The 72,089-nt window shown below is 38.3% G+C and overlaps 1 protein-coding gene across 1 annotated transcript; it reads right to left on the bottom strand.

Moving 5' to 3' along the window:
- Positions 1-1,760: 1,760 nt before the first annotated feature.
- Positions 1,761-27,346, bottom strand: lingo1a (leucine rich repeat and Ig domain containing 1a). Its single transcript, XM_044357884.1, has 2 exons — positions 26,862-27,346; positions 1,761-5,712 (listed from the first exon to the last, which is right to left on the bottom strand). The coding sequence occupies exon 2, from the start codon at positions 5,698-5,700 to the stop codon at positions 3,853-3,855; it is 1,848 nt and encodes a 615-aa protein (XP_044213819.1). The 5' UTR covers positions 5,701-5,712; positions 26,862-27,346; the 3' UTR covers positions 1,761-3,852.
- Between the last annotated feature and the right edge of the window lie 44,743 nt (positions 27,347-72,089).

The raw sequence follows: 72,089 nt of genomic DNA on the forward strand, positions 1-72,089 counted from the left end.
TTATTGATGATTTGTCTGCATCTTATAGCTGAGTTAAAGAATAGTGTTACCAACACACTCAGCATGGTTTCTTTAACACTCATGTGTAGAATGTGCCGGTATCATTTGTAACATGAATATACACTATTCTGTTGATGATTCTGTGATGTTGCCTTATTAACATGATTAAGATTTAAGACCTTTCAATTACATTAATTAATTTCCAATAATATTAAAAGTACTGTTGTTGTCTACATACAATTATTCGAAATATTGGCATTTGCTTGCGGTTTAATAATTTCACATGCAATGTTGAATAAAAGTACTGTAGGGTTTGACTGACAGTGTCTCAAATGGGTAAATTTACAAATACAGAAAGTAATATGACATACATTACCTCACAGACTCAAACAAGGGCTTAAATTTGGCTCTGTGCTGTGGATATGACATGGATATGAGAGACAGCCAACCTGCCATTAGTTGAGATTCAACCTCTAAACATAACTCTCAAATGACTTGCTTTTTATTTTAGGTATCTGCAGCTTCTATTGTGTGATAGAGGTGCTGCCAACAGCAAATTCACACTTTTGTTTGCTTACATGCAGTGTTTCCCAGATGTCGTTAAGCACATGGATTTGGATGAGTGCAAGGAACACCCAGAGGTGTGTCTGTATTTTCATGCTCAGTTGCAAAGAGGTGACTTGTCGCACGGTGCCGGAATCCATCAGCCTGTTCCTGACCTAGAATTTTAAGCACAGATCTAATATCTGAGGAATGAAAACAATGGATGTCTCCATTACTCCCCGGGGCTCTGAGGCCTCAAGAATAGCTTTGCTCCTTTTCTATTCTGCCTGTCTGTTTCTCAAGTCAAAAGATAAATGAGCATGCTTTGATACAGCTTGAGGAAAAAAGAGAACATCAAAAGTCCCCATGGACTCCTAACCAAGGCAGCAAGGATGTGGAATAAAAAGGAATGGGACAGAGATCCAAACTTAATGCAGAGCAGCACCATGTTTTATGAAACTAGGCTGTCCTAGTCGTATCCCTGGTCATTTCCCATAACCTTCAAAGGGTAACCTAATTTGCTAATTTTGCTAAGAGACATTCCAGAATAAAACTGTTATTCAATGTAAAACAGCTGCTATTTTTTGTTTAATTTTGAAGTTCACTAACAACATTGTCTTTTTAAGATTAGAAATGCACAGTGTAAATTAATATTATTCTCTATAAATATGATAATGTCTGTGATCCTTTACTAATGGTGGTTAATTAATGTTTAGAGGCCAGACTACTGAACAAGTAAACTACCAGTTCCCCTGTAAACATGTAATTAGTGCTGAAACATATGATGTTAAATTACCTTGTAGTCTGCATCATCATTTAATGAGGCATTCAGTCAAAGAAATCAAACATTAAATTGCTCATTTGGTCTTTTACACACTAAAACTACACCAAAATGTTCAGCTAGATCGTGCTTGTCTAGCAAAATATTAAAGGGGTATTACGGTATATTTCACTTTTAACAGTCTCTAACTTCTAACTTTTAACAGTATCGATAGAATAAATTGTAACAAAATCAACATGCCTCACAGTGGTCTGCAAGTAAAATGAATAATGAAGTCACTATTGACAAGTACATTTTTCCCTGCCAGAAACCATTGTGTCATGAACTCACGTTGTTGAAATTTTCCCAGATACAGTACAGAGCTGTAGTTTTAGGCTATAAGACAGTCAAGCTATTACTAACTGAACCTTTAGAATCAAGATAGGACCATAATGTGTTTAGAAAAGTCCATAGATTGTTTAATACAACATACCATATTTTCAACAATTCAACATCAACAAAATTTTGTTAATTAAAAAAAAAATCTGCATATTACCTTTATTGCACAGAACAATTTGAATGTATTTTCCATAGATTTCTTTTTTATTATCTTTTTTTTGTAAAAAGTTGTCTTGGACTACATGGTCTATATAGTCCAGGGTCAAAATAAAAATAAAAAGGAATGACAGAAACAAAAAAACAGAATCCCGGGATCACTCGGGACCAAAAAAGGCTAGGTACAGTAGCCACACTTTGAACGAAGAGAGCATTCATAATCTGCAAGAGGGAGAACCATGAGCCATATCCAGTGTTTTTTTTTTTTTTTTCCTTTATGCAAAACGGATTACACCAAAGCTGCTTCAGATTGCTCCATGGTGAAACCATCTGTGTCACTCCAACCATCTGCATATTCAGTCCATACTTCCAGCCCATTACTGAGTCGTTGTCTGTAATGTCATCCATCATAAATAACTTAGCCTTTATCCTCACACACATTTGCAAAGCCCAGCTGTCCACAGTGTGTACTTGAAAAGGTAAGGCTGTAACCTCATGTTTTATATGCAGGACCAACTGGGAGCACAATATGCAACAGTTCTTTATCCCTTGATCAACACTGCTTATTTCTGGGGAATAGCAAACCTGTAAATGATCCTCAAAGGTAATATATCCATGGCTTTAATGGGGGGAGCATCGGCATAAATAAATCATTGATTTCTTTAAACAATCAAGAAAAATAACCAACAATGAAAGAATTATTCTACAGCTTGAGGAGCACATTTTATCCAAAAAAACGTGAGCACCACAACTTTTATTCCTCACAATCGTGTTGAGCACAAAATAAATTCCATTACATAATAGTTTTTGGAATGCAATTTAAAAGGTCAGGAATGAGCACTTACAGTATCAAGGTACCAAATACCAGCAATTCTGTTTGACAGCAGAACCGTGGGGATAGATGCTGCATCTACTGTTGGTACAGAGCATCACATCAACAACTCACATTTCCTTTTGTATCATGCCTCCAATCCATGTGTGTGCATTGTCTGGGTTACATCTGAAAAATATGAATGAGTGACTCTGATACTGGTAGCAGATACTAGGCTCAAAGGGCTATATCAGAGAACTTCAACAATGCTAAAATCCTATACTAAGAGCCACATTTAACAACTTGATGTTCTCCTACCTTTCAACACTAAATATTGTTATATTTGTCTTTCTAAAAATGCAGTAATTTTTACATAACTTTTGGCTTATTTTTACAGTGCAGTAGTGAGAATTGGTATCAATAACAAAAGTTGTAGACTGCTTTATAGTGTCATTACTTGTATAAGTTTGATATAGTATATCACCTACAGTTTTGTATTCCCAATAATATCACTGTGCCATATTTTGTCATGAATTTATGCTAATTGCTGGGGCATACTCTTTCAACAATGTTTATCAATTATTGTGACACAGATATACATTTGATGGATTACAGAACAATCATCACTGTAGGAAAGAAAAAAAAGACACAAAGCCTTCACAATTCTAACACTGATGTATTGTAATGACGTGCGTGAAATGCATCAACGTTGTATAAATGTGCTCATCAACCCATACAAATCTCATTCATAACTTGACATCTAACCTTGGAAATAAAAAAATAACAAACACTAAATAAAAAAAAATACAGACAAAAAACAGCAATGGCCAAAACATGATCTGCCCCTCGCATTCTGGCTGTTTGAAGTGTTTTTCTTTTCAGATATATTTTTCCCAGTATAAATCCACAGGAATATGAACTGCTTATGACAAATCTGACTTTCAATTAATGCCCCCACAGGCCTTGTAGAAACCACCAATGCTCTGTAGCACTGGGTGTGCCTTCATTCCCTCTCACTTTTGAAAGTCAAGAACTGCCCTCTTCTTTAGTGCTTCAGTCAGGAAAAACATATTACTCTATGTTAACAGACCAGAATCCACAGGTTTGTAAGAGAGGAAAGAAAATGTCATCTTTTCCATTTGTCTTATTTTTGAGTTCAAAATTAATAAACTCCACAACTCCATTATATCATCTTCATGTTGAACTTGCGAGGAGCATCCACTGTGCTGCTGCTCATGCCTGCGTCCGATTTCCGTGGCACATACTCAATCTCAATGTTGTGCTTAGTGTTGCCTTTACCTCTGCTCCAAAGGAAGAGCAGCACCAAGCAAAACAAGACGACACCAAGAAAAGAGATGAAACCCATTGTGGTCGCAATGATCAGCGTCTTTATATCAAAGGGGAAAGGGACATTGGCTCTTGTACCATTAGCACCAGTTTCTGTGGGCTGGTTGGAGATGAAGGCAAAAGTCTTGTTGGGCTGGTGTGGCCAGTCAGGGGAGTAGCTATGAATGTGCAGGTGAGCAAGAGAGGTATCATTTCCGCCTGCATTGCTAGCTATACACACATATGTACCATTGTCTTGAATCTGGGCATAGCGCACCTCAAGAGTACCATCTGGCAGCACAGAGAGCCTTCCAATTGTCTTGGTGGTGATAAACTTTTTCTGTGGGGATAGCCACATTATCACTGGGGCAGGATCTCCATCTGCCTGGCAAGCAAAATGAACAATGGCTCCCTCGTCAACAAATTTCTGCTGTGGTTTGCGATCCCTAATCCTGGACTTGCGACACGTGAAATAGTTAGGCTGCAGAACATCTGGGAAGTCTTTGAATTCTTTGCCTTGGACAAACTCGGGGGAGGCACAGGTAGGCGGCTGCCTGTTGAAGTTCAGTCTCCAGCGTCGTCGATAAACCCATATGAGTCGGCAGTCACAGGCCAGGGGATTATCATACAAGCCTAGGGTTTCCAGGTTGCCAACTGAATGGAAAACAGACTCCTCTAAAGTGCTAAGAGAGTTCCCAGACACATTTAAAATCTTCAGGTAGTTTAGACCTCGGAAAGAGTAGGGCTCAATCATTGCCAGTCTGCCTCCTACCAGGTGAAATTCCTGAAGACGCAGTAGATCATGAAGCTTATTCCCCTCAATGGTATGAATAGGGTTATAAGAAAGATTAAGAAAGCGCAAATACACCAAGTGCCGCAGGGCTACATAAGGAATTGTGGTCAAGTTAGCATTTGCAATGCTCAGGGATGTGAGATTTAATCCATACAAGCAATTTGGGGTCATCGTATCCAAATATGGCCAATTGGCAATTTCCAACACCTTCAGCCGATAGAGACGTTTAAAGGAGTAATCCCGTATGACATTGATATTGAGGTGGCGCAGCCTGAGAGTGATCAAACTGTGGAGGTGAGTAAAAGCCTCTGTTGGGACAGACGACAGGTTACACTTCTCAAGACTCAGGTGCTCAAGGCTACTTAGGCCATGAAAAGCCCGGTGGGAGATGAAAACCAGGTCATTATCACCCACCTCTAAAGAACGGAGGTTGTACAAATCCTGGAACATGTAGTCCAACAGGATGACAATCTTGTTTTCACTTATGTCCAGCTGTGTGAGATTGCTCAGGCCTGTGAAGACACCGAGCTGGATCAGCTTAAGCTTGTTGCTACGCAACCCCAATGTCCGCAAGCCGTAAAGGTTGTTGAATGCCCCGGGTTCAATAGTGGAGATTGTGTTCTCACTGAGCTCCAGGTGTTCGAGGTTGGGGAAGTTGGCAAATTCGTCTGGGTTGATGGTTCTAATGCGGTTCTTGCTGAGGTCCAGCAGGTGTGTTTCTGCGGGAATGCCCTCAGGAACTGTCATGAGCTTCTTGCGGTGGCACATCACAGAGCGCTCTTGAACATTGCACTCGCAGCGGGATGGGCAGCCTGTGGTGGAACCAGACAGCACAGTGCCCAACATCAGGATCAGAATGGGCTGCCAGCAAGCCACCAGGTAGCTGTGCCCAGTCGCTTCCCCGGCCGCCATCTTATCGGTTACCTTGGGAGACACAGAAACAAGGTGAAAATTTTAGCTAGAAAATTAAATTCTCTTCATTAGCACACTAATGATTTTTTTGAAATGATGTAAATGCAATGCAGATTGTACACCATTGACTTAATTCATCTCAAACACAGACAACAGGATAAAATTTAAATTAGGTTGTATGTCATGATTTCATATCACTGAGCTTTGGGCTGACTTTCAGATATGCAGTATTCTACTAAAAAAAATTCACATCATATGTGGTGAGAGTGAACTGACAGCAGTATGAATTGTATTAAAAATACTTTCCTATGGCCATTGTAGCTTCTTTCTGCCAGCAGGTTAGTTCAACAATCATAAGTGCTAAAAGGATGCCATTCTTGTGTGACACAATTCCTAACAGAACAGAGTATGAATTCTGCTGCAATATTCATGCCACAGACGCAAGATGAATAGAGGTGGGAGGTTATGAAGAATAAGGTATGTGCTTGCATAATTGAGAGTGCTGACAATTCTGCATCGTTCACTTTTCTGCACAGAACTTCAAAAGGTATTCCAAATGCACGTAGGTCCTGTGAATGCACAGCATTATATCAGGCCTATTTGTGGTACGTATATTGAAGAGGAAGTGCTGATTCATAGCTTAAAAATCAAAGGGCAAATCATTCTAGTACTCTACATACACCCTCATTGTGTCTACTGTGGAATCCTCAACACCATTTCAACAAAGCATCAATCAGTCAATGCTATCACTCTGATATGAAGTGAAGGGGTGCAGCTTCAAGTGGAATTAACAGCATTTTTTCAGACGGTAATCCAATTCATGCTGTGTCACAGACACATATGCTAAGTACATATGTGGATTGTTCTGGTACCATAAAGTCTGTTTTTAAGCCCTAGTCTTCTCTTCCTACCTCCAGCCTGAATTTGCTGTCTGATTAAAAAAAAAAAAAAAAAAAACAGTAGGTGGGTGGAGCAGCAGTAGCAGGAGGATGCAATCAAAGACGGATGGTGGCAAGTGTGATGTATGTGCTGTGGCTGACACTCGGCTCATGCAATCTTTTATAATAAAATATAGACCATACACCACCAGGGAATTGGATACAGAGAGATAAATACAGGGTTTAAGCTCAAAAAAAACAAACCATATTTAATTTCAATGCCATCTGTTAGCACAAATGATGCAGTTAATACTGGATTTAATCATTACAGAATGTCCAGTTGTATGCAAAAAAACATGATGGAACCAGTTACATTATAGTGTGAACTGAACATGAGAGTCTCATTAATGCTATGATTTGCAATTATTTTGAAATATTAGATGTGTGAGGGCTCCAGTAGTAAAATGCAGATGGATTTTTAAAAGGTAATAATCACAATGTTATTTTCAACATACAAGCACACAGACTTGGATTGTTATTCACTGACATGATAAATTATGCAAGAAAAACACTGAAATAAAACCCTTCACATCTAATTCACACTCATCTTAAGACATGTCTCTGGGGGACTCCTGTCCATGTGTGATGGCTGTTGTCACAATACATAGAATTTTGCCACTGGTATGCAGCTCTATCTCTTGCTCTAAATTTGTCTTTTAAGTCAATTGCTAACTGGTAACATGGTGCTTTTTCCTGATTCACAGACGGTTTGTGAAGAAGGATAATGCACACTTTTGTGCTCTGGCAGATTTCATGGACCATATTACACATGACAGATTGAGACTGTAGGGAAGGGGGAAAAAATCTGTGATATCATGGTTGACAGTTAATTATGGGATGACATGTTACTACCATTGTGGTCACTGCTAATAACTTTTTCTCGCTGAACCAATAGACAACTGGACATCAGATTAATCAAAAAAAGGGGGTTTATGGGTTAGATTTACTTCACTCAATTTCATTTTATACCCTCTGAGGTCAAAGTTCAGATTGGGGATTTGATGATACCATCGGTAATCAAGTGAAACCAAGAGATTCAGAACAGACTGAGAAGATTGTGCGCCCAAGAGCAGAGACCTTCACCAGAGCCGTTGCTGCCTCCAGCCATACTTAATCATTCTTATTCCTTAACGCACATTGATCAAGTCTGTGCTGAGTGCTGCGAGATGGAGTGGTGTGAGGCTTTGTGTGGCATGCTAAGACACCTAAGAAGAAGGAGTGGCCTTATCGCAAGCTCGATTCCATCTGTCACCCTCTATCATGTGGCTATTGCATATTGGATATCACTCAATGAGATGCTATTATGTCCAACTCTATTACCACTGACACTGAAACTCAATCAGGAAAATGATCAAATCATAATCCCTTGTTGGTAAAGCTCCATGTCTGCAACTTCAGCAGGTTATGGACCCCTGTGAGGTATCTTAATGAGTCCTTATACTTCTCTCCGCAGGGTCAAAATCCCAATAAAATAACACTTCACTTGAATACTCATCATTATACGTCTGATTATTTTTCAAGATCCACTAGAAAGAGACACAGTTAGTCCTTGTGTAACATGTGTAACTATGTCTTTGTTTTTTTTCATGACACAGCAGCTTCAACATTTATTGTGCATGGCTTCAGCAGCAAACAAGTAAGGATAGGGACACATTAAGATGAAGAATGCCATCCACCGGTAAACATTTGCAGCTCTGTTTCGTTAATGATCTGGTGTTATCATTCCCTCGCAGTCATGTAGTCTGAATGCAGTTCTTCATTCCAGTTAGCACTCCAGTGAGCTCCCAGAGAATTACATTAATTGAGGTGAAGTGAGAAGGGGGTGTGCTCCTCAAAGGAATTAATGTGGTCGAGGAAAAGCAAGACAACAGTGCTCAATAAATGAGGATCCACTGGTCCAAAACCAGTAATAACTAGATCAATGAATTGTGAGATTAATGCATTTATGACAGCATCCACTGGGCTCCTGAAAATGTTGCTTCAGATGATGAAGTGGATGGTGCCCTGTGCTCCTGTTACAATACAGTGGCATAAGATCTCATCAGTGGATATAAAATTGAATGGACAATAAGTAAGATGTCACTGTTCCTTTGTGTCAAATATCTCAATGTGCATCTGTGGAGGTTAACTGGTCACACAATTCTATTACCTTTCGTCCAAGCCGCTGTCATTAAGTCAAGTTTATGGGAAGGTTGTGATCAATTTTGAGCTGTCATGTCTCTAAGGAAGAAATTGTTGCCACAGGAGGGTTTCAGTCAACCTTCCTTTCCTGGGTTATTCATGTTTTTAGTCTAAAAAAGAAATTACAATGGAAAACAATCTATGCTCTTTATCAGGTAAGAGCTTACAAGAACGAACTCCTGCACTGATTAAACTTTTAAAAAATCCCAGTCAAAATTCAAGGTAGGGAGTAAACATGTGTATAATTTATCAGTTACAGGGGGGTTTATTTTCTGCAGTTTATTATTGGTCCTGAAAAGATCTGAGAACAGTATCTTTGCATAAACAGGCTTAAAATAAACCATATTCAAAAAACCAAGCCACCATTTCCCTATAATTCTGAGTTTCATGTAGTTTTTTCAAAAGGATCATAATCTTTTTGATTTACTTTACAAAAACGCTTTGCTGACATGTTCAACAGGTTTCATGCACCCACCCGCACAACATGTTATCACACCACAACATCTTGCTCCATGTATTTGAATGAAGCTATCTGTCATCATTAATTTCAACATAATAAGCATAATCAAACATAAGTGGGAAGGTATTATTCAGACTTAACCATCTTCTTAAGCTTTAGTTTACCTGTCACAAGACATCACTCCTGAGCCTTGTTAAATGCCATGGTTAAATACCTGTAAGCTTCCGGGAAATCCCTGACATGATGCTGACGTTATCTGCACTGCAAAGTGTTAAAAACCTTTAAAGCCCATTATTCTGCAAACTGCTTAGTCAGCTGCCAGGCTAATCCCGAATGGACAGACTCAGCTGCAGAATTTTATTTACTTTACTATTTGCATGAGTTTGATAGTCTATCCATGAACAATTTGCAGTGAGCAGAGGCCCCATTTACCCAATCTCCTCCATCAATAGGTGTAACAAATTCATATAGGAAAGAATGCCTATGTCGGTATTATTTTCTAACCAACACCATATTAGTAATATTTTTCATCATTTGAAAATTAATCAGTTTAATTATGCTTCAGAAAAGAAGTTAGACTGAGCTGCTGTGGTTATAAGTTGAACTGCTTCTGAAAATGCTTATTAGCACAGTTTCCTACAGTAAGTAGCAGCTTTGAGTTATAACACAGAAGGGATGTCTGACCTTTGGCTCCCCAAGTAAGATCACTTTCACACAGCTATAATGTCGCCTAGCTGAATTTCAAGAGAAAGGTTACCCTTGTATCATTGGGAAGCTAAGCTGCCTGGTGGGATTGCTGGCTGGTGCTAGGCCTGTGAAATGGCAGGGCTTAAATGTAAGCCGACGCCCGACAGATGGACAGCAAAGCCCTAATCCAGGCGAAGAAGCTGGTTGGTGCAACAAGGTGCTGAATTCCAACAGTGGCCAGCTGTTGTCCTGATGAAACTCTGCCATGAAACCTGTCGACAAGTCCCTCCTGAACTTCACCTCCAAAAGGGGTCATTTACTGTGTCTGTGCAGGTGCTCTGTTCACGCATGTACAACTCCATCACACAGCAATAAATATATTTTATAAGAAAGGATCATACTTAGAATGATCATACAAGGACACTTGACTAGGTGTTTCCTTTCAGCATGGGCAGTAGGGACAGTAAAAGTATACTATGAGTTGTTTTGGATATTTAGTCTATTAATATTGTTAAAAATATTAAAAATTTTAAAAACACTTCTCAGTATAACACAATAAAATTCAACAGCACCATAAACTACACCCTCCACAATGACGAATGACAATGATGAATTTAGGATAGGATGTAGGATGTATTAAAGAGCTGTTGTACTTACAGATGGAAAATGGTAACATTTATATTTAATATTGTACATCATCCCTTAAAAACAAAATAAAAAAAGAAATAATACTTAAAACTAGTTGTAGCTAGTTACTACTAAACTATGGAAATACAACTCGTCTAGAAAGAGTAAGGCCCCCGATCAGACAGCACTTTTTAGCAGCCTCAGCAGCTTTTTGTAATTGTTTTCAATGAGAGTGAAGGTTTTTGCTCACTGCTTTTATGCCGCTGAGCACTTCACATTTTTGCAGGAGTGCTCTGAACTTGAGTTGAAAAAACTTCAACTCAGAGCGGAAAAGCGCCCAACATCATTAGCATTTTTTCCCCTTGTCCAATCGGTTGAATTGAGAGTGGTGATGACAACAAGTGGAGATAACAGTCATGGAGGACAAACTAGTAGTGGCTGTTGCTGGATACCTGGGGGTGTATGACTTTACCAACTGTAGTCACCATGATCTGAACAGAAAACAGTAGGCCTGGAGTGAATTTACTTCACAGCTAAATAACGGTTGGGCTAAGGACAGGTGATTCTGTAGTTGCCTAGCAACAAAAAAAAGAGGCTTCAGCGACAAAGGCAGTGTGGTGCACCTCACGCTTTGCAACCTGCAAAAGGCGCTCTATCTGATCAGGGTGATAGAACTGTTATAGCATTGTCGGTAAGTTTTCTGATCCAGAGACGATACTGCTGGTCCATAAATGCTGATAACCATCCATTTTTAAAGGTGCAACGTGTAAGAATTGGCCACCTGATCCAAACAAATAGGGAGCAGCATAACACTAGAAATCATAGAAATCAAAGTTCCCAAAACTGTTATTTCTTCACATTCTGTTGATAATTTTAATTTCTGAATGTTTTAAACTAAAATTCTGGCCAAATCTTACACATTGCATCTTTAAGGGTCCTTGAGTCTTCAAACACTGAATCTCTACAAGTTGACCTTTTGCTCTGACCTTATTGAGCAGTGTGGGTGGTAGTTGAGGCAGTCAATAAAATGTATTATTATCAATATTATTGTTGTTATTGTTGTTGTTATTGTCACAGGTTAAATGGTTTTGTTGTATTTTCTTTATTTTTTTTTTCATTATTTTCATGCTTGCAAATATTAAATAAATAGGAATAAATCTTAAATTAAGTGAGATTCCCCTCCAAGAGGATATGTTTACTGGTAGTAGGATCTTTTAAAACAAAAGAAATGAAATACTAATAATAATTGAAAAACTCCATTATTTCTAAATGGGTGACTCTTGGTGCAGAGATCAAGTCTAATGATTGTTCTTATTAAAACTCAGAAAGTTATGTTTCATTATACCAAAGTTCACCCAGGTTCCTAATTTGGGTTATTTCTTTTTCAGAGGTGGTTGGGTGTTATGAGTGTGCGTGAGAGAGTGTATGTCCTTATGTGATGTTCCATCATTATTAAGCTCATTAGCCTCATCTTCCCAGCTCTGTTCGGAGAATCACCATTCATTTTTTGGTTCTTAAGGAGATGTGTTTTCAAAGAGGACCAGCCAGCAGAATGTCAGACTTTTTGAAAGTGGATACAGGATTTTGGAAGGAGTCCGATCAGCACCCACTAATGAGAACCTGCACTCCTTTCACAACATCCAAAAATGAAAAAAATGAAGAGCCTGTCAATAGTCTCACACAAGCACGATTACACAAGAATCAGATATAATTTCCAAATCAAAGGCAGATTAGATTTACATTTAAGTTAATACTGTCTGTGATTTGACAAATAATTTAAACAGTTATATATTTTATCAACTAAGCACTGACAAAAACAAAGATGACATGATCTGTCATCTATTAGTTTTCTTGTTTCACCTAAACTAAGCCTGGGCAGTATGGTCTCTAACAAAAATCTTTGATGTGAGAGGTACACAGGTGCTCATCCTCACTGTAATTTCACTCAGCCACAACAGTCAAGTAAGCTCATAATATCATTTAACTGTAATGCAGCCTGTATGACCGAAAATAGACATCACAATATCTTTATCTTCTAGCTCTAAAAGCAATAAATTGAATCATGGGTAAAATATCTACTGCTTTAACCTTCAGCCAAATTGCTTCAAAGTGCTTCTAAAGTGCAACCATATTAGACAAAGTTGTTCTGACATTGGCTTTGATTCATGTGATTCTCTGTGTTTGTAGTGCATTTGTACAATTTGGTGAAGCCTGTCAAGCATTTTCACATAAAAAGTGAAGATCTAGTGCCTGTACCAGCAGGTAAACTAAAATATTTTCACTTTTTAAACTTTTGTTGACGTGAACCTGCAATAATTGATTTTCTTTGGCCGCTTGAGAGCAGCAGAACCAAGATATATTATCACCTTTTGAGTTGATACGGAGCAACATTAACATTCATTTGGGGTTGTGTTTCTGGCCACCAGATGAATGGACGTCCAATTTTCACTCTCTACTAAATGCTCCACTATGTCCATCGGCTAGTTGCTAACTGTCTATCTGCTGTTTGTTTGGTGGTGGACAAGTAGCACAAAGTGGGTTTTTGAACTTTTTTGCTGCCTGTGTGACATAGATGAGGAAGGTGAGAGTGGGGGGCGGTACTGTTGTGTGATAATTCTCTGCGGGTTCATCACTACAAGCAACATTTCACATTCAGTTAGTCATGTGATCCTTTTTTTAATATAAAAATATTGATTATAGATGCTTAAAGACTAGGGAATATAAGCAGAAGGCAGATTCCTGCTCTCTCTTTTTAATGCATTGTTCTAAAAATACTGCATGTAAATACTATGCACCTAGTGAATTGATAAAAATTTATTATAGCAGCTGCTTTTTCATTGTTGGGGGGGGGGAGAAAGTAACTAAGCAGAACAGCTAGAGTGTGAAAGATTGAGCTCTCCCAGAGAGAGCTGCTGGAATGGCCATTTCCTTTTTTTCCTAAGGCTGAGAGAAAATGCTTCACAGGTGGGAGGGCTGCACATGCACCCACACACACACATACACACACCACACACACATACATACACAGATGCTGTTATAAAATTTCTGTTGCTGTTGTATATGTATTGCTTTGTCCCATAATGCTGTGTCACATACTCTGAGGCCTGATCTTTTGGGTCGGGGACAACTTGCTGACAGAGCCTTCAAGACTTGAGGCGATTATGTCACGAGGGCACACGGTTACACATGGATTCTTCTCTAAACACCGCAGGAGATGCCAGCCTTCAGTGCTCCGGAGCACGACTTGCTGTTACAATGGCAAAACTGAAAACAGTGCAGCTGTGGCAATACATGTAGGAGACACAATAACTGAAGAAGGTCACAGGGCTTTATATTTTTTACAGGGTAGTGATCTTGGATGAGCATTTTAGCGTGTGGGCTGAACCTGGCCTGTTTTACATTTGTTTAGATTGGAAGACTGAGAAACCAGCACTAACAAGGCCCCATGAGGTGCTTTTTGGAAGTCTATTTCAAGCAATGGGACAAAGAGAATATGTTTTTTTGTTGTTTTTTTGTCAGCAGTTCTTGTCATAATATTTTATAAAATGTTAAGATCACAACCTTTTTTTTTACCGACTTCTATCAAAACAGTTAAAAAGGGGGAAAAGAAGTTTAATGACCAATTCATCTAGTGTTACAATTAACTGTTCATTTAATTGTTTAGTTCATCCACAGAAAATTAACCAATAACAATTTTGATTATGGATTGATCATTTAAGTATTTATCAAGCAGAAATGCCTAATAGTAGCTTGTTCTGGCTTATTAAATGTGAAAATGTTGCTTTTCTCTGTTTTCTACCATTAAGAATTGAATGAATTGAATTGAATGTAGCCCGAAACACTTCACACATTCTTTGCTCGGCTCACACTAAAATAAGAGATGCTGTGCTTGTTTGTACTACATAGTATACAGAGGCCACATAACAATTAAGATAATTTACAAAACATATTCATCTTTAGCGTACTCAAAAGTGTTAATTTCTCATTCACCCAAAATTCAGAAACCTTTCACCTCTCTGTTGTAATGCACCCACGAGCTTCTGATTAGAGACACTGACATCTTACCATTATCATTGTAATGAATCCACACACTATTGTGCAAAGAGCAAAGGGGCATAGGCAAATAAACAGGTTCCTCGATTGCTGCTTTGATGAGCAGCCATGAAAACATCTATTTATGTAATCATTCATATTTTCTTCACGAGGCATCTATTTTATTTATCTATTTATTTCATACAATTTAAAATCCAATTCATCATATCCAAGGCACAACAAAATCAAACCAAACTACATTTTTAAATGAGCACTTGAAAAGTCACTTCTTGGTAGTTTCAGGTTTGTTGTGGTAGGTCAAGTGAGTCCAAACTTTTGATTGGTACTGTAAGTACTATCTATATGTTTTTATGACTGTAAATTGTATAGTAAAGACAGAAAATTGGGAATTTCAGTTCACAACCCCAGGTTGTAGGCCATATGAAATTCAAAACAAACAAAGTTGCTGTCAACTCACTCACATATCCTGCCAGTGCATCCAAACTTATTTAAATAATCCACATTTTTGTTCAGAATTAATCATTCATGAGTGATGAGTTCATATTATGCAGCTAAATCAAGCCCTTACCTCTTCTACTGCACATAAGCATTCGCCAAGACATAGTGCCAGATTTAATTTAAGAATGACAGTATGCAAATCAAAAACAGTCCTCAAGTAGTGCTATGGGGGAAGAATCGTTTTTTGAAAGGTGAAGACGTTAAAATTGTAAAATTCCACATAAGAACCCTGCTGAATATCTCCACTAATTAATTCAAGGGTAGAGAGAGGATAAATGAATGTTTTGCAAGGGGGGACTGAACATATTACTCTTCTCACTCAATTTCTCAGTGAATAAATTCTTCCCTTAGATGAAGTGAGTGGATTTGGCAGTTGCCATGAGTGTGTGTGTGGGGGTGGGAGTCTTCGTATTTGGGCAGGCTCTTATGCTGGTTTATGGAACCACCACTATATCAACTCCTCCATATACCTCTGCAGGATATAGTTTTAATATCTGCAACTACACCACAAGCTACATTGGTTGCTCAGTTAAGGGAATCAACATGGAAACATGCCTTCATGTCGTAATGAATAATTTAGTCTGTAGCTTATCAGCTGCTAGGAAGTGTGATGGGCACAGTGTGGAGCGGCTGAGGGCCATATTGACTTTAATTGTGACTGGCATCTAAAGGCTTTCCTCCCAGTGAGGTGAAGAAAATGTCCCCTTTACTTAGCTGGCCCCGCAGCTCACAGTGAGGCCTTTAAAGGGAAATGAGTGGTAATTAGTTGATAGAGAGGTGACCCCGATGCAGAAAATGCCACACTACTAGACTAGGATCAGGCATTGGAGGATACTGCTGTTGCCTTCTGTAGCAGAGAGCAGCATACATTACAGACAAAACACAGGCAAAAGGGAGCTCCAACATTCCAGGGGTTGTTTACAACATTCATTATTTAATGTCAATGTTTATTTACTGCAAGTAATTACCAAGAAATGCTTGTCAGGTTGAAAAGCCCTTTGCATTATTGGAGAAAAAAAAGATAAACATCTAGACATCCGACCTACACTATGCTAATCCAAGCTTATTCTACATTGGGTTGAGGACAGGAAACACCTTGGTTAGAATACAAAACAAACAAATAAACAAACACCCCAACTAATAAATCCTCCAGGATGATATAATGACTGATTATTATATTATAATCAGTCATTATATTAATTATGTACTGGTTTTACATCTCTCTAATGATTTAGAGGTAGAAGTCTGAGTAAAAAGTGTAAAATTGTAATCCAGTCTATATCTTATACCAGCAATGTAAAGGTTTTTAATTTCCCTTCAAGATTAAAAAAGTAAATGTCATATGCAAGGATGACTAATAATGTAACAGCCATTTCTATTCAAGTAGAAATCCAATGGCATTGAACGCATTCAAGCAACAATCAAGCTATCTGTCTCCCAAGGCCTTACACCCACCATTATATGTACCATTTCATATCCTGCCACTATCACATTTTCACCATGAATCTAAGAGAGAAAATAAGCAATAGGACAACTTCCTGGCCTCAACCTTGGGTCATTTTTCTCATTTCTAAAATGGCATAGTTCTTTAAAATACTTATTTTTTGTAGGACATCCATGAAGGTGAACCTAAGGAGGACAGTATTTCATGGATTTAAAATGAGTGCGAGTGTAACCACACCTTCAGCAAAGTGACTAGGTACAAGACGCAAGACACAATTTCATCTTGAAACAACACATTAAAGGAAAAAAAATATATAAAATATTTGTTTTTTCTCAAACAGCTCTGGGTTTATGGCCCTCAAATGTACAGACTCTTGTATAAAACTGCCTGAGCAAAGTCATTTCAGTTTACTCATTTAGGATTTATCTCCTCCAATGACATGAGCTTAGACAAAAACAGTGTGCTCTATCAAAAACCAGAAGTGGATTATGAGAACTGCACATGAGCCAGCCAAAGCTCTGAGGCTCTGTTTGTGTGCCATAAGAAAAGAAAATGTGTTTTGTTGTTGTTGTTGTTGTTGTTGTTCTCTGCTTTAATGTGAAAAAAGTCAAAAGGTAGATTTAACCTCCCACACAATTAGCGACAGGTCTACAGTGTATCACTGCCTGTTCACCCTCCATTTATAGGAGAATATACTGGCTGTTGTTTTAATGAGTGTTGACCCACACTTTCATCTGTTGACTCTCAGCACTAAAATATAATGAGAGTAAACCCAGAACAACAAGGCATTTGAAATTCATAAAGTGCTGTTCTTGCACTTGCAAACAGTGACTTTGGATCCTTTCTCCAACTAAAATGAATTACCTGATTGTATATGCAAACAAAATGGAGCCTGTTGAGGCATACAAACTGATTGTAACTGAATTGTTCGAAGGATACGGTCTGCTAGGCTATTGATTCAAATGGCTCTCTGCTGATAAAATAGGCTGGGGTCGACTTGGATATGTTGGCAATACAACAGACATACCAACAGTGAGAATAATTCACAGAATTTAGGTTATAGTGGGATTTGTTACACACTGTAGCTGATATATAAACTTTTACTAGACTTGCACAGAGGGCATGAATCAATGAAAAGCAAAAACAATTTCGGGCACTTTGAGAGTGCTGGTCTGAGATGGTTGGCCAAACTAAGTGTGCTGAAGATTTTTCCAAAACCTACACCACAGCTCATCATGTAACATATCAACCCCCCCATCCCCCATCCTCCACAATCTACAGATTGGAGCAGGCCCGGCCGACCCCACCGTGGCTCCAGTGCAGAGATAGGGGAGCTTAATCCTTGTCCTCTGAGAGATTGCCCAGAAAGATGAAGCCTTAATTAGCCAGATAAAACCCCACATAATGACGCTATTGATATAGACTGGGAAATGAGGACTAAGTAGAACAAAAAAAACAAAAAAAACAAAGACTACTGTATATAAGATGACCAAGATGGGCTTTGGAGACCGTTAGCAAAGTAACTGCAGTAGATGGAGAAGCGGCAGTTCACTCTCACTCTCAACTCCAGCAGGGTAGCATTGTCTCATCTCTCCAAACAATCCACCTGCTCCAAATTCTCTCATAAGAAGCTTAGACAAAAATGCTGACCTTCATATAATCAAAGATTATGTGGAGGAAAACAACAACAATTTTTGGAGTACTTAAGCAATAGCACTCATGGGAGGTTCAAGCAATTAAAGGCAAAATTACTTGTCTAAGCTGTCCTTGTATCCTCTCGTTCCCTGTCTTTGGTTCCCCATAGTATGAGAGGAGGTCATAAAGATAGTGAAAAGAAGAGAATCACATCTCACTAGCTCTACTAATCCTAGGGGTACTAGAGGGAGCAGAATCTCACTTTTAGAAAGACAATCTAGGTATTTCACATGCTACACATGGATCAATGACAAGGTGACCCTGTATAGTAATACCAGATGGCTTCAGGGTTGGCAAAGACACTGCAAATCCCCTGTCAACACTTGTGCACTCCTTGAAAGTTACCGAAAAAAAAATGATTTCAGATTTGGATCCTTTACGTCATTCAGCTAAAATATATTTAAAATAGTACATTTTGGTAAGCTCATATACAGCACATATGGATTAATATCTTTATAACACAAGGAAAACCTAATTAGATTCTGAGTTTAACTCATCAAAGCCCATCCAACCTCAATCTGCAGAGCTGGGAAGTGTGATCCGTTCTGCCCTTAATGCCTTAATTACTGAGAATGACTGTCTTTTTCCTTTGTTTCCCTGCGAAGAGCAGAGCCTTTGTTGAAGCCTGCTGACAGGCAGATGATATGCTTGTGGACACACATTTTAGAATTTCGCCTTTGTAGTCTTGTCATGTTAGCCTTGTTATGATGTAACTTGTATGGCATTTATGGTGAAGATGTAAGATGGCATCACTGGAACACTGCTAAATGTGGTAAAAAAAAAAAAAAAAAAAAAAAATCTTTATGGATTTTTCTCTGTATTAAAACCTTTATTTGTGCAGTCTGGGTGATTAAAGATATTCTTCATAGAATTGGCCTAGGAATGAAGGAACAGGAATGATGGTTTCACAAACAAATACCGTCTAACTTGAGAGCTGAAAGTATTGTGCTTCTGGGAAATAAACAGTTGTGCTGCAGTTCAAGTTCAAATTCCAATAAAATTTGTCTCAGTCACCGAGCAAAACTGGCAAACATTCTCTGAGTTCATCTTCTCCAGTGTCAGGGTTGCCTTCTTTTTTATTTATACCAATGTCAACTGAATATATTTGGGATTTAGTGTGTTGGTTGGACAAAATGAGAAATTGTGACATTGTGTCATTTTTCACTGTTTTCTTAAGTTAAGAAAATATTTAAACAATAATTTATTAATCAAAAATAATCAAAGATGAAAATAAATGTTAGATCCAGCACTGGTGGCATTACATTTTGAGCCATATATGGCGGACATTATCCATTAAAAACGGGGCCATATCTGTCTTGTGGCTTGACATTTAAGGCTGATGGACAAGCCCAGGTAAACGGAAGAGACACTACATATTTTCCTTATCATTATTGTCAACATGGCAGGAGCAAGCATGAGGAAATGCAAGATGAGCTGAATTATTTATTTCACATTTGCATATCCACCACAGGTTCGGGACCAGGGTGAGGAAGGATTGATTTATGGAGGAAGACTACTCCTGAATTCTTTTTAAGGCATAAGACCAGCTTCATCAATTTACTTCTCATCATAAGCAATAATTTAACAAATAGTGAGAGTTATATCATATGTCACTACCATTCACACATGAAGCAAAATATTATTTTCATGTGAGATTGACTCATTTTGTAATAACCTTTACCCACCTTTGCACCTTTGAAGATAATCCCTTGCTAAATCAGTTATAAAATGGAGGGGTTAAATTGCCTGGACCATCCTCTCACCCCACATCAGCACTCTGCAGACCTGATCTCTCTCCCCTCTCGATTCCCACAGGTTCCCAAACTACTTTGCACTTCTGTGGCAGCGCGTCACTCGCCAGCATCCAACAAGGTCAAATGCCATTTCATTTTCTCGCCTTTGATCGCTGCCTGGTTCTTTCATCAGTGAAGCTCCCTTCTTCTCCTTGCCTGAATATGGATTGTGAAACACATTACTGTATCTCTGCTTCTTGCCTCTCTACTTAATTTAACCCAGCCCATATACAATGCAGCTCAGCTGAGAGAGGCTATATGTTCAGCTATAATGTGAAGATCCACCAAACTTATCACATATTTCAAATCAAATCCACTGCGTCACTACTACAGCACTTTCATGTTCTAATGCAGGTTATACTACACTAGCTGACATGATGTGAAAATAAAATGAAGCTGCAGCAAATGACCACCAGTTATGGACATGCTGAACTTCTGACATGTCTATCTATTTGCTTGCAAAAAAGCATATCAATGGAAGATGCCTTGAGTTCAAGATATTGCTGAAAAGGTTAATTATTTAGTTGAAAATCGATTCCAGGTTTGAACATTTAGCAATTTAGCAATACAAATACAATTTTCTGGATACACGTTCACAAATCTGAAGAGCTGATTGCTTTTCTCTATTTCATATTATCATAAATTGAACACTTTTGTGTTTTTGGCTGCTGGTCAGACTAAAGCAATTTTGACACATTGCTTTGGCTCTGGAAACTTGTGATGGGGATTTGTCATTATTTTTGAAAACACTGTAGAGGAAATTACTCAAAAATTAATCAGTAATTATAATAATTATGAGTTGCAGCCCTGCTTCAATCTAGTTTTCTCACTGTTTGCAGTATTTCTACATTGTGGATAGGTGTTAAAATTAATAGGAATAGCAAGAGTGTCTACATTGTTTGCCACATTCACAAATAGACAGGATATGGTGTTTATATGCCAGAAAATAGGCATATCCCAGGTGGCAGAATCAGGTAATTCAGATTCAAGATATAGTCTTATCCCAGAATATGTGCACAGAAAATGGCACTTAAAATCATAAGTAGAATATTTCATTACACTGATTACAAAATTAAAGTTGATGTAAACACTTTCAGTGACACAGCATAATTTCCAGCTTTACTACAAGATCTGGGATGGCTCTATTTCAGGTCTTATTGTTGGTGGGATTATTGCTGCTTCTTCATGTCTAGCAAACTAACATCTACTCATGCCACCCTGTCTGGTCGATAACTTGAAATCTGACCTCTTGTTTCCTCCCTGCACTTTCGCTCCCCTCCATCGACAGTATAAGCAGTTCTTTTTACAATGTTCTGCCATTCCTTTCTCTTCCTCTCTGCGTTGACAGCAAGTGGGTGAAAGAAAGCCGGATTGGGTGAGGGTGAAAGAGAGACAGACAGAGGGAGCTTTTATGGAAGTTAACCAGAGATGGCAAGATTGAGGGAGAGAACCAAAGAGATGGAGAAAGCAAGCTTTTAGGGAACTAAAAGCCTCTGCCCCCTTTATACCTCAAAGCAAGACCCATGTTGTCTTGAATCACATGATGAATGGGGACAGACTGTCAATGGATAAAAAGAAACAACACTGATCTGACAAAAGGAGGGCATAATGGACTTGAAGCACATTCAAATATTTGAATCATCACAGGACACTTTAATCCAAGTATCACGGAGGGTGACGGCCTTTCTATACTTTCGCAGCATTTGAACAGGGGTGTCCATGTTTTTAATGGATTCTAATGGGATTAGGCACCTTTGAGTGCCATGAAATAGCAACAGCAAGAAAACAAGTTGGGAGACTTATTCAGAGAAGGTAGACCTTATTCATAGACCTCATCCAAATGAATTAGCTAAATGTATAGGAGGGCAAAGAACTGCTGGTCTGCATGTTGGTTAGCTAAACCCTGTGCAGGTGCATCTAAGAAAACTGATTAATTTACATGTTTTGAGCTATTGTGTCTTTCACTTCTGAAATCAGAGGAGACCTGTAGCAGGTTGGGTGTAAATGACAACTTCATTTCTAAGTAGGAGCTCAGTCAGCCTACTAGACAGAGGAGAGAGAGTTGATAGTACTAGTGCTGCCCCTAAACACCAGACCCAATGAACTCTGGATCTCAACAGGGTATTTTAAAAGCCATTACAGCAGGGAGGTGGGGCACCAACACAAATCTTGTTCCCACTTATGGAAAATATCATACGCTCCATTCAAGTGAGGCTGTATAAGTGGAGCCACTATTGTCCCAGTATTGTTTCCAATCGCCACTGAATAGCATGGTTTGAATAGATGCTTTCAGTAGAACAGATGCAACATATTGTAATATTGCTGCACCATGCTAATCATCACCACTGCAAAACAATTTATTCAGGCTCTCGTTATAAATGCATGTGCGAATATCAAATGGGACAAAAATATCCATTGTCTACAGATGGAAAGGCAAGGCTTTTCAAACAACAATTGATATGGAATTCACACCCCAAAGAACATTACATTTGGTGCTTCAGTTTTTATGCATTATTTGTGGATGGCTAACGGAGGTAAACAAGTGAAATTAAAAAGTGCTTTTTGCCTGGTGGAGCTTCAGCAACTTCTATTGAAGTGTTTTAGCTTTACAACTTCCTACCAAAGCTGCCATTGATAGACTGAACCAGTGTAATTTACAGCCTACTAGCAGCTTAGCAGAGTAACATACCTGTCATCCCCATGATCGTCTTAAAGATGGGTGTCAAAGTCTAATTCTGCCTGGCAACAGGGGTGCTAGCACAGGCACTGATTAGTCTCTATGCAGAGAATACAAATGTTCTCTCCAGAGGGTTGGTGAGGAGCCTTAGTAAGCACAATACTGCCTCTCCAACCCTTGACCTATAACCTCATCCACCATCAATGCCTTTTTAATGATGCATCCTCCAAGGGACTTCAAGTGGTTTATGGCATAGTGTTATTTCAACCCTGGCAACGACTGGGGGTTTGCATCTATTATATATAATGTCTAATGGCTTGAAATACAATGTGAATGTGAATTTGATTGAAAGTTGGAGGACAGTGAATCCAAAGGATCATCAAAACTCAGCATTATTACAATAAATCTGAATGGATGTTGTATTTACATGCAGACAGACAGGGTCAAGGCTTGTGGAGGTACATTCTAATAATATACAAGCCAAAATCCATTTCTGTTGGCTGCTGACATTTGAAAACATGTGGTAATCCAGTTTTTCTTTGTGGACAGCTTGATTTTTCACAAAAGGTGAAGGCACAGTTGCAGAAATTCTCTAAAGACATTTTTCAGTACACTGTGAAGCAGATCAGAATGAGCTTTTCTAACATGAATCCTTTAAAGGTGAATGGACCCTACAGGCTAATGGGAATGCATGGCATTTAGACATGCCTCTGACATGCCTCTAACAAGGCCCAACTGTGCAATGACATTTCATTTAAAGCATTAATTCAAATACTAATATAGTTATAATTAATAATGTGGTCCTCTATGTGACTCCTTTTTTTCCTCTTTGTGTTACCGCTTTTGATTAGAACAAGCCCTGGAAGACCTGTCACACAGCCGCTTAAAATAAAGTCGCAGCAGGATGTGGATATTCTCTATAGCAGTTCTAGCGAGTCTATTTTTGTATGTTATAAATGTCATAGCCCATTTGCTGCCATGTGGCCACTATCATTGATGTGATAAATGATAATAATTTTGTGTAAATTCTGGATTAGTGTATACAATAATTATGTTAATGCATCACAGGATTAAGGGCAATACAATCACAATTCTACAAATTTGATTTCAGAAATGACACGGTGAAAGCCACTTTCACTCTGATGAAGGTAGTGGAGGGCAAAGCATGGGCTGCATGCCCAAATGTGTGTGTTTATACAGTGAAGCATTTAGGAAACTGGGATAAAGACAGATATTCACCAGAGCTTTGTTAAAGCAGCATGGTGCAGTTGGAGCAGAGAGCATGACATTCATATTTATATTTATATTTATATTTATATTTATATTTATATTTATATTTATATTTATATTTATATTTATATGGTCAGCCAAAGGCCTACAAACCATTAAGCTGTGAGAGCAGTAAAATCATAACACTTCTACCATGTACACTGCTGCAAAGAACAAATACACATGTTTTTGGGCAGGTTGGTCAAAGTAGAAACAAGTGAAAAAATATGTGTTCATACTGTTTAGGGGCTGTGCCCGTTCTATTGACTGAGACACTTTGAAATATGTGAGAGATCCTTCTTACTGCTGAAACTGTGAAAGAAAGACCAAAAACTGTTCTCTTCGACAGTACCTGCAGCTGCTCTTCCTGCTTATCTCTTTCAAAATACATAAGCCAAGGACAACAGTGACTTGTGAACAGGAATCTCCCTCCCTCCTCCCATCAAACAGCTAGCGCAGGCCTTTTATAAACATGCCATCCAGCCTCGGGCATCGATGTATCAAGGCATTGGCATCAAGTGGAATGGCAGCTGAGTCTTATAAAAACAACATAATTGCCGTCCCGGGTGAAAACTCTCAGCACTGTCATCGTAGCATTATGTAGGCATCATGGCCTCACAACTGGGAGCTAATAAACACCTTGTCAATGCAGTAGGTGTCAGCTTTACACCCAGGATGAGTGTCTCCTGGAGACATGCTAACACGTCATAAGCCAGCATTATCCTGCTCACTAACACTATTGGTCATTTAGTGTGTTATGAGAAGGCAAGCCTGTGATCTGTTCCCATGCACTAACATCATGGTCCATACCATCACCACCCACTATGCCTTGGCTGCTCCTCTGCCTCATTCTGCTGACAAATCTACGGTGAAGCTGATTTCTGCCACAAATGCTTAAAATGCTCTCTTGGTTTGCTAGTCCATTCTCTATAGGCTACATGTGATTAAATTACAAACATGCCAAGATGTAACCATACTTCACTGAAACATAATGCTGTTATGGGGAGCATGATTTTCCTGTGACATCTGATACTCTGTGTTACATAGCTTATTGCAAACATTGATCAACGTGTTGTAATTCGATATAGAATGTCAACAGCAGCATAAGGTTGTAGGATAGGAGGGTGGGAAGGGAGGGGGGGCTTTGCTACATGTGTCCTGTAGCCTATATTGCAGGGCAGAAAGGTGAATCCCATTGACGACTCGCAGATAGCCAAGGTCAGCGGCCGCACATTTGTTTAATGAAGGCTGGGTGTCTGGACAAAGCGGATCACACACCTCAGCAGCCTCTTAGCTGCTGCAAGGCAGCCATGATTGAGTCAGCAGCATCCCAATCATCAAAGAGATCAACCTGTAAGTGAAATTAAACACACCCACAGGAATGCAGTGACACAATGGGGGATTAAAGAAAAAAAAACATTTAGTGTGATAAGGTCACTCTAAAGTCACTGCTGTATGACACAAACACACTTAGAGTGCATGCAAAAGAAAACCACTAAAGGTATTTTCAAAAAGGTGGAAGGAAGGAACTCAGAATAGGCCTAATAGTGAAGCCCCCTGTGCCACACCCTTGCCCGTGCAATATCTAAAGTGTATCAGCTATCTATCATCTTGGATTGTGAGCCCAGATAACGCCGGAGAGGATGCTGCTGCTGGAGCTCCGGGAGGCTGCTCCTGTTCTATCTGGCTGTCCGCTCCCTCCGGCTATTTATAACCAATAGAGCTACAGCACTTTATGAATGTCCGCAGGCACAGCATCACACAGTCTTCTGATACTCTGCCGCAACTGTTTTGGTGTGTCATTATAAGAGGCAGCACTGGACAATAAAGGGAGTAAAAAAATCAGGGGGCACTGTCATATATTCTCTGGAAATGCTGCCTTGAATAACAAACAACAGAGGGTGTGTGGAGCTGTAAACACATAAGTTTGATCCACTGTCCTGTGTAGTTGCAGTAGCCTATGTGGGCTATTCAGATCCCACGACTGTTCTCTTGATGAAAACAAAAATTCCCAAATCGTTCCTGAGGATCAATAAAATGCACGACTCCGTTACAGCAGAAGCCAGCTTGCTTTTATAGGCTGCCAATTTAACAGATAGCCATCTTTGCAGATGAATAAAATGGCATATGGGGAGGATCACGACTGCCTCACATGTCCACACAATAAGAAATGTTATCTCAGCAAAGCCCATACTTGGCCAAATAAAGGCTAGATTAAGATAACATTTTGCAATTCAGCCCCCTCCCCGCACGCGCGCGCGCGCGCGCACACACACACACACACACACAAGCACAGACATTCGCGGGACAATTAAATTTGATTAATGGCTTAAGCCCTCGTCCTCACAGACAAGCACACATACGCACAGAAAAAGCCAGAGAAGGAGATTACATCGTCAAAATGTGCATCGATAACAAATCTATAAATTAATTTGGAATCTGTGTGGATTAGATGCATCTTTACCTGCAGAGGACGCGCCTAACCACACTCAAGTCCCCGTTTGCTTTTCTGTCCTGTCAACCGATTCTGCCATAATCATTGCGGACTTGAGGGGATATTTTAGCCGATTTGACATCGGAATAAGATCCGAGGAGTTTTAGGAAAGCCTCTTGTATGAATTGATGGAGCTACTGGCACACGAAAATTCATATATTTGACGGATGTTTTCTCCAAAGTACCCCGGAGAGACCAGGATTTAGCTGCATTCTGGACATCCACCTCTCTAAAATCTTGGCCTCAGCCCACATTAAACTGAGACATACATAAGCACGACCACTGAGGAAAATATAAAAATATATCTTGAGAACCCCCTTTTTGTGGTCTTAATCAGCTACTCACCTGCTGTAGCCTTCACTGCTTCCAAGCATCCTTTCGCATTTCTCCCCGACGGCAACTCCCAGCCAACACTCAAAATGAGACGCACTATCTCAAGTCCATCGCCTTGAAAGACAGCTTCAAAAAATGAGTGGGGAAGAAAAGGCAAACAACCAGTCGTTCTTGCAGATTCCCAATGAGTTTCTCCACGACGGCAGTACCGCAGTTCTAAGATGACAGCTGTAAAGCAGGCAACCCACACACACACACACACCGAGCGATCCTCCCTCGGTAATGGGACTCCCTGTGCGCCTGAACTCGTCCGAGGATGAGTGTAGAGAATAAAGAAGGAATGCAAATGGAAGGTAGAGAGAGATCAACTCCCACGCACCGTTCCCGATGCGAGCGCACAGTTCTCGCTCCTTGATGCAGTCTCTCCACAGCCTCGCACTCACAACACTGTGTGGCTGTCGTCAGTGGCACAGGCAATCCGCTTGCTGGAGGGAGGGACGGAGATGATCGGCGGAACGCACTCTGCCCGGTGTCCTACTCAAGTATGTGTGTGTGTGCGTGTGTGTGCGTGCGTGCGTGCGCCTGTGTGTGTGCTGTGTTTGCCTTTATGTGTTTGATCACGATAAGCATGCAGTCTGTTCATTTGTTGGTTTATTTATTTAGACCCTGTGCGTTTTGTTAACCGGCATATTAGTCCAGATTTGTCTGTCCAGATTTCAGCCTCCCCTGTTGGCGCGCACACAGACGTTTTTACGCGCACACAGGCACACGGACACACGCACATGAGGACACATTTCAAAACTGAAAATGACAACTGGGGGTATATTTGCACCATCCAAATGTTTCACCGACAAGCTGCTGGCAAATAAAGAAATAAAATCAGATTTAAGTCTCTGAGACTGTATTGGAGACACAGAGGGAGGGGAGGGGGGGTTTATCCATGAGAAAGTAGCAGTTCCTCTTTTGAAGGCCTGATGGCACTGTGGGCTTCAGATGCTGCAGACAAACACACACACACACACACACACCCATATACAACACAGCCTCTTTCAGGAGGTTGGAGTATGTTGTCTAATAAATATCTGAACCATTGTCTATACCTCCTGTGGTTTTAAACAGGGTCTCAAGCACAATCAGTCTGAGATTGCAGAGGGTTTGAAAGGCAGGAAAAGTTAGCAAACTCTTGTCCAATCCACTGTTCTCATTTCACTGTCTTTAATGTGTTGTCAAATTGAGAGAAGATCATATTGCTGTTCTTAAATGTATGATAATGAAAGGGGGATTCTGCTTCACTGGTTCTTGTGAAATATTCTGAGATCGATTTATGATTATGAAGTCAATTTTAAAAACATTTGAGATAAGTTTTAGTAGCCAAGTGATATAACTCATTTGTAATCACTGCCCATGGTGTACATTGATTAGCAAAGGTGTGTGGGAGGACAGAAAATCGGATGGATTCCTTGGGTGTTCGTTTTCACTAGTGTCTGCTCAACCATGAGAGGCCCCGGTCCTGAATCCTAATCCTTGGTCTGCTGCTGATTAGTACAGGGCTAGGCTAGAGGTTTTTAAAATTCTGAAACAAAAATGAAGTTCTCATTAAAATTTGAAAGTTTTTTTTTTCCTCTCTTTCAGTCTTGTTTCATGTGTTACACTAGCACAACACCTTTTAGCATCAGTTCCACATGTTTATAAGAGCAAATGTATTTGATGGACTTTATCTTGCGAGTAATACAAAACTTTAGAGTAGTTCCAGTGTTCCAAATTTATACTGCAGATTTAAACTTACATTTAGCTTTTCAGCAATTACCAAGTGCTATTACCAGCTCTTATGCTTCATTTTGCTTTTAATAAAGCTAAATATTACATGTACAACCTTTAACATGTTTATCTCTGGAATATTAAAATGTGTATATTTGGATATTTTAAACATGATTATGGTCAAATCAATATTTTTAATACCAGTTTTGTGAGGCTGGCACATTATTTTAAGCAAGAGAACTGGAGTGTACAGAGACCTCTAAAAACCAACAGTATAAATGTTTCATTTGTGACAACTTTTCAAATCAACTGCTGTCCTTAAGCAGGCATTCAAGTATGTCTACACATGTATCATTGCTGACATCAATGGTCTGGGTGTTTAACAATGAATTCATCTCTAATTACTGCAAGTCATGTAATGTATTAGTAGCTAAAAGACGATGTATCACTTATGGGAACATCTATGTAGATAAAATGTGAAAAGTGTTTTGACTTTTGAAAGGTTTTTAACAATCTCACATTCTCATTTGACATGAGCTGAAAATGATGTGATTTCACCGTTGTTAAGTGGTTTGGAGAATAAAAAGACTCAGGTATTAAAACCCCGATTACATTCCATACCATGCATTATCTGACACATTCATTGTGTGTACATTTCAGTTAAGTTTTCACTCATTGGCCACAACAGAGAATATGCCACTAAAGTATTTGTCTGGCAATGTTACAATGTGTCTATGTGCTTCTTGCATCCTTGAGCTTCTCTGCACAGACCCCTCAGAGCAACTTAATCCATTCAGGCATCACAGCTATATGTGAATGTCATCAGCATCAGTTCACGCATGGCCAAGACACTCTCACTATGAGTACAGGGTATTTTCTCTGTATTTTAGAGCTGTTTCCCACTGCCTGGCTGTGAAACCATTCCTTAAGGGGGGGACACACTCTTCTTCTTTCCAGATCAGTACACTAGACCTGACCACATCTTAACTCAGCTGTAGAGGTAACTGTATAGCTACTTAAGACTAAAAGTCAGTTGACATTATATTTCCCCGTGGATATAAAATTAAACAATGAATGATTGAAAATAGTTGTAAATAATCATGTCATTTTTCATCTGAGCCTAGGTGGGATATTAATTATCTGGTCCTTACTGCTTTTTGTGTAAACATAAATTAACCAAGCATTACCTGCATGTTAGCAACACTGATCAAATGTGTCTAGAGTGTTGTGAGATGAATGAAGCCCAAAGAGAATGACATGAGAAAAGAGGAAATTAGCTTCAGCAGGATGCACTTCATGGGAGGGTGGAGAGAGGCTAAGTTCATGGTCTGTAAGCCTCCCCGCCTGCCTGCCTCGTCTCCATCCTCTCTACCCTGCTAAGAGCTGCAACCAACAACAGAGGTAACAATGGATACCTAGTGACGCCATGGGCTTTGAAAGCATCCCATCAATAATTAATTTGTTCTGCTGTGTTCCTCAACACTGGCCTTAATCTTTTGTTATAGGGTCTGGTGTCTGTCACATGTACATTCCTGACTCTAAAAGATAAATGGTTTCGTGATGAGATGATAAAACAACCATTTGCTTGTTACAATAGAATATTGTCCCCTGTTCTTGGGCAGGTATGTGTTTTTGCTTACTAACCTGCAAGGCTGTCTTTCTTGCAGTCCAGTTGTACTAATAGGCTCTGACTTTTAACAAGAATCCATCCTATATTCATATTAATACACCTCAGAGCATCAGTTTTATACAATCACACTATAGCTAGATTCTTGTGTTGAAAGACACGCATATTTTCAACCAAAATCGTAAAATGTGTCTTCAAGAAAGAAGAGCTTCCACTCCAGCTTAATTCATTTCCCCTCTTTCCAAATTAAATTTTGGTGTTCAGAGTGACTTTTTTCCCCTACAGTAGGTGACAAATGGAAATTTAAGAATGGAATTCAAATTGTCTTCTACATGAAGTGAAAGCAGGATTTGGCAATGGTATATTCATGTAAATCTTTCCTTTGCTTTTTTGTCCCTTTGGTATCTTTTGGAATAATAAATGATAGACTCTCTTGCCATGATTAGCAGCTACTGATGGTGTATGTGATTGCATTAAATTGTACATATGTTCATGTATATTTTGACTAAAATATGTAATGTCTAGTATATTACATAACTGTCTTTTATCTTACTGTTAAAAAAAACACAGGAAGGACAGAAATATTATAGTCAAGAAAAAAATGTATTGCCAGCAGTATTGTGATATAGATGCATCATAAACTATTGTGCTATACAGTCATCAGATGCAGCCACAGTGCTTGCAAAGCATTGAATTCATAAGGATGAGTAAAAAACTTTGGAAGGAAGGCTGACATATTTTAGTGACAAAGACATAGGACTATTTTACAAACTCCTTGTTTTTTTAAGGACAGATTTTTTTCCTCTATCAAGCTGCAGAAGGTCTCTCATCAAAAGACTTTTTAGATTTTGTGTTAAGTCTTTTTTGAAGGCCCACACATAGCACTTTGCACCATGCTGTGACTGCAACTCAACCACAACATTGTACAATTTTTCTTACACATACACAAGCCAAACCACCCAGCCATAGAAAGAGGACTGCTTTTTATGATATTAATATTTGAACTTGCAAAATATTATCTTTTTTGGTTGTTTGTTTTATTTATTTTTTTTTCTTTTTTAGCAGCATGTTAAAAGAAGTCAGTCTTTTCCTCTCTCTCTACTCAATTTAGCACTAGATTACAACCAGTAGCATTTACACACATTGTATAATGTCAACATGAAGCAATTATATACCTTGTAGCAGTGTTGGAGGCTGCTAATATGCATGCTGTGATTCCAGGACCATGGAGAGCACCAGTCACTGATTCAAAGCTGAGTAACACAACAGTCGACTTGCTTTCTAATCTGTTCAGCACCATGGACAGAACCGGACTTAGGCAGATGGGCCCACAGCCACAGAAATTTCATGTTCTCCTTTTACAGCAGCACAGACAGAGCAACGAATATAGTGAGCCAAATTATTTGTCACCCTGTTTTTTTTATGTACTCCAGTCGACAACAAGGACAGCCTCTCTTCCTGCAGCAGCAGCTGAGACAGGGGGAAAAGCCAGACATTATGCTCATAGGTGTGAGAGGGTTATGCTAAACTTGGCCTGCATGGTCTTGTCAATATTATGATGATTTTCCAAGGTCTGCAGGGTCAAAAAATATCCATGCCCAGCAGGCAGATGTCAAAGTCACAATCAGGCAATGGGCTCTGGCACAAATACTCAATGCAGTATTCATACTGCAAATATATTACATTTCAGTTTATTTGTTTGGAAATTGACAGCCATCATTCTTGTACTTGTGCCACAATGTAAACATGACAAAACATGACAAACAATCATGGTATATGTTTACCCAACAGTATGAAAATTGCAAGTGTCATTTTAAAATGGGTAAGCTCTTGTCTGTTTTTCATCTGTTTGTTGATTCGATTAACACCTAATTCAAAAACATTCACCAGCAGTTTGCACAAGCATCCCAAGCAGTGCCACAGCAACACCAATCAATCTTTCTGCGCTCTACCCCTTGTGGCCTTTTTAGCACTAGCTCCCTAAAAGCCTCGGTTTTACCACCCTATTGCAATGTGCCTGTCCTTCTGACCGTTAAACTGAATATACTTTAGTGGCACAGGCACTTACAACATCTCTGAAATACTCATGTACTTCCATGTGGGTTTGCTGGCAAAAACACTACACAGATTCATTCTGCCTTTCTCTATTCCTGTATAAACACAGACACACAAACCACCATGCCACATTCTTCATTATTTGTGTGTCAAATCCACTTCATATTATCAGTGTGCATACAGACAGGCAAAGAACTCTTAATTAATTGGAACATGGTTTGCAGAGTAGCTCTTGTTCAGAGGAATGAGGACCACACTATTGTGGTCACAGTTTAAAGTATCTTAGCAACTGCCTTCTTGTGACATGATAATGAAGGTGTGCAACTTCAGTCATGCTTTTTTAACTTTCTCAAATCTGCTTTCAGTTTTTCAACTTCCAACATTAGTGTTTTCATTTATTGTATTTTAAATTGTTTTTTTCCTATAAGACAACAGAAAATTTGATATCAGTGCTAAAGAGCAGCTGGGACTTTTACATTCATATTTTATTTTCTGTAAAAGAGCAACATGGAGCACAACACGCTTTTCTAACATATATAATAAAGTGAACATGACAGCAAAAGCCTTATTTTTACATGTTCTTTTATATAATCAAAGGCTTAATTGTACATTTATGCATTTAAAGGTCACAAATTTACAGTATTTATAATGTTTTGAATTTGTCATTATGGGGTGTTGTGTTTAAACTGAAGACCAAAATATCTAATGTCTAGTATGTTTTAGTTAGATAGATAGATAGATAGATAGATAGATAGATAGATAGATAGATAGATAGATAGATAGATAGATAGATAGATAGATAGATATTTTAACAACTGGAAGTAGACAAGTGCATAAGAAATACCATTAACAACAAGAAAGCTGTACAACAATGAACAAAGTGCTAAAAAATTAAAGGGGCTCAAGTGTTGAGGTGTTCACAGAAGAGCTCAGATTTCAGATGTTTCTTGAATGCAACAAGACAGTCAAAAACATGCATACACATATTATACTCGCATATATATTATACTCTTATGCCAACAGATACAGTAGCCGCTGTGAACATAATTTGCATAATTCCTTACAAATGGCCCCACGATTTCTCTATGTCACTCACACTCACTCACACACAGAAACACACACACATACATTGACTCACTCATTGTCACTCACTCTCACCCTCACAGTCACTCATTTGCCCTGACTTGTATTATTGTGCTGCTATGTAAAATGCCTGGCGCAGGAAAAATGGAAAGCAGTGTATTTGGTATAAGCTGGGGGGGAAACTATCCTCAATGGGCTTTAAATTGCCAAGGTCCTGAATAAGCATTGTAATATGGGCTTGCAGGCAGCAACCAAATGTGCAAGGAATTGGATTTGGCATCACTGACATCTGGTTTTATCATTGCAAATAGATAACCTACACAAATACAGACTCAAAATCCAACAGTCATACACATTAACAAAATCCTCTCATACTGTAAAGGATATTGTTCAGGGACTGCACAGAGTTTTGGTGGTGGTCCTTTTGATTTTGTAGTATGACATCCTTGGATAAAAGCTATTTTAATAAGAGGCAGTTCAAAGCTATAATGTTGCTAAGGTGCTGAACTGATATGATAATGACAGTCATCAAGATCATGAAAGTCTGTTTGAGACAATGTAAGTACACCAGAGCACCATTTCTGTGATGGTGATAAGGGTGAAGAAGTACACACAATGAGCAGCCAACTACCCATAATCATGGCAAAGGAGATTCATAAATGTTATTGTAGCATTTAGTTAATGGTCCCCACACATGTCTAATAATTGGAAAAGCAGACTAACTACATAGCTCTTTGGTTAGTAACAGTTTGGCTAGTGTTGCACTGGAGTCACAAGCACAATATAAGCATAACCTTACATCAGTGAGATAGGTTGGCCTGTCATATAACGAAGACTTAACAGTTCACTGGACTTACCAAGTGACATTAACAAAAACCTACCCTCAATTTCAGAGGGATAAGAAGGGGCTTATTTACACCAATTGCAGCAAATTGGACCTAGCTCTGTTAGGGCAGTAGACATATGAGCAACACTTTGTCTTCAGTGGTTTAGATTTCCCACAAAACAATTGGCAGGCTGTTGCTCTCTCACTGTTACTCAGCCTCAGTGCTGTGCAAGAATGACTACAAAGAAAAATGATGCTCCCATGCCACTTGCACACACTGCTTTGGGCAGACTATCATTCCCATTAAACTAATAACAGTTAGCTTCTTATCTCACAATGTCTTGGCAAAGTCACTTCCACCCTTGAACAAAACACAATGTCTTTGAATGCTGGGGCTTAATCTATCACTGAGGCGCAAATGAGACTGCATAATCCTGTGCAATTTGCCTTCTTGTATTCTACATTATCACTGATTTCTACTGCATTTTTAGTACACAAATTTCTCTTTTTTGGGATGATGATGCTGCCCTTCAACTTCATGAGCAGGCAGAATTTAATTATTTTTTTCATCTTACTGCTCAAACAACAAAACCATTCCATTTAGAAACTAATACAAATATAAAAACTTACAAGTGTGTGTTTGCTCTTTTGTGAGATGTAGCTTATACAAACTTAAATATTACAGTTTATGACCCTAGTGTAAATATTAAAAGTTGAATTAAACCCTTTCTAGTCACAATGTCAGAAGAGTGACAGCCCAGAGGATGATGTAGGTTAAATTTGCCCAAGAGACATCAGTTGATGAAAATGTTCCTATAATTACAGATCACCTGTTTCTCCGATTCCATGTAGTCATGGAGTAACTACTGGAACAAGACTGAATGTGTTGCTAGTCCCTGAAAACAAATAGTCTTTGAACCTGATGGGAAATGACAGGACATCTCCAGTTCCTCTTTAAGGTGTAATAGAGCTAAACCAAGTTTGAAGTGTGCTCATCTGAAATGTCCCGCAACAGAACATGCTCCTCCTACATAAAAATGTCATGTAGATTTCATCAATATGCCTAAAAAAGTCAAATCAATTAGTTCATCATCCATCTCGTCTGGATCTCCTTTGGATAAGTATCATAGTTCTCTTACAGTTAGTACAAGGTGAGATTTTGCTGCAATAACATGCGAGCATGTACAGCATGGCAACCTGCTTAACCATGTCATTTTTATAGCCCGAAAATGATTCAGACTTGTTAAATGTGGAGAGAATGTTTGGCTGTATTTTCAAAATCAGATACATAAAACAAAATGTCATCTGCATACAGAGGTATGTGGTGTTTTGTCACTTTAACAGTCATTTGATAGATTGAGATGGGCATAGCATGATATCTTAACCATAAATTAGATCCAAACATAAACAATTAAGACTATGCATAAACTAGGTTGCAGTCAAATAATTTATCAGTGTTTGGTAGCCCAGTATCCCTAGAAATTATGTCCATATTGGGCGATTGTGCATCTCATAATTTATGTTTATTTATGTATATTGTATCTGGGAAATAACATACACACAACACATAGTCAAACCTTGTTGACATGACTTTTGCAAACATCAGAGTTTAACACTGGAATATGATGAAAACTAGACATTTCAAAATAATCTTTTTCACTCTTTGGTAAAAAAGTTCAAAGTAACTTTTCACTTCATATAAGAGGTGTCTGTCAGAGTAATTTAGCAACTCTGGTAAAAAAATATATTCAAGATGGTTGATAGTTCCTCTTGGAAAATATCCAAATCACAGTATATGTTTGTTGTCACTGAGTCCTAAGGGTGCTTAAGCTCTTGAAGATTAAAAAGAACATTAACACTATTAGCCTTGTTAAGAAGTACATTAAAAGTATTGTTAGTTGTATAATTACATTATCTTTATGTTATGACTTTAAGAAAACAAACAAACAAACAAAAAACAGTTGCATGCAGAATGTAGGCTGATGAGTTAATTTTCTTGACTAAGAAGGTCATTAAAAAAACCACAAGGGTGAATGACTAACACATATTAATTTTGAGACAAATTTGAGGTGAATCCTTCTGAGGAGTGTAATTTGGAATAAAAAAAAGGCATTTTTGACAAAGTCTGCAGATGAAAAATGTTGACTTTTTTAGTCACAGTGTCAGCAGCCATCCAAGTTTTTCTGCACTCTCATAAAATGTATGTTGTGTTTTTTGATAAATTGATTCAGTGGGCTTTTGTGGTCATATTTTAAACAACATTCTTAGTCTACCATCTAAAAGACTACTCTCTGTCGGTCAGGGTTGGATGGTTGCTGTCTTTCCTCATTCGGTACCTCTCACATGTAGTTGGTCCAAGGCATATTACACTTACATTTTGGCTTAGTTATTTGACTCCAGAGGATGTGAAGTTCACTTTTTGGTGCAACAAAGGTGGACAATAAAGTTGGTTTGTTTTTGTTTAATTTATATTTACATTACTGTCTATAATGAATTAATTGCATTATATTCAAATCTTCAGCTTGCATGGCAATCAGCATCAGATATCACATCATATGTCACAAGAACCATAAGTAAAAACATTTAAATACACTATATTTGGGACATAAATTAGTCCTTGTAAAAAAGCAAGGAATAAATTACTAAAAATTATCTGAAATAATATAAAATTAAACAGATTAAATGAGAAATCTGCCTTAACAAAGCTACAAATTTACTAGTGTTATATTCTTTGGTGTTCAGGGATAATTTAACCTTGACATAAAATTTTATTGAGTAATGAAGATATGGTTCAAGAAACCATCCAAGACTTAAGGAAATTAATTCTTTATTTTTTATTTTTTTCTTGTCGTCTGTCAAGTACCCACCAAATATATAAAGAGCGGATTCACCATTCAATGTTGACTGTATTAAATTCTGACCATATATTTATTGGTCAGCTATCTTGTAAAAAGAGCTATTTGGTTTTAGTTTTGCCAACAAGACAAATGTGACAAATGTGTCTCCCTATAGACAAGCAATTACGAGCAGTGCTTTGGCCTCAGACCCCTACAGATATTTTGCTCATGGCCTCTGAAACAATGGCTCTGTTTTATTTTTTTCATCTGCAGGGCACCATCCATCGCCAGGGTTACTCGCCTGTCGTATTGCCACATAGACAATGGCTTCCTGACAGAAGAGCTCCTTGTAAAAGATGTCGCTACCCCTCCGTCTCTGTGCAATACAGATACACATATAAAAGAATGTGCTGTTCAGTCACCACAAACATGTGGACACATGCACGAACAAATACACACGAATCTAATCTGGCCCTGAATCAAATCCCGCCTTTTTGTTTTTCAGACAGCAAAGGAGTGTGAGGGAGTGGTATAGTGTAAAGTAATCACTATTTCAAGCAGTTTTGGGGTCACTCTCCACTCCTCACCAACACCACACCATTCAGAAGGGCAGAGAGATTTCAATCACTTTATAGCTGCCACGATGGCTTTAGTAAATTGTTCACAGCCAAATCCATGTCGATCCGTTGAGTGATTGCATGCTGCGGAAGGTCTAATCTCATTTTCTCTTCAGCTTCTGACTGCCTGTAAATGAACAAACATTAAGTTTGGGTCCTCAGTATGTTTTTCTCTATTTTGATGGAATGCCGTATCATACAGAGAAGCCATTTATGCTCAGTTCCAGCTCTAAATTTTTATTTTTGGACTCCACCAGAGTAGGTTTGCATGATACACAGTTAAAAAAACTTCTTATTTATCTTATACTAAACCTTTATGCAGTCCCTCAGAATAACCTGTCTCTCAACTGTCCATTTGAGCTCCTGTCTCCTTAAGGCCCCTAACCCGATGCACCCATGCTGTTCTGACTGGCCAGCTTTCCAGAAACTGCCAAGGGCCAGCATGTATCAGAGTTGTGTTAAGTTACCGCTGATGCAGACCCAACATTTTCCAGTTTTACTGCTTCAAATTTAAATCTTTTAAATGACTAAATAATGGGAGACTTTTATTGTAAAGACTTTATAAGAAGTGAATCGTGTTCCTCACTGAATTAGTAGAGCTTTGTTAAGGAACTGAAAAATGGTTGAAATAACAACATATGGACATATTTTGAGCTGTTTGTTGAGTGTATCAATTAGAAATAATACAGGGGCACTGTGCATGGAGCAGATGACCATATAAAGAAATCCGTCACAAACCAACGTTGGCTTGGACATAAAGTAGAAAGAAAAATACATTAGAAACCGAGCGTTCACAGCAAGCTGAAGCTGGTGCTTTTTGCTCACATTGGCCAATTTTAACATTAACATCCAACACTGTAACATTATATATATGACTGAAAATAAGAAAAAAAACTGTCCATTGTGAATACTGTTTCTTACTTAAAGTGATAACTGATACTGACACATGTAAGACTGGCCTTAAGAACGCGTTATGGTGAAATCATTTTACACACATAGGCTTCTCATAAAGACCTCCATGGTCAGTGCTCATGGATTTTGCTGATGTCACACACATAAAAGTGCTTATAGAAGCCCAGTGCCTCTGGCTTATTTTCCAATGCCTGCACTCTTTATGTTATTCATGCATTTAATATTGTTACTAAAAGCCATGAGTCATGGAAAAATTATGAGACAATGTATATGAGCTGCATCCCTTAAAAACAGACATAAAAAGGGCTATAACGTACAAAAACAAACTAGTATATATTCCAAGAAACGTGTTCAATAATGATTACATAATATTGCTTATTATACTGACAAATTCCTCAAACACTCTCCTATTTTTTTGTGTCCTTTGAGTTGAATCAGAGCTTTGGAAAAAAATGAGAGACATGCACAACCGGAATGTATTTTAGTATTGCTTTTGATTAATAATGTGAGGAAATTAATGTACCTGAAATCCTTTAGTAACAGTGTACAATAACCTATAATACAAATATCCCTGGGGACCTCTTTTAGAGATTCTTTGCTGTTTGTGCTGTTTGTGTAACACAAATTCATTCATCCAGTATTTAACCCATACGATCTCACTTTATATTATACTCAAAAGACGAATGGATGTATTGATATATTGTAACTTCATTGACATTAACACTGGAATGGAAAGTACTGTCATGTTGATATCATGCCAAATCAAAGTTTCACCCTCCCCTCTTGAGCATCGGGCTTTGCAACATGACAAACTGTCATCAACCCACTAAAATTATTTGTCATCTGCTGTACATTAGGGCTCCACTGGGGCATCAAAAATCCATTACTGTTTTTTTTTTTTTTAAACATCATTTGTTTTCTCCGCAGAACATTTTCAAGTGACAGACAGCTTTTTAACCCCTCACACATTTCACAGTGAAAATGTCTGAGCTTGCACAAAGCTAATGGCTTGCATCTGATGCCTCATTTGAACAAGGTGGCGACTTGGACCATGAATATTTCCACTCTGTCATTTTGTCTCTGAAGGCTAGCACCATTAACCCTAATGTACTGATGTAATGTTTATGTTATAGGCCTTTAATGCAGGAACTTTTTTCCCCAAAAACCCCACAGACTTTAATTTTAGAGACTGTCCTCCCAAGAAAATTGGCAGTTGTTTCAATAAGTGCCCCAAAACGACATGTTTATGTTCAAGTGACAAAGCCGACTAGAGGCTGTGTTATGACAGGAACAAAGGAGGAAATAAGGTGACCTTATTATTGAGCGACAAAGACAGCGCAGGAGGGTGGATGGATTGGTCAACAAAACATCGATATGAACCCATATGAACAACATTCATATCAGAGGCCGCTGTTCCTTTCTAGTTTCCAACTGCAAGCCAGCATAGAGTTTTTTAAAACAATGACCACATTTATCCCCTAACCTTATAAATAGTGATTTTAACCCAAACCACGATCTTTCTCTAAACCAAACCCAGTTGCTTTTGTGCCTAAGCCTAACCAAACCTTAACCATAACATTGTCACACCATGAAAAGTTTTATTTTTCAACAGTGATTTGTAAAAATTTTGGAAGGCACAGACAATGATGTTGTCCTGCTGATAGCGGTGTCAGATCAGAAAATGCTTCTATGTGTTGTTCTCTAGTGCATGGACCAACAACCTATTTTTCAGTTGCACATGTTGATATTTTATTTATTCAAATTAGTTTGAGAGTAAAAACTGTTGTGAGATTCAGAAAGATTAGTAGATATACACCATGTGTATAATAGAAAATATATGAGTGAATACCTTTACATATAAACTAAACAACAAAACATAGATGCATAGCTGTGTGTTGCTTAAGTTCTATTCTATTTATGCCTCACTGAAAACACAGCAATTCAAATTTATTTTTAAGCTGGCAGTATTAGAAAAAATAAATAAATAAATAATAATAGGTGTGTTTTGATACGGTTGCCTTTAAACCACAAAGAAGAAAGAACATCTTGCTTCGATTGCTGCAGTGCATGCTTATAGTCCAGTGCGCTTACATTACCACCTTAATTCAGGGTCACAAACTCACTCTCTACTGTTGAAGTATGTGGGTGGTGGCACATTTCCCATATGAGCTTACAGATTCTGTACAAACTCACAGCATTACATTTACTCGCATAATGTACATTCATACAATGTTGAAGAACTTGTACTTTATTTGGGTATTTCTCTTTCATGGTATACTTCCATGCTTCAATTCCACAGCATTTCAGAGAGAAAATTGTAATTTTTACTAGTTACTAGATACTTTTGAGCTTACGACTTTACACACAAACATATGATAAGCTTTTAAAATAGAATACATAGTTCTAAGTAAAACTACCCAACAGTACATAAAATTATTATATACAATTATAAAATTAGCACCCTTGCAAGCAACCATAACATTAAAATGCTCCTTACATGTTAACATATCAGTGATAATACTCAAATAATGTGATATAAAATACTCACATTATTGAAAGGGGCCATTCAGTTTGCAAAGTGACTACTTTTACTTGGACTACTTATTCTTGTAATAGAGTGTTTTTTACAGTGTATAATTACTACTTTTACATAAATTATTTCAATGCTTCTTCAGGCACTGTCTAAATCACTGTCTTCCTCCTGTATTATGTAAGTACACTGCCGCCATTGCTCACGCAATCTTTGTTTCACTACTCTCTGAATTTATCTCCAGCATCATCTCCTTCACCACATTTTGCAAACTCTGCAATCTGACATGGACATACAGACATCCAGACAGTGAGTATATTCTGCTGTATTCAACAGTCCTCAGGAACACACCAAATATGATTTTGTTTGGAATATACTGGAGCCCTTATGGTGCTGTTGGCATTTCACTATATTGGTGATCAGTGCAATGTGCCAGTTTAAGATCCTGCTTTTTAGTTGGAGTTGCATTTTCATCTTTATCTGGGGAATTATTTTCAAGTCCCTGCATATTTTTTTTCGACCTTGCTAGAAGTCTGCACCCAGCAGCTATCTGGGATTAGCTCAACACATGTGCAAGGGCTTATTAATCAAAATGAATCAAATGAAAACAAAATCCACAGTTCTGTCTTGTTTGATTTACAACAATACCCATTCCAGCACAGACAACCCACTGTGATTCAAAGTCTGTCAGGAATACAGTCAAACAGAGCTGCATCTGTCAACATTTGTTGGAAACGTTGAGAACACAAATGAGTAGAATTTACTCAAATGAGGACAAGAGTTTTTATTTAATCACCCTTAGAGAATGTCTTAAAATTTGTGATCAATAGCGGTGTCACCAGTGGTTAAATAACAACATTATTGACCAGAGCATTGGCCTACACACCAAATAAATAATTGTTTATTGTATAAATCAATAATTTCTTTATTGATCCCAATAGAACAATTCTTTTCTTACTCATTCCTGTCCACAGGCAGATCTGGGGGTCTAGTTCAGCTACGGAGCATCATGTTAGTCACCAGTAGACACTTACAAGTCCAGTTCTCATGTGAAGACTTGAACCCTGACCTTCTGACTAAGCTTTTCAGTCCACCTCCCAGCTGAATTTATCCAAAACATTTCAAAAAAGTGTCCAGTAGTTCAATAACTCCTGAAAACCGGTGGATTAAATAAGTAACTTAATGAATAGAATGACAGCATATCAGCTTGTAAACTTACATCATCAATGGCAGAGTCTGTTTGCACTTTAAATAGTTTTCTAAGCTTTTGTGGTGTCAGTCAAAATATGAAACATATCGCTCAGTATAATAGCCAATAATGATTTGAATAATACAGAGGATTTGAATAACAGAGAAAGCAAACAAAAAATATTTTCTTAAATACTCTGACAAGAATATTGCAGAGTTCCTTCTACTATCAAAAGCCCTACTCAAACATACTTGTTCGTATCATAATGCTCTGTAAAAAAGAGGTAGGATGAAATCTGCTATCAAAACAGCATTTCTTTCTTTTTTCCTAGCTTTTTTAGGTTAGAGGATAGATACAGCAATGATACAACAGCAATTTCACAGGAGCATGGAGATAGGAGTTTCAGCACAGCAAACAGGCAATAGCAAATAAAACCATTTAACCTCTTCAACCTGTCTACCCTGTAGAGGCAAATGGCAAATACATTAATGTTTGGGCATATACACGCAACTGTGCACACACACAGCTAAGCAAGACAACTGTGGAGAGGTTGGATACAACATATATTGCATTCAATCTGGCCACTGCATTGTGTCAGCAGAATCTCATTATTTCCATGCAGTTTCTGAGGCAATTATTGGGTGGGGAAATGCTGGCTCTCTATTGGGCGGCTTTATTTGTTCCAGGGTTATGGCCATTTCTCAATGTACGGCTCCGAGCAACATACCAGCCCCCGTGTGTGTGTTTGTGTGTGAGGTTGGAGAGTGTGTTGAGATCACTATTAGCTGTTTCAGTGAAGAAAAGCCAATGCTGAAATGGCTGCTGGGACTTCAAGTAAGTGACTGGGGGTCAAAAGTCAAAGAGGATTCTGTTCGCTCTGACTTTTATCTGGTAATTAGAGAGAGTTGAACTAAACCACACAGAGCAGAGCTTAGCCAGATACAATATTGAGCCTAATATTGACCCCTGCCCCTTCTCTAAGTTTGCCATGTGAAAATTTCCTTTCAATTCAGTTGGCTCAATGCAAGCCAAAGTCAAAAGAGAGGACACTTTTGACTGGCAATGCCCAGTAGTAGGATTTAAATGGGCACATAAGCCACACATGGGGATGAAAGTATCTCTAACAAATTAATTCTGGCTGTTCACTGACCCTAATCTCAAGCTAGTGTTAGAGGAGCTGCCAACATGTACCACGTACTAACACTAATAGTCAAATAAGTGTAACTTGATGTAACTGAGTCCACCTGGGATGTGGTCACTGTCCTACAGTGTGAATTAGCCACATGGACTTTAAACAGTCACAACACCAGACAGATTTTTCAGGGTGTATGTTGTGTTCACACTCCTTATCAATAACTCCTAGACATAGTTACTGTTAAGAGAAATTATTTCTTTGGACCTCTGCTTGATATGTATTACAGCTGGGACAACAGAGAGCTAAACCAGTAAGTATTAAAAGGATTTAAGCATTAAAAAAAGGAATATGTTTGAGTTGTAGCTGCTAGCAGGGTGGCTGCAGCTAAGCAGGTAAAGGATGAGGAAAAACAAAACAAAAATGCAAACAGAAATCAAAAGGAGAAAAAGAACAGTCCATGTGGTTGTTCATTTTGTTGTTTTGTCCCAGAACCTCTATTACTGTCAGCTGTCCTTGTAAATAACGTGTATGAAGTGACTGATTTATGCTTTTGTTTATTCATGTAATTGGGATCAAGGTGTCCTTCTCCTGCTCAGAGACCTGAGGGCAGCAACAGAATGGAAAATTAAGAAAAACAAACGCATTCAAACAAATGAGCAGCATGTGAGGATTTACATGATAGTCTTTGATAAAGCATTGCAGGTGCATTAATTTGTTTTCCCTTGCTTTCATTGAGGGTATGTAATGTGATGTCCCTGAACAAAGAACACAGGGCATAGACTCAACTGCAGACTCATACTTAAGACAGGTGAAGGTTTAACTCAACTGAGGACACGGAAAACAGGAACAAATTGGATTCACAGGTACATGTTGTACAGGTTAGACAGACAATTTGAGAAACCACAGCTAAACACTTCCTCCTATATACAGGTACAGTGTGTACTGGGAAAAGCTAATGAACACAAAGCTTGTAAGGCAGTAGAACAAAATCAGAACACCTATAAGAAATGTCAGAGTGAGGACAACAACTAAAGGGAAGGAGATAAATGATGAAATCTAACACAACAGGAAATGATCAGCAACACAAAAAACATAGATACTAAGGCCCTGCTCACACCTGGTATCAATGTGTCTTGGGTGATCCGATCACAAGTGGACAGCTCTAAGTACGTCTCTTCACACCTGGCATTAGAATGTGTCTCCACATGTGCCTCAAGTGACCACTTGTGATTGATCCAACTTCCCTGCTCTATATGCAAATAAACACATACATCATTTCTGTTTGCAAAGACCAAATGCGGTGCAGAGGAGAGCAAAACTTGGGATAGACTCAGCAGACATTTCTCCATTAGGACCAGCTGAGATTGTCACTAAAATGAGAGTAGCCGGTGCACCTTTAAGGTCAGTCCACCTAAGGTGAGCCTGGTCAGGTTAGGCTAATCCACTGTCGCTAACTGCAGGGCTCACCCCCTTCACTTTAATCAGCAGGTGGCAAGCAAGACACAGGAACTTGGTTTGGGTCTTGAGGAGTTGTAGCATTTATTCACTGACAAATAGCCTAAAATGTACACACATTGCATCGCTATATTCACAGCTATGATGCTAACTTCATACTCTCTGCTCCAATCGCCGTCCCCCTTGTTGTTTTGCACTTCAGTATGACACCATTGGCATGCAGATGAGTACATACGTCTGCTTACGCACAGGATGTCAGTTGAGTAGGTGGTTCTTCAATGTGGCCCAGACCATCTCTGAATGTGGTCTGAGTGATCGGATTGAAATGTGTCCTCATAGCGTTTTGGGTACATTCACACCTGTACTTACAGCTGTCCACTGGTGATCAGATCAGACACATTTTAATGCCAGGTGTCCACAGGGCCCAATTTATAGCTTACTTCTTGATTGCAGTAATGAGGGAAGTGGAGATTGAGGAGGGAGGATGGAGCATTTGTCTCTATGTTGTATTTACATCTGTCAATATTCTCAGTCATTCTGCTTATGGTATATCCAGAAGGGCGAAGTCAAAGGCAACTGGACTTGCTTTGGATTCTTGAGACCATCATCGCCTCAAAAGTTATATACATGTGAAGAGGTAACATCGCAGGACACCATGGTTTCATCACTCTGGCTGAGAATCATACAGGGATGACTGATGGTTTGAAAGAGAAGTGGAACAGCCATCACTCAAAAGAAGAGGTGGTCTTCGACACCTGTTATCAGCCACTTACAATGCAGTTCTCGCACCCCTTCCCATTCACACCTTAACTCATGTGACTCTAATGATTCTGACATGATAGCCAGGTGGACTCACAATCTACTTGTGACCGCAATGACCCTCAAGGTCTAAATGACCCTATAAATGTTAAATGCCTGGTACTGTGCACCAGTCAGTCAGAACTGAAGAAGCCTTTTGGATGAGAGGTAAATATCTTCAAGAATTCAAAGCAAGTCCAGCTGCTCTTGACTTAGCCCCTCTGCATATATCTGGTATTTTGTTTCCTTGTTTTTTTAATTTTATTTTGTATTACATTATTTTAGTTTTGTGGCTGATTGTTGAGTAGATACATGTCCTGAGTCTTTTTTTTACAGCATGCTAATATTTCAATAACATTACAAATCCATACACTGTGTCTACATTCACATATTTCATTGCAGTTGGGTGAAAATATGATAAAAGCCATAAAAGTTTCTCAATCCCTAGAAAAGCATGTTGCAAAATGTGTTAAGTGTATGTTTGAGAACATGCATTTTGCATTACATTTTCATTTTGTTTTGTACACTTGGCTTGGCTGTACCAGTCCTTGTGATTAATCTTACTTTTTCACATGATGATGCACGTCATAGTGACTCTGACATTAAGTGCTTGATTTTCCTGTGAGTATATAGTTGGGAGGTTAACCGTTCTGTTCTGTGAGTTGAAATATTCTAAAGTAATAGCTCAGGCAGCACATGCTGTCAAATATTAAAGCCTTTCACCGTGGGAGGACCTAGGACATATTAACTGTTTCCTGCCTCAGAAGAGCTGTTAATAAAATAGCAGGTTACTTTTCCTGCACAAGGAGACCCCGGCAGTGTTACATTTCATTTATAGATCTACAGTTGGCACTGATAAGTGAAATGATGATTGAAGGTTAATTATATGCCAAGACTAAGGAGGGAAAACATTTCTATTCCAACAATAGTGGCCATGATACCTGAGGATCAGTCTCCCTGATAAAGTTAAACCAATCCAAGATGGTATAACATATCACCCATCACAAATAACAGACTCTTTGGGGAGTGCTATCAGTTTAAATTTTACAACAGCAGAAAGATGCTATGGCATGCATTACTCCCCTGAAGTTTAAGACTGATATGTGTGTAGGTGACTTGCCATATGTGATGTTATCATACAGCATGGGAAATATTTTTAAAGGGGAATTTTAGGGTTCAATACTGAAACCCACTGAGAAGGATAATGTAATCAACAGACACTTGGATCAGACCAATTTGCAGTTGGTCAAGAAATGTTTTCTGAAACAGGCCATGAAAGGCTTGTGACCTAACTGAATCTCTGTCCAGTCCAATTAGTCTAATGACTCTAGGCCAGCATTTACTCAGAGTCATATGGGAAACGGGGAGAGTTGCATGACTCAGTTGGACAAGAGGGGCATGTTAAGATGACGAAAAAACCAAAAAAAACCCCCCAAAAAACAAAAGACATGGCCTGCCAAAACGTAACCACTCATTCTAAGATAACCAACCTTGCTCCATCACTTGCCAGAAAGAATGACATTTCCTATCTGTTAATTTATATTCAAATCCTCCAGGTCCTGTACGTACAATGTAAAAAATAAGGTCTCTCGGCAAGCAGAAAACCATAATCACTTTTCCTTAATGGGTTTTCTCACACTGCTCGCTTGCTTCAGATGTGCACAAACTTCTTTCACTTCAGTCCTGACTCAGCACTAATCTCCTGACAAAAAGTTCCCTTTCTTTCTCTCACAGGGAGGAAGCAAATATTTACAATTGTCATCCCCCAAAATGATGCAGTCATGACATAAGTCAACCTTATTTGGCCAATCTGGGAAATATGATTGACTAAGGGTGTTAAAGGGAAACTTCCGTATTTTTCAACCTGGACACTATTTTTCCATCATTTTGTGTCTAAGTGACTAATGGGGACAACAATTTTTGAAATTGGTCCAGTATTGAGCGAGAGCATTTAAGCTGGCAGTCACAGAACGGGCTGCAATGTAATCCGACAGGGCAATGGTGCCATGTCAATGTACATCCACTAAAAGTGCTGGTTTTTGCAACTGACAGGCTCAGATTAATATTATGGAAAAACAACAACATTATGGAAAAGACTTAACAAAGAAATAAAATGTTTTTACCTTTCACTTGATCCGGTCTGTTTGTTATTGTGTCTAACCAAGTCTTGCTCAAGGAGAAGTCTGGTTCTGAAATCTCACAAGAGTTAAGTTGTTATTGAAATCAGCTAAATATTCAGCCATGACTTTGAAAATCCTTTAGATAACACTAAGCTACACTTTCTGTACTCCAACACATCAAACTCCTCCCAGCACTCCTCTCTCCAACTCTGTCATGGCTGAATATTAGCCCCTTAGCTGTTCTAAAATCACTGTAAACCACAGCCTCATGTGGCTTATCGCTTTTATAAAATGGTTACTACATATACCTGGCAAAGTTTCATAAAATGAATACACAGCAACAAAAAATGCAATAATTTATTGATAACAAATAATCATTCTTCTGCCAAGCAATGTACTTCCTTAGCGACATTTAGAACAACGGTTGCCAAGCAACACACAGATCCAGAAACACACAGACACAGTGGAGAGCATGCTTAAAGATTGGGGTGATTATTGACATTTATCTGGATATTACTGGTACGGGGTTGTTTGACTCTGGACAGGCGTGTTTTAATTGCATGCTACCAGAGGCAAGGATATTTCTTCAGCATCTTCTGTCATTGTAGTTTGGGCGCCAGTAAGATTGTAGGGACGATTCACATTTATGCCCCGTCAACAACATGATTTCTCTTGACTCCAGGCCAGCATCAAAGAGTTTCTGTACAATGGTGCCTTGTGAGGCATCACTGTACAGGGCTGCTTTACAAATCTGTGGCAACATGAAGCCAAGGAAGTTCACCCCCATGGGCTCTCTAGAAGACTTAACATCAGGAGAAAGAACAAAAAATATTTCCAGTTACACCGGACGTTTTACATTATCTGTAGAACGCTTACTTTGATCTTTAACATTAGATTTTTAGTTTAGATCTTCCCCTTACTTAAGAGTTAGTGATGGTGAGTATCAGGCTGCTGCTGCTCAGGATTTCTAGTGAGTCATCCTCTGTGTACAGCCAGTCAGCGGTGCACACAGACGTGGGGAAGAGCCAGAGGATGACCGTTGCTTAGAACCAGAGCGGGAGCAACCTGCCTGCCATCCAGAGAGAGACACACTGAGAGCAGGCTGAGCAGGCAGAGAGCGAGAGAGTTTCTGCTGAAAACGAGCACCAAGAACCAGGGGAGACATGAGAGCAGCTGCTTGCTAACAGCTATGTGTGTTTACAGCAGAGAGCAGGAGGGAGGACATCTCACTCTACTACTCTGTGCTGAGATTCTGCTGCTGCTGCAGACGGTTACAGAGCAGACACTTTCAGTTTATAATTGTAGTGCCTTTCGTTTGACTAAGTATTGATACCATGCTTTGTATTTCACTAGTTAAAATTTTCTGAACGTGTGAGCTGATATGTGAAAATGAACTAAGTGAGTTTTATTTCTTTTAAAAACAGCAAAATGAAGGTATGAAGGGTGGGCAAGTAATGTTATCAGTGTATGCCTGAACACTGTGAAACACTGATACACAGACTACCGCGACAAGCCTTCTACCATCGGCAACTATTATTCTTACTTTCCCCTAAAGCTATTGTCACTTGTCAGCCATATCATTTTTGTTACAGTATAGAGTAACCAAGCTATACTGTAACAAAAATTAAAGTTACATCGTTAACATACCACGGATAGACAGTGTAGTTTGTCCACTTGGGATGGAGGTAAAAGGCCAGTAGACTGGATGGCAGCAACGAGAGATCTTTCTCAGCACACCAGGTCTGAAAACAGTGAACGAACCACATAGTCTGTTTAATGGTCCTGGCTTTGTTTCTTGACTTTTCAATTTTCCTCTCATTAATTTCAGCGTGTCTCCTTTCCTTATTTTCTTCCTTCTCTGTCCTGTCCATCTCTTTCCACCACTCATCCATGCTTAGCCCACCCAGTAAATTAAAATCAAAAAGGTGTGTATTAGAATATTACACACCTGTGATTGAGTATTCTACAATGGCTTCGAACACAACTCAGTCAATCACAATCAAGGACTGGAACTATCCGTTTTTGGATTTGTCATCGTACTTAGAGCTTCAAAGCAGTATCATCCCTCTGTATTTTGTTTGATTGGAACAGTATTGTGGATATCACCAAACGTTTCATGTTTGACGAACAAGTGAAGCGACATAGACCAATCAATAGTCTGCACTTCTATTTCATGGGGGACAAAAATTGTGGCTTGTTGGGACAATTCTCTGTATATGACTGTGCTTCACTCTGTTTAGGAGCCTCACACTAGACCACAGTTTCTAGTTGATGGCTGAAGTCAAAGAGTGACTTGACACTGCCTTGGCAGGAATCTCAGAATTAAAGGTGAGGCAGGCCACCACAAGTATCCTACTGATACCAAAGCCAATAAACACTTGCTTCTCCCAGCTGGAGACGAGCCAATGACACAGGGAAACTGCAGGATTAAAAGGTCTCCTGAACGATTGATATGGCAAGGTGGGCTCAGCAAAGTGTGTACAATGACACATGCTGTGTCGCCCTGTATTAACAGTGGTGTACAATGTTTTTTAGCTGAAAACATTATTAATATTTCTGTACTGGAGCACTTACTTTTAGAAATGGAATTGTGATTTTAACAAAGGTAAACAACAGTTACTTTGTGAGCACAGAAAATTGTCTTGCCATATGTCCATCTGAGGGTGATCAGTATTATTTAGTTAAACTGTGAATCACTGATCTATCAGACATCCAATCCACACACTATTTTCGGATAGGCGTATAAAAAAATATTACATGAAAGTAGCCCACAGATACGTAGAGTGCACAGGTCCTGCACATATCCAGACCAGTTGTGTCAGATGCATAGTCTATTATTAACAAAAGATCAAGTCAGCCACACTTCCTTTTTCTCAGTCACTTTGAAAAACCTTTTATGCTGAAAAATCCTCCAAAGTTACTGTCTTAGTTATAAACAATGTTATGTGATTTATAAGAGTTTCTGTCACTATTGAACACATTCAAATTCTTGTTTGCATTTGTTTGAAAGGACTGCTGCTCCAGATTCAAAAGAAGACCTTGTGTCTTTATTTGTAACTGTATCAATCCCTAAGCATTCAGATGTCGTGACATGCCTGAATGGCATTGAAACAGGGGATGTGACTGAAGGGCAGTGGTCTTTTCAATTTGAAGTAGTTTGTTATTACAGTATACACATTGCACGTAGCACGACTGGAACAAAGTGTGCTTATAAATAGAAAACAAACATGGAAATATTATTATTAACAGTGGCAACTGTGATCTTCATAGATGGGCATATAATATAATAAATAATATAATAAATTGTCCATTATTCATGTCACTGAATTTGAGTTTGAAATTGGTAGCTTTTAGAGGGCCGAACATGTCATTCATCCTGAAGCTCTCCCATTGTGTAATGCAGATGTTTATTTTGCATTACACAATGTAAGGTTCTGTGGTTCCACAGTGGGGGTCTTCTGAAGCTTTTAAAGGCTGTGTCAATCTTAAATGAGAACCTGTAATTAATCTCAGCATCCCAGATGGAGCAGAACACAATCAATTCTTCTACCACCTTTGTAAAATAGCCTTTGCACTGCAGGAAGGCCTAAATTGACCTTGCCATGATATTTTGCACACCCCCTTGAGTCCTACTTAGCACTTCACTTTTAAGGCTATTGACACAATGTTGTGGCATGAAAGAGCTTCAAGACAAACAGGCTGCATAATTGCTTTGGTAAGGAACCCTTTTTGAAGTCTCAAGGGTTCTAATGTAATTCCCATGATAGTGCCATTATCTAACATTGCTTTCACCTTCCTACCGTGATATACTCAGAGCACCAAGTAATCATGGGTAGAGGAAAAGATTAGAAGCTGCGCTCTGAGGGTTCTGGTCTGCGATCACCTTGATGCATCCCTTTTGCAAATGATTCATTGCCCTTCACTATTTTGCAATGATCTCCTTTCCCAGATCATTAAAGCACCTTTGACTTGAACTTTGGCGTGGCACACATCATCTATAGCACCTCCCCGCCCACTGACCTGCGCCTCCAGTATCGAGAAACCATCCTTCACATTCTGCAAAAACAACACCCAACAAATCGCTTCTCAATAGGGAGTAAATGACTCTTTCACAATCAATGCTATTTTTCTCAGATGCGACACATTAGTTACTGCCACTTGGTACCATGGCAGGTTATTTGTCAAACAGCTGGTTCATGTATGCCTTCAGTGATGGGATTTCTAGAATGGTTTTCCACTGAAAACGAGCAAAGAGATTGAAGGCTGATTTCAACATTAAAATGCATGATGAAGAATCTAACAGTACATGTGCTGTTAAACACCCCTAACCCTTACAGAGAGCATATAAATCTTCTGTATGTAGGTGCCTTAGATAGTGTCATTTTGGTCAGGGAGACCACACAAGCATCCCCACACTGCAGGTTATTGGCTGTGGGTCTATTGGATTCCTTCTGTGATCTGTGTCTTGTGTTGTTGCAGGCACTTGCAGTATTGGTTGTCCTCATCAAACTACTGAAACCTGTACTGGGACACACAGCCTCATAAAACCAATGTGCTGCTCACTGAAACTTGCCATGCTTTGTTGCTAGCACACAGAGTAACTGGCGGTATCAATTAAGGTCTGCTTACTGTCTTATCATTGCACTTCCACACTTCACCACTCTTCAGGATGGTAAAGAACAAAGTGTCCAGCTCTACCTGAGCGAAGCGCCAACCAGTAATTATACAAATTATGCTGTTCATTAAGATACTCTTGAATCTTCAGTCAACAACTGCAAATTTTTGAGGTGATTTTTACTCTCAATAACGCCTAACAAGAATAAGAAGCACAGTTATGATTTCCTTCATTGTAGCATTGCTTTTCCTTGAAATCTGCAACCTTTGGAAACAAGATATTACACTATGTTCCATCCAAATGTGTATCTTTTCAAAGCAGCAGCCAGTCTTTCCTGATTGAGCCTTTGTATACAGAAAGTAAAACAGGGCGGTTATGAAATATGAGGAATCAAAAAATCCTTTTTTTTAACTTTCCATAGGAGATTTACGTTTGCCACAGGGGATGAAAAAGCAATTTCTTGACTCTGTTTCTCTCTTTCTCTCTTACACTTCTACTCTTGACCTTGAGGAGGAATACCTCAGATCATTGTCTCTTTTATTCCCACCTGTCTAGCTTACCTTGAGGAAATGGGTTACTGCTAGAAGAGGCAATAAGCAAAGCTTGCTAGGCTGAATATTGGCTGTTATTTGTTTGCATTTCTTTCTTTATGTAAGTGAGGGTGTCAGTGAGAAATTGTTTAATTTTTGCTCAGTGTAAATGACAAAATCTTCTGTCATCAGCTTTGATCATCATGCAGCAAAAACATTACGAATTCAGGATTTATAACACTGAGACACGGCATTTCACAACTATGTCATGAGATCAAAACTTTCAGATCATTTTCAGTGGATGAGTAGACTGTTTATTCATGATATACTCAGCTGTGATGTACAAAACATATGCAGTGATAAACCAATTAGATTAGATTGTAAACTAATCTTAGTCAAAACTGTTGTTGTGCCAAATATGTGCCTGGCCTATGAGGAAAAGTGAAAAAGATGTTAAAATTTATTTAGGAAACTCTGTGGATGTGTGTCGGAGATGTCTCAACACAGTAATGGATTAATATTGTTTAACTTCATTGATTTTTTTACTTAATGTATGACTGTATACATTTTTAAACAAATTTAATAGCTTTGGTTGCTTTTTCCTCACAAATAATATTTTCTGCACACTTTTGAGCCAATTTCATCTTCTCCTTTTAAACTTCAGTATATCAGACTCAGCTAGTGTCAATTACAGGAGCTAAAATGTGTTTTTATGTTTCATACTTGCTGCAAAAAAGAAAAAGAGAACTATTTTGAATTATTGACATCTTTAAGTACATTGGGAACACATGGAATTGATTACTGTACAGTATATTCACCTTCTTCATGTTAGGATAACCTGGCAAAACAGGGCAACCCAGTTCCCAGCTTATGTCCTGTTAGAATAACTGACACAGTGGGTGAAAACATATATACGTTTAAAGGAAATGTGCATAACAGTTAACCCTGGTGGGATATTTCCTGGCAGTGGTGATAACGGAAATTACCAGTCCTTTTTTTTTTTTTTTTTTGCAAAAACACATTTTATCGGAGAGGGTGTCATGTGACTTTCCATGGAGCCACATCTTTAGTAGCTGTTTGATGTAACATTATATCTGGATGGTCATCAGGTGCTGACAGTGATATTCCGGGCAGACACATTCTGTTCACATAGTTCACATTATTATGGCAAAAACTGATGACCTTGGCATAATTGCTCCAAAGAAACTCCCCCGCCCAATCAGAAAACCATATGGACATGGCAAAAACAACTACAAACCTCCTGTGGGAATAAAGATCAGAGCCATACAGTTATAGTAGCATATTACATTGAGTCATGCCTGGTGTAACACATATAGAGTATGTGATAAGGTTAACTCATAAACAACTAGCATACGGGGGAAGGCTGGAGTGTTGCCACTTTGTGGAATTCAACAGTGGCCAGCAAATAACAGTTGTGTAGATTTATGAAAGTGGGCATTTTACTGCATAGAGACCTCTCTTATGTGAATGGGTGTGTAGAGGGAGCAGGCCATATGAGCTCAATTTCTGTAAGTTTCCCATTTCACTCCCTCTGAATATCTTACTTTTTCTATATTTCAGCCATGTACTGTAGACACTCTATCTTATAAATTTCTTACGCTAGGATCAAATAGATGCAATAAAATGTGGCTCACAAATGATGAAAAATAAACAAGTAAAAGCTGAAACATTACAAAAAAAAATCATCCTCAATAATATTCAATAATTACTGTAGGTGAGAAAAGACAATAATAAATCCTAGCTTAAAGAAGGTTGTATATTATTATTATTTTCATTACCTTTAGATTGATGCAGCATCACCATAGGCTTTAGTCTAACAATTAATGTGAGAGAATCAAATAACAAAACACAATGATCTGTGAGATGAGGTTTCATTTAACTTCGGGGAATTTTGAGCAATATTTAAAACAGAATTCACAAGTTTATCAACACAGAAATATGGAGTTCTGTGTAATCTACGTGATAATGACTGAGCCTGATGGCAGCGTACACAAACAGAAAAAAATGGGACCAAGGAATAAACCTCTGAGTACATGTTGACAATTTGACTCTCTGTACAAAACTAAATTTTTAACCACAAGTATCTGGAAAACATTAAACTCATAACAAGAGAGTCTCAATGTTCTATTGGCTTATCAAGTTGTTCTGCCTTACTTAACAGTTTCCTATTGACACCAGCAGACATCGAACATGGTGAGCATCTCATTAGAGTCCTATTTAATGTCAATATTTGCTTGCTTTTTATCTCTGATTGAATCAATCAAATCCTGAGGAATTTATGCTATTTTTTTTTTTTTTTTGGTCACAGGCCTTTGCATGACCCACATTTGTAATGTTTATAAATGGGATTCAATTATTCCATTTTAATCCTATTCCATGAAGTGTTTATAGTACATGTCACAAACACATTCTCAACATGCATTCTGCCAAAAAGCCCTTTTCAGAGCATGGTTGTAGATTAAAGTAAAATTGGCTAAATAAATACTTTTGTGAGACAAGCCACAACAATAGGAGATGAAAAGGCAATAAAAGACTACCATCCTCATTTGTAACATGGCAGGAAGTATTGGCAAGTAGTTTTGGAGTCAGGGAAATAGCGTAATTTAGTTGAATGAATACAAATGTGCTTGAAGAGCGCCATAGGTTTGAGGTGTGTTTCCAGGCAGGCTGGAGAGACAAACCGCACATTTTGTAGAATGCAGTGAGGGTATACTAGCGACAAGACAGAAATGATTGCGTTTTTGTGAGTGTGTGGTGATGGTTGTGAGGTGTGGGGGTGCATTAATCAGGTTACGGAAATAGAATACTTTGCTCCTGTGTAATAGAAAATGATGCTGTTAGTGGAGGCAAGGTGAGTACTGATGGAAATAAGTTTCCTCCTCTCTTCCTTCCTCTTCCCCTTAAAGCAGGCCGAACAACAAATCATCAGTACACAGCAGCTTCCTGTGTCGACTGAGCTTTATCCCTCACTGGCAGCTGAGGTCTTTTCATGATCCTATGACCCTAAATAATGAAATCAGCAATAAAACCAATAAAACAACTGAGTAAAATAAAAAAAAGAGCGAGCACAGAAAACAGGTATCATTCATTATTTTCCTTATTTAAGACAAACACAAATAAATACAAAGATGTTTGAAGCAAATACAAAGATGTACTGTAAATACAGCATTTTGATATTGTCCTATCCATGGGGGGCAATCACAATTATGATTGACTTCACAAGCATGAACAACGTGATGACCTAGAAAATAAAGACCAATCCAAAAAACAAAAGATAATACGCTAGATCAAATTGACAAGCGCCCATATGTCAACAGTGATGCCCATTGATAGTGCCCTTGACCTTGAACAAGATACTGAAATCCTCCAGTCTCAATTATTGTAAATCAAGCCTGATATGAACATCAGCCCAATGTCAAAAAGAAAATGAACATAATGAAAACCATGTGTCAAAAGCTTTTATCAAGATTACTGAACAGAGCCATGAAGTCTTCAGTGTTCAAAACACAAAGGATATAGAGACATATGATCGCACCATATAGTGGGACCTCTTTTTATTTTTTATATGTTGTAACTATAATCTGTAAATGTATATCAGATTCTTCCCCTTGACTCTAATAACTCTGTGTTCCTCAGTGAACTCTTACCTGCTTTGTCTGTTGTACTCCAACGACTGTAAGCCATTTCTCATCTGTTAAACGCATCAATATTTGATGCAGAATCAGCTCTAAATAATTACAGCTAGCCTTGTATGAGGCTTAGTAGTATAATCTTTGGTAGCGTATTAGGGGTGTAACGATTCATGTATTCGTCCCGAACCATTCGGTACAAGATGTCTGATTCGGTACACAAATTTCCTCTGTTTGGTATGCTCCCTGACCCAAACAATTAATGTTAAAATAGCTGAATAATCCACTTATTCCTACATGCGGAACAATAATTCTAGAGTGCGAGTTCCACCCAGAACGGTTCTGGCAGTGTTCAAGGTAGCCTGGTTACCCTGGTTACCCATTCTCATGTAGTGTTGCTGCCGTCATTATTATTAAAATGTGCACTGTTATCCCTGTATTTAAACGATATTGCGTCTCCTCCGTCCCCCCTCCCCTCTCTGTGACAGTCGGCTTTGAGTGAAGCCGTTCAGAACAACTATAAACACATTTAATTTCTGAGTGGTTGGACAGCACATCGTAAGAACCAGTTCTGAGCAACGATAATTCATGATAAAGCAGCTGTCAGCAGGGGTCCTGACTCCTTGCATGAAACAAAAGGGTCATCAACAGTTGTGGCCAACGAGCCATTGTTGGATGTTTACATTTTTCTAAACAAAGGAAAAAAATATTATAAAATATTATTTTCTTACTTTCTTTTTTTTCTGCCGTACTGAAAACATACTGAACTGTGACCCCACCATTATGCGGGGTGATGACCTTCATGCACTGATGCTTTGCAATAATTTTAAAAGCAGAATCTCACAACAACAGCATACATGAGATAGGACTAAATCTTTACAAGAGGAAGTTGTTGCTCATCCTTGAGCCCAAAATCTGTTGGCAAAAATAAAATTGACAAACTGGTAGAACTCAAAGTATTTGATAGCTCTACTCAGTTCAACGCGGCAGCAGTTTTCTGATCCTTAATATTTGAACTACTAATGTAACAATAATAAAAAAGAAAAAGAAAAAATTGCCTACTGTGATTTTTCATTAATTTAGCAAACACATTGATGTCCTACTGTCATTTCTTCTGAACAAGATCCTCATGGATTTCATATTTAAGATGAATGACTATTCAATATTCATTTAGAGAACCATTAAAACATACATCCCATTAATTCCAAGCGACATTTTAATATTACTCACAGTAATGAGGCACGTGTCACACACAAATGCACACACACACACACAAACTACAAATTGTAGGAAAACATGAAGTATTTGCATTTCGTCTCCTGCTGAGTGTCAATGAGTGTGCTGACATTCTCACCGATAATAGCTCATCCCAGTTACGCTCTTATTAGAGACAATCTTTTGTCTATCTTCATATTCCATTCACAAGCATGCCTGTGTACACAAATACACGGCCTGTTTCCATGGCAACATTTTATGGCCAAAACCAAAGGTAAACAAGGTAATGTTTGTACAGGACAGGCGTCAGTACTGAAGGTATAGCTGTGCATTTCTTTTTTATCAAACAATGACGTCTACAGTGTTGAGACACTGAGATATTGAATATCTGAGAGCACATACAAGCTACTTTTGATATTCAATATGTGTATTATTGGAAAAATCAAGATTAAGCTAATATGAGATTGAGATAATATAGTATAACAACAAGAGTCTATATAATTATGTGTGCAGAGCAACAAAACAAACAAACAAATGTGTGGTGTTCCTGTTGAAGCATGTGGGTCTGAGTTTGCTGCTCTACTGCCACCACTGTGAAGTCATTAAAAAAAGAAACAAAGCATTTCTTGGGTGGTAGCTTTCAAGCATGTGCCTTTGCTTTGTATGTTATGTTTTACTTTGTGTATTTGTTCATGTAAATATGTACATTGTGAGTGTGTTTTCAGCAAAACAATGGTAGTATGAGCACTTATATACCACAAAGCTGCACCCGGTAAATCCCTTTACATGATAGAAATATGGCCCTTGCATTCTTTGGAAAGCTGACCTTGGATCCTTGTTTTGTGCTTAGCAGCAAGGATTAGAGGAAATCTTCCTCAAACACACATTTTGCTCCAAGAGATCTGTGCCTATTTTGCCTCAGCTTTATTTCAAAAACACAAAACAAGGCTACTTTTGAACTGCAATCTGTGGCTATTGACAGAAAGGGAAAATACTGTGCAAGAGGGTGATTTTCTTTTTCTTATCACTTTCTTTTCGTGTCAAAAGTAGGTCGAGCTGAAAGGCAAAGAAACTTACTGATATTCTGTTCTGTGTGAAGAAAAGACTTCCAAAAGTCAAGCTAAACTCTTGGGCAACGTGACCAAACCGTAAATTAATGAACCTCTTTTTGATTTTTTTTTTCTATTTAGCTCTGTGGTGATACCATAGCTGCTATTTAAGCCAAGAATGACTGAACTCCAAATGTGCACTGGATAGTTTTTGGGTTGGACGAAGTAAATATGTCCTATTAAGTTTTCATTAACACCATAAAATGTCAGTTTCAGGTAACACAGATGCTGCAATGTGTCTTCTATTTCTCAGTTTAGAGCAAAATCTAAATCTGGACCTGAGTGGGCAGACTACAGAAGCCAAGTTTGGAGACATTAATTGGAGCTTCAGCTAATAAGGTACAATAAATAGGAATAGTTAAATCTATCTTGAGGACACACTCTCATAAAAAATAAGTGCATGATCATTCATTTTGAGATACAGATTCTGTGTGATGGACATCAGCTGTCTGAACTTTATGTTCTTTAATCTCTATTTGGCCTGAAGACAGATTTTCATACCAACCCCCTACCTTGGCAAAAATACAACATTTCAGTTTAGTGGTAGTGGTGGTCTGGCAGTTCCATGTTTGACCATTAGGATGCTGCATGAAAAAGCTTTGGAACCTCTCATAATCACTGAAGCACACTTTACACTGAGCATGAATGCGGCACTGCTTTCATTGCCTTTTAACACATTGGTGAGCTGGTTGAACAGCTTATCTAAATGGAATGAATGTTATTTTAATATATCGCACTTAAAATACAGCTGTATTCCTTGAGGGCCAGTTGTCAATTTTACAGGGACACGCCTTGAATTAAACGTACAATAGAAATTTTGTTGACCTGGTTTTTAACATTATACATGTTGCATTTCATGTTTCTGAATTTAAGATCATAATTTCTTTGTAACCTGTTGCCTCTTGTCACTTGCAAAATGTTACTATTCCCCTCAACAATCCATGCAGGAAGATAAGGACGGTGAAAGTCCTTGATAACAGATAGTATGCATTCAATGAAAGCTTACATGGCTCTAAAGAGCTGTAGCCAGAATACTGGAACAGGAATACACAGTGGCGGTTCTGGCATATTTAATGCCCTAGGCAAGGTCATGAATGAAAGACTTATTTGTTACTGAGGTTATATTTTGTAAGTTTTCTTTTGTGTGTTAAAGGGCATACAGAGCCTTTCATAACATATGTAATTGTCACAATCCCGTCACTGTCCTGTCTCTTTTGTGTTATTTTCTTGTAGTCCCTAGCCTCCTGTACTCCTCTCCAGCCTGCTATTCCCTCCACACCTGCCCTGCATCAGCCTCATCACTCCTGCCCTGCTCCCATTGTTTCCTGTACACCTCTCCAGCCTGTTTCTCCCTCCACACCTGCCCTGAATCAGCCTCGTCAGCCCTGCCCTGCTCCCAGTGTTTCCCCCAGCCATTCAGCTCCTTGCCTGTTCTCCTGTCCAGTCAACTGTTCCCTTGTTAGTTCAGTTTGTATTTAAGTCTCGTTGTTTAGTTCAGTCTTTGTCGGATTCTCTGTTCAGTTTTGCTTTGCCTGCATTCCTGAGTTTTAAATAAAGATAAATTCTTCAGTTCCTGTGCCCACTGTCTCTTGTATTTGCGTCCACCTGCTCCACTCACTGTTACAGTAATATTGTATGTTGACAGCTTTTGATGTAACCTTTACTTAATGACAAATAAAAATGCCTACCCCATCCCTCAAATCAACTGAATACTCCTTTGGGCACAGACATAAATGGTGAGTAGGAGGAGGGAGTGACATTGTTTGACTTGTTATTGAGCATGGGCAAACAAATTAATTTCCCCTGTGGGGATTAATAAAGTTATCTATCTATCATGTGAAAAAAACACACAGCACAAAAATGATTTTTCTTTGAAACTGATAGAATATTAACTGTATTCTGCTGCTACTGCCTTCTGTGTTAGGCGACTATCTAAACCGACCACCACTGCATGGAAACAAAGTTACTACTTGAAAAAGTAAAACAGTTATAAAATGCAGTTATCCTTTCTTTCTATAGCTTTGCAAAGTTATAACATCCAGTTTATTTCTATGGCAATAGCTATAAACATTCATACAGCATAAACTGCAGCCAGAGGCTAATTACATGTTGTAAATGTTAAATGGCTGCATTTATATGCACACTTTATTGTCTCAAAATTGATGTTAAAATATATACATAATATTTTTACATACCCATTAAGCACTGTAGGAGGAAAACCCATTGCAAGCTCTAGATCACAAAAGTATCCTACCCTACATTAAGAGAGAGTTATAACTTTGTTGAAGGGCTGTTAAATGCGACTGCATTAGTTTTAACTAGTTGTATCTGATGAACTGGCAATGGACATGCAGGTTAAGAGAGTAACAAAGAAACCATCAGCTTAGTAAGAGCACAAGTTGTGACAGTTGTGTATTTTGGCTGCATTGCATTATGGTCTATTGGGCTTCATTCAGCAAAGTTACTGGTATAGCAGCCCATTCTATTTTTTACTGTATGCGAATCAGTTGATGTCAGTGCAAAATGGTGAGGCTAGACAGAAGCTCAGAAGGAAGGTACTGACATTGGCTTGGTGTCAACCAAATTGATGGCCTTAACATTAACCTATCGTATTGTTGAGTAATCAAGGACACTTGTTTTTTTGTCTTGAGAAATGTTAAATATATCATTTAAAGAAAATCTTATAGTTATGACAGTGAGGAAATTACTTCTGGGCAGGTTTTCTGGTCAGCCAATCACAAAGCCTCCAATTCTGGATTTCAAATTCAGTTCATCCGTGGGGCACTCTAAAATCTATGTTTTTTTTTATTGAAAGAACATCATCAAACAGTTATATAAAGAACACGAATAACATCTCAGATAACTACACAACATAAAGAAAATGATTCAAACAACATGCAACTATGCAGTTTCAGTGATAGCAGCGTCCATAGCAACCACCATAGCAATGATAGAAAGCCTTAAAAAATCTATGTAATAATTCACAAACTAAACATCATTAACATTTACTGAATGAAGATTATGCAAATAAAATGCACATTTCTCACTAGAAATGTTATCAAAACACATTTTTATGCTGAAACTATCTTAAAATATTGCATTTTCCAATGAGAATAAAAGGAATGTCAGCCTTTGTTTTTTTATTTGTTTTGTTTTTTGCAGACAGAAACTTGACAGTCACGTGACATGGATACAGGCCAATAGAAAAGAAGAGGCCAAAAAAAAATTCAAAACGTAGGCATCTCACATTTTTAGAGCCGTTATTTTGAAACTAAAATGTTTTGCACTGTGGACCAACTTAGCTATTTCACATTTTTATGTGAGACTGGGTAGTTGGTGTTGTACATTCAGATGATGAAAAAGTGTGTACCATCAAACTCCATCCTACAGTAAAGTATCTGACATGATATCAAGAAAAATAAGCCAAAATACACCAACAAACAACAAAATAATGGAATGCAAGTTAGATTGTTTTTCATGTTTTTTGAGGAGCTTTTTGCTTTAATCTGTAGTTTTAAGTAATGCAAATTCCTTATCAGATGTCATGAAGGGAACACTCCTACCTACATCTGTCTTTGTTTCCTTGTCAAACTGCTTCAGAATCCACTGTGCAAGAAGATTCTGAGAGTATCGCTATCAAAATTGTTATTTGTCAAAACAGCTTTGAATGTCAGTCCAGGGTAAAGTATTTTGTTCAGACAGCTCAGACACAGTTTAAACGGATTCTTCAAAAGTACAAATAGAAATTCCAGTATACTTGATTTGCTTTTAAACTGTTGGTGTAAATATATCCTTTGGTGAAATCAGAATATAATTATCTACTTTTGACAACTTGTATTGAAAACTAAAGGGTTCAACTGGAGGGAAATTGTGTCTAATTGGACAAAGAATGATGCACTGCCCTAAAGCATGAGAAACCAATTATGTTGCTGGTACAGAAAATAAACAGGCTCCTTCACTCAACCGTTCTTTGAGGAAAGATTCGTGAATTCCAGATCAAGCAAATACAGTCAGTGTGTCTAATGATGTGTACAGATGAATCTTGCATTTGGAAATTGACAGGGCAGCATGTTTGAAATGCAGCCACAATGTTGAAGAGGCTGAAACAAATTTTTATCAACACAGTATTAAAAGCCAAAATCTGAACATTAGCTTTAATATAAGAATTTCATACAGACATTTTATACAGTAAACAAGTGAAGTCAAGGATACTTTCTTCAGCCCTAAACAGTAAAATAAAGCCACTGTGACTCATAGCCATTAACTAAATGGCATCTCAATATGTTTTGCTTTACATTCCTCCCATGTCTTGTTGACACGGATGCAGTTTCACATGGTGGAGAATGTTCATAACTCAAAGGTCAAGTCATGGGGGTTTTGTATGTGAGGTTGAGTGCAAGCCATTGAACAAGAACATTTCTCATTAGAGCTCCTTGAGAGGGGTCCCTTCATTGTTCTTATGCAAATGATCAATCATTTTCTGATGCTGTACAAGGCAGTTATCCTGTGTTGCAGAATATGTAATCTCACTCTTAAGGCACCATACAACAGCTTTTGCTGTAGAAGAGCAGAACTGACCACTGTTGAGCCAAGACCCTAATAAATTGATGTGACATATTTGGTGATGAACATTTTTAATTATTTCTTAATATAAATCCACTATATAAATTAAACGACTTATGTGACTGAGTGTTTCTGTGTAGAATAGAGGATTAGATTGGAGTCTTAATATGAGTTTGGGAAGTTTCTGGGGCTCCATTGTCTTTATAATGATTTCACATACACTGAATTCTAATTGCCTTTGATAATTCAGGAAATGAAGGCTTCCAAATTGTTGTCATAGATACATTACATATCGGTGAGATGGTGGTAAACTATTAGAATTTTTCACACTATTTTATTGTTTGACTATTTTGTGAGTTGGGGATGCCAAATGGCATGTAGATGAGTCTCAAACCCAGGAATGTCTTCTTCCCATTGGTGGATCATGGTACAAATGTCTTAGAAACGAACTGTAAATAGGTTTAAAAAGTCACTTAACACGTGTGAAACACATAGACACAAAAGTAAACAGAGAGAGAGATGTCTTCTTCTACAACTGTTTCCATATCTTCCTGTCCTCTGCATCTTCCTCTGTTGCATCAACCACCTGCATGTCTTCCCTTATCATATCCATAAACCTCCTGGTTTCCTCTTGCCTGGCAGCTCCATCTTCACATCCTTCTCCCAATATAACCAGCATCTCTCCTCCGCACATGTCCAAACCATCTCAATCTCGCCTCTCTCCCTTTATCTCCAAACTGTCCAACCTGAGCTGTCCCTCTAAAATACTCATTCCCAATCCTGTCCATCTATCAAACAGAGTGACAGAGTGACTATTTTTTGTAAAATTTTACACAGAATGTAAAACAACCACTTTTCCTTTTGACACTCCAATGACAGTCAAGATGCACTAATGACACTCTACTCACAAGTGGTATATATATATATATATATATATATATATATATATATATATATATATATATATATATATATATATATGTATATAACAAACAAACATAACAAAAACTAAAATAAAACAAACAGATGCCTGTCACTCACTATATCCTTCAAAGATTGTGACGCCACATCCAAAATGATCTACTCAGTCAGAGACATGGTAAGCATGGCTATTTTCCCTGTTGGCACCTTATGGCAGTGCTGAAAATACAATAAAAAAAGCTCTACTTGCTTGCCTGCATGTCTCATACATCTTCACTCATGCGGAAGGCCGTCCGTCAGTTTTACTGCACATCGGCTTCCTCTCAACACAGCATTGATGACTGATGGCCCTAAGTGCAACTAGATAACTACGGCAGGGGATGATAAAAATGTGAAAACACATCCTAGACAGGAAATTGGCCATTTTGGAGCAATTGACACAGAGGAGCTGAAGTGATGGCACTTCCTGTAATGCTCCTCTCTTGAAAAGCGGAGATGTCTGGTCATCCACTGGGGAGATAGTTACAGTCCACTGGACATATTACTGAGGTACACTAACCTAATAGATCTCAATTTTTTCTCCTTGACTTTTTCTTCTATTTCTGGCTGTTACAGGGTCAAACAGAAGCTAGGATAAGCCTGTCATGAAAAAAGTTTTACTCAATATCCTGGCAATCTGCAGCAGAAAAGAATCAATAGAAACAAGTTAGGGGATGGTGAGCTATTATGTGGTTTAGTCATCAGAAAAGGTGTAATAAAACAATGGCCTAGTAAAAGTAGGGTAATGAGGAAAAGTAAATCCCTATGAAAATGGATCACTGAGGCTTAATGGTGAGTGGAATGTAGGAGACAGGAAGCAATATGACATTACGAGGTGACTCAACTATATCTCAGAATATTGGTATCAGTGATCATGACAATGATGTGATGATTAAATGTAATGATGTAAATATCTTTTGTTATAGTTATATAATCATATATTTTTTTCGTATCTTTGATATTTTTCTTTATCTTTATGCATGTCTGAAATACTGAATTACAACAAACTCAATTCAACTGATTGATAGTGATGTCATGTCATGCTACAGCTGCTCTGCAATGGTTATAAGCACATTATAGAGGTCAGCAGTTTAACCTTTTCTTATGGAGTGCAATCAAAGAGTTACCATCTCTATATAATCTGACATGAATTATGGCAATCATATCAATTGGAAAGACTATTTATTCATCAGTGCACAAATGTTGTCTAATGCATCGAGTCTCCAGCATAAATTTAATGGGTGACATAAACCTTGATCACATGGTAAAATTTCAATCTGTATACAGATAGTCTGTATACAAGTGGGTGTAAAAATCACTTTAGTGCAGATTAATAATTCATCTGTGTGTTGTGTACTTGCCTAATGCTGATCAAATTGCATTACCTCTGAGACCAGAGGATTGCATTGCTGAGGTTGATTTTCTTATTGAACAGCCATAAATGAAATTTCCTGCTCTTGATTAGGCAAGGCAACTTAAAAGGCAAAGGGATGGGAATTTGAGACACTAAAGCAGTCACAGTGAAAATAAATTAATTTATGTCACATTTAGCACATAATTTATTTGATTCAACACCAACTACAGTAGTGGGGTATTGTGCTTTAAGTGTCTTTTTTAGTTCCCTATTATATTTTTACCTTGTTGTGTAAAGCATCTTTGAGTATCTTGAAAAGCACTCTATAAATAAAATTATATTATTGTTATAAAGGAGCCACACAAAATTACTATCTGTATGTTTCTTTCACAGAAAAAAAAAAACATCTATACTGCTTCATTTTATGTGTGCAGTTGTTTTCTATTGATATCTGTTCTCTTAAGAATATGTATAAGTTCACAAAATATGCAAAACAACATACTATTTTATGTTGATATGTACCCAAAACCATGATTTGTATCTGAACTCCACCTTCAAAAACAGAAAAAAGAAAGAATAAATAAAAATAAGTGTAAACTGAATCTAAAAGCCATACAACTGATGGTCCACATGAAAATGAATAGTGGAAATAGAACAGAAGGTTTCAGGAGGAGTCAAAAAACTGTAAGTTGAGCATATAATGGCAGGAGAGCCAGATGAAAATAAAGCTGGTCTGAAGTGTCTATAAAAAAAAAATGTGGAAGCTATTGAAAAGTTCTCTGGACCATTTTGCCTGCACTTTGGAGACAGTCCCTAACTTCAGCTTGTCAGTTCCCATCTACTGTCTAATCGCACAAGACGCCAGGCTGAATATCGAATCATGAGGTAAAAATAATACCGGTGCAAGATCTGTCAAGCTTCGTCCTGTACTTAGCAACAAATCTGGTGAATAAAGATGAAATATCATTGAGGTTAAATAAACGTGTTTACATTTTGGCAAATAATACATTGTTCAGTACTAGTTCACAATGGACAGACTAAGACAAAGATGGACACCACTATAAAGGGGGAATTCCACTGATTGTCTGTTTGTTTTGATTTGAGTTATGACGGAGGAGAAGTGGTGTGTCTGTAGAAAATTGTGCCAAATGGGTGACAAATGTTCAAAGAGCATTATCTCTTCATAAGTCCACCTGTGAGTTATAAGTTGCACTTTGAGGGATGCTTTTGTATGCATGTGGTGAAGTGCTGTTGATTGACACTAATTCAGACAAAGAGATGACAAGATCAGATGCTTGAACATTTAAAGTGTTTGTTCTAGCAAATGTTAGAGGAGTCAGCTTTGTTAAACCTCTGCTGATAACATCCTCACATCATTGCATATGAGATGGTGTCACATTGTCTTCTTCAGACTTTTCCCAACTGTGTGAATTAATGGCTTGGTTTGAAAATGGTGTTAGACAAGGTATGCAAATTCAGTGCATTTCAGTGCGCTGAAGTTAGAGATGATGGTAGATTTACCAACTAAACTCAAATTCTGTGCACTGCATGCTGATCAGCAGGAATGTCTCATAATTCGGGTAGGGCAATAATACTCACAGGCAGTAATTGCTGGCCTGCTGATTCCAAAGAGCTGGTGGAACTGCTTACTGTGCAGAAGGCGGGAGGCTGGAAGTGTGAGGTGGGCAATGTCTCCCCTTAATCCACATACCCTCGCAGCATTCCCTCCTCAATTGATCAGCCACCTGCAAAAACTAAGCAACAGCAGAAATAGACAATTCAGACAGTCAGGTAATTTACTTGATATTTGTCTTTACATATGTTACTTTAACTACACATAGAGAAACTTTTCATTCCTTCATCTTTTTTGAATTGTTTTATTTCAAAAATCAGCAATGGTTTATCTCTATAAAATTACATTGATGTAGGGTTATTACATGTGCGTGTAGTCTTCATGTCTTCTGTTCATTTAAATTACAACTTAAACCTGCAATGTGGAACTTTTACATATAAATGAACGCCCATTACATTCAAGCCCTTGCCAAACTAGTTCACACAATGCTGATTAAGTTTGTCACTGCCAGGTAAATCTCTCTATATTTCACAGTGTCATGGTTTTTAAATCTGGTGTCAAGTTTGACATTCCCACACTGGCCGGATGAATGCACACTGCACATGCTCTATGGGCAGAGCATTCATACAAGAGACTTCCACAGGTCGAGTGGCTAACTTCTGGTTAGCCCTCTGCTAACTTGAAAGGGGATTAACTTATTTAATCATGCAGATCTTCATGACTTTCCAAATGTTATTGGATGAAATTGATCAAATTCTGATAGTGAAATGTATCATTTTGTGGGGGTTGTGTGACACTCAAAACAATTTATTTACTGTTTTATAGCTGCGGAGTAGGCTACGGCAGAGCCTATGACTTAAGTATGTGATGACAGTGTTTTTGTAATTACTCTCACTGCCAGAAGGGGAGACAAAAGTCCTGCACTCCAGCTTTAATTTGCATGTGTGATTTGCTATTCATGTATTAATTATGCTCCACAGCAAAGTTAGAAGCAATTTACTGGTAGTCATCCCTCAATGGATGTTAACACAGATATTAAAGATTGAATGGAAATACTCTGCTTTGAATAATCATTTTTGTTTAATATGTTTTTTCCAGAAAAAAATGTTCAATTACCTTATTAAAATCCTTAAATGATACCTACTCCTTCTCCCTCATTGAAGGAGATAAATGTGAAAACAGCCTTCTAATGTCAAAATCACATATTGCACACATATTCTGCATGTTAAGTAACAGCTTAAGTAACAATAAGCAAAACAGATTTGAGTGGAGGGAGACTTCAAGAAAGCTTCTATAGGCCCTCATCTAATAGATACAGAGCAACATTACACATTCTGGCCACCTTATGAATTTAAGTCCAATATTCACATATTTTAGCTCTGTTTGGGACTCCACCAACTCCTGAGGGAAATATCTAGCCCTTTAGCTGTTAAATGCTCCAATATGTTCACCAACTATTCACTGATGCCAATGAGAGCAGTGACACTGAACCAAAACAGTAGTTTTGTCGTAGAATTGAGTTTGCCTAAATGTAGCTCAAGCAGAAATAAAATAAAATAAACTGAGAATAAATGAAGAATATAAAGCAAAACAACTAACATTTATGCCTACTATGAATAAATGCCTTCTATTCACATTAAGAATATGTTTACATGTGCTGCAACTTCATACTGAAGATGCTCTCTGCAAAAGAATATAACAATATTTCAGCTTTACTCATGGATTTTACATCTCTACATGCTGCCAGTAATAACCACATGCTCCATTTCCCTCTCTGTGGGTGAGAGACGATCAGACTTTGGAAATACCAAAGAGATCTTGAGTGTTTTAGAGGTTATGGATGCCACAGTTAATTTGTTCCTTCATCACAGAAAATAAATAACAAAAGAGTTTCTGGTGAAATTATTAACATTCACATTTCCAGTAATTGCTTTTGTATTACAGGATTTTACAAAAGAAGCTACTAAGACTTCCTGATGACAAGTTTTGTCCATGAAAATGAAAGCATCAACTCAGATCCAAAAAGCAGAAGCTGTGACCATTGGTTACGACTTTTACAACTACCAATTACCGTAATACCATTATATCAGCCAAGCCACATTCATCAGCAAACAGTGCAAAAGGCAACAACCATCAAATGGCTTGGCCAACATTTGATCTTCCACATGCTGATACATTTACATAGAACTGGCTGATGTATTTAAATAAGAAGGGATGCACTTCTCTTTGATTTCTTGGCTGGGAAAAGTAAGACCTTGGATTCAAAGCAAAGTGTTGGAGCATCTGTGCTAGTGTAATTTGTCTGCAGAGTTGTTGGCATTAATAGAGACACCTTGTCCTTCCTCGGCAAGATGTTCTATATCTCATCTGCCTCATTACTGCCAAAACAATATATATTTAGTTTCAGATTATTACTAGCATTTGTGCTACATCTTAAAAGTCACATTATGAGTGACATAGTTCAGGTGTAGCGGCAAATATACTTCTACCAAACTTACATCTTACTCTGCTTACTGTATGTACATCAACTTTAAACTTGGCACGAAATAAAAAAAAAAAATCAGTTGGTTTACATTATGAGGTAGCTACCAGTTTGATAAAAAACTGAATCAGATATGGGTGGCAACAGCCATAACTTACTGGCAGTATGAATGCAGTAGTGTATGTTTAATGAGATATTGACTAACTGGATCCCTGATGTGGATTTATAAACCAAAAGAGGTAGTATTTTCTGATACAACCCATGCATTTATTTATTTCACGTTGACATCCTCTGTGGGCTGTTACTGGCAAAATTCAAGATCTCATCTGGTCTATAACAAATGCCAATATGGAGTATGAGGTCATATCCCTTTAAAGTAAATCACAAATGAAACTTAAACAAAGAGGAAAACAAACAGTTGAAAGTCGCTTTTGATAAAATGTATTACACATATAAATGCATAAAGCTATTCATGATGGGAAGCAACAAAACTTCAGGAAGCAAATAACCTAATAACGAAATATAATTTACTGCAAACATGCACCTTGCTATCCATATACCAAAGACTATGGCAAACTAAATTTTTTTTTTAAAGGTTTCTTTGGTTGGCTGGCTACTACTGCAGCAGTTACCTTGCTGTTGGGACATAAACCAGCTGAGAAATGCTGGGGAAAGTCTTTGTTTAACATTTGTTTTATAATTACCCCCTAACTGTCAAAAATAAATGAATTAATTATTGATAATGTGTCTGACTCAATGATGGCAGATAATTCACAAAGTCAAATCCTGACAGGGAAAATTACGTGATTTCTAAAGATGATGTTAATGTCTTTTTTGACCTATAATTCACTGTTCTACAGTATCATGTCTGATTGCAAACTTTGTTATTTGATGTGAGATATGATGTTATTCTGAATAAAGAATCCTCACCGCTGTATTTAAACATTCATGTAAGAATTCTTGTTCCCATATTTGCTGAAATATTATGCTTGACTTCCCCCTGATAATGCACAAGTAGCTGCTTGAGTGAAACCTGGAAGTCAGCTCGCCATCAAAACTGCTGCAGGGTATTTTAAGAAAGAAGCACAGCCTGATAAGGGAATTGGTCCATTGTTTCCCCACTTGAAAGCTGTCAGCTTGGGCATGCAAAAATTATTCCTGCCACTCCGTCACATTGACGGGACCTCCGAGAATATCACTCGTACTGCCGCGGCTGCCCCACCACCACCACAGCATGCAGAGGAGCAAGTAGCTACCACATGTGACTCTGTAAAGGAGAGCTGATACTTGAAGGCAACAAGGATGCTGAACTGACATATTATGAAGACAGAGTGGGTAACAGTGGATCACAGAATAAGCTGAAAACAAGCAACTTCTCCTCTGACAACCTTGGGATAATCGCAACTAAAACATAAAGGCACACACATTTAGTCTTAATAGTAACTGAACCCCATGTAGTAAAGGGTACTGGGGAGAGAAGATGAGTCACTGATAAACACCATCTGCACAGTATTTAACATTTAAACATTTAAAATGGAGAACACAGAGCCAAACGAAATATAAAACTAGAGCATGATAGACAATTGGGGATCTTGCGTAAAACCCTACCAGCCGCCTTGACAGAAAAGTGATTTCAAGGGTAAGAGTATGATATAATAAATAACATAAATGTATGCATGAGTGAATTACGCATCAACAGCAGCAAAGCCTCTGGGAGGCAAAAAAATAAAAACTTTTCTCAGTTTCTATCATGTGCTAGCATGATTTTACAAATCATCTCCGTGAGCAGAAGTCTTTGCTACTGATAGCTTGGGACTTTCATTTTTTTCCCCTGTGTCTGTGACAAGATTAGGCTATCTCTTCTTGTGCACATGGATGACTGACTCCTTGGGGCCGGTCGCATCACTCTTGCACCCCCACCCTCCATCCCAAGGCAGAAAACATTTCTATTTTCAACAGGATTAGCTCTCACCACAAGCCACCTGACAGGCAAAAGCATCACCCGCGTGGCACATGCCCCCAGGCACCCAGCAGTACATATCATGGCCTCAGTGACTAACAGGGATCCTGGGGAGTTTACCTTACAGTGGCATGCACAGTGGGTAATACAGTTCCTCTATACGAAATCCTTCATCCGCTCCTGTCTAAAACATTAAACACACAGGATTTTTGAGCCCTATGTTTCAAACTGTAAATAAATCTGCGACTGGAACAGAAAAGTATACACGGTCCTTTGGCAGAATCGAC

This window comes from Thunnus albacares, chromosome 7, assembly GCF_914725855.1.
Source record: "Thunnus albacares chromosome 7, fThuAlb1.1, whole genome shotgun sequence".
In the NCBI taxonomy this organism is placed as follows: Eukaryota; Metazoa; Chordata; class Actinopteri; order Scombriformes; family Scombridae; genus Thunnus; species Thunnus albacares.

Coding starts and splice junctions, on each gene's coding strand:
- lingo1a (XM_044357884.1), bottom strand. CDS start 5,700: ATGGCGGCCGGGGAAGCGACTGGGCACAGCTACCTGGTGGCTTGCTGG.